General features: G+C 42.5%; 1 protein-coding gene and 1 long non-coding RNA gene across 2 annotated transcripts in view; both read right to left on the bottom strand.

Annotated features, from left to right (window-relative positions):
- rspo3 (R-spondin 3) overlaps nt 1-9,660 on the bottom strand; it is a 40,601-nt gene extending 30,941 nt beyond the window's left edge. The window contains exon 1 of the mRNA XM_088411045.1: nt 9,106-9,660. Coding sequence (XP_088267171.1) covers nt 9,106-9,205 — 100 coding nt within the window. The 5' untranslated portion in view covers nt 9,206-9,660. The remainder of the gene's footprint in view (nt 1-9,105) is intronic.
- A 21,905-nt stretch (nt 9,661-31,565) lies between these two features.
- LOC148425838 (uncharacterized) lies at nt 31,566-60,799 on the bottom strand. The gene is made up of 4 exons (XR_015865086.1): nt 60,555-60,799; nt 37,222-37,277; nt 32,429-32,512; nt 31,566-32,188 (listed from the first exon to the last, which is right to left on the bottom strand). It is a non-coding gene; the product is annotated as an uncharacterized LOC148425838 (long non-coding RNA).
- Nucleotides 60,800-72,089: the final 11,290 nt, after the last annotated feature.

Here is a 72,089-nt window from a genome sequence, read left to right as displayed (position 1 = left end):
CATTTATGGGGAGGAAGATGTGTAGCGGCAATTCTCTTCGGTGAAGGGGAACAATAAAATGTATTTTATATACGTGGTAAAGTTTCAGAGTTGGACGTCCACCAGATGACGAAGCAAGTCCGGTTAAAACTAAAGAAACTGAAGCAGGACTACAAAAAAACACCACAACGGACGAAGCGGAAGCGACCGAAAAACAAATAAATGGTATGACCGTTTGGACGCTATTCTCGGTCACAGAACGTAAGGGGACTATTCGGGTAAATGAGGCTTTGCTCTACTTGGAATACATTAGTAATATTTTTCCTATATTAAAGATGTTATTAAGGCCTTATTAGTCGACGTCTCCTGATGGCCATTCATGCCTTAGTCAAACCCAATAACATTGTTGTAGTTGGTGAAGTTGTAGAGGGCTAAGTTGAGATAAGCAAAGATGTTCTTGGTGGGCATATTGCAGTGATTGTTGGTCACATTGTACAAGAATATTCTATGAATTTTCAAAATATGCAAAGTGTCACTCTCATCCATCTTTAGCGTGTCACAACAAATGACGATGCTGCTTGGCGTGTTTGTGTTGTAATTTTCGGAGCAGCCAGGAACCCCCCCCCCCACCCCCACCCCCCCCACCCCCCACACACACACACACCCGGTCCGCAATATAATGGAGTTGTAGAAGGATGATGTGATCATCAAAAGGTTGGGGACCACTGATCTAGACATCTTATTCACAAGTGAAAGAAGGATGGAGTTGGATATCAACTGGCAGATTAATGCATCTGCTATGATGCACGTATCGGTCCGTCATGGTGAAGAAGGACGAAGCCCTTGAATTATCGGTCGATCTACATTCCTACCTTCACCTATGGTCACGAACTGTGGGTCATGACAGGTCATAACAAAAGGGAAAAATTACCGGATACAATTCCTAAATGAGTTTACTCCGGCAAGGTGTCTTGGCTCTTCCTAAAAAATATGGGAGCAGCAGCTCCATCATGTTGAAAGGTTGGTTATTTGGCAAGAATTCCTCCTGAACACCCCGATGAGGTGTTCTAGGCAAGCACCATTGGGAAGAGGCTCTGGAGATAATCCAGGATATGCTGGAGAGACTATGCCACCTGGCTGGCCTCGGAACACCTGGGGATTCCCCTGCAGGAGCTGGGCCAATTCAAGCTTTTTTTTTCCTTCTCCTTTTATGAAAATATAAATAACAATGACAGAAAAATTCCAAACATGTTTTGTTTTTTTATAGCTACCATCTAACATAAATAAGTGAGACCATCTTGGAATTAAGTGCAAAATTACTGCCTTGTCTGAACTATCTCTGTAAACAAAGGTAGCTTGAACTCCTTTTTAGCAGCAGTTTGTTGGATGACAGTGTCTTGGTCCCCTCGCAAAACATATTATAAACTCGGTTGGGACAGTCTTATAGAATGGGGATAAAGGGAAGAGACACATTTGCAGGCCCCTGAGTGATGAAACATTCCATTCCCCAAGAGTTGTTCTCATGCTGTAATAGTGGAAACAATGGGAGTATACTTTCTTTTAGCATAATCAGTAGGGCTGGGTGATAATATCCAGTGGTGGACTGTCAGGGCCAGCAAGGCCTTCTCTGTTGGCCTAACATCACCTGGCATCATTATCATAACTATAATCAACTATTGTAATTATAATAACTATAATTAGTTAATTACATTTTAAATGCATTTTTACTAAATAAATATATTATATATTATTTTTATTTATAAAATTATTCTCCATATTCTGTTCTTTTCGTGTCATATTATCTCCATTTGGTTACACTCCTTCTAGTGTTGTCATTTTAAGTTGGAGTTTTTAGCCAATTAGAATTCAGCTAACTTGTGTCGCCAGGCTAAATGTAATCTGCCTGCTCCTGGAGGCGCTAGGGCATTCGCTTAGACAGTTGGGGGCTTCCTTGCATGCACACATGGATATACACATATACTGTACTGGAGTTAAAAGATGGCTGCAATAGCCAATCGAGTCATAATATCGTCATATAGAGTCCTCACGTTGAATGTGACGTGAGTGGATGCTCACTGCAAGAAGGCAGTGCAATGCTCAACAACCAAGCTGCACGGTGTTGACTTTGGATGATTGCTTTAGAGGTGTAGCAAAGCTATTAGCTAACCTATCCCGACTTGGCCATATTTCTGACTGGGCTAGGAGGGGCGTGCGCTAGCCTGCCGTTTTTCTGGGTCAACTACCAGGGGCATTAACCCCAGCAAATAGTTCTGCTGGGGATGTCTTTTGTTTGCAAAGAATGAATTTGGTGTTTGGAGCTACACTGGATTTGCAGACTTCAATTGTTTAACCAAGGCAGCACTGAGACACCAAAGTGCGGCTGGACACACGCGCTACGGTGCTTTTGAAAACTTCTTGGGACACCCAAGTGAATATACAGTATTGTACATCTCAGTTCAAAGTTAAAGAGAACTCCTCAATACGCTACAGTGCTTTTAAGAAACTTTTGGGAGCACAATTAATAGTAAAGATATAAAATGATGTTCTTATATTAAATTGCGATTTGTAGTTTGGACTTCATAAAATTTTTTCTATTAATTTTACACTAATAAGAATTTTTTAAAGTTTTGACAGAATCACATTTAATGACAAGTTTTAATGGCTAATGCGGGTTTATTGACATTTAAAAGCTCCTGAAAAAAGACTGTGTAGCCCTGTAATGCCTATGCGTGCGCCTGAGGGGTATTTTTTCGAGAGTCTGACATTACGTCACAAGATGGCGGCGCGTGTAGACGCAGCGACCACTCGCTCTTCCGACAATGCGTTGTTTTGTTCGTCAAACAAGTGTTTGTCTGAAAGTTTTTCCGGTCAGTTTACGCCAAAATACGCGTACAGTCGTTGAGTCTTCTTACAAATCCGGAGAAGCAACATTTGCCAACTTTTAAACTCGCTAAGGGAATTGGCACTGCTACGCCGGCCTGCTAATTCACCGGACTCGCCTGCTACCCCTCCCCCGGAAAGGAGGCGCCGGAAGCGGTGCGCCAGGACGAGGAAGCAGGGCAAGTGCGGAGGTATTCGAGCTAGGCTAGAGGCTAACCCAACTCGCCCGGCCATACCATTTATTCTTTTGGCAAACGTTCATTCACTGGATAACAAAATGGGCGATATCCGACTTCTGAGATCAGCAAACCGAAAAGTGAGTGACTGTTGTGTATTAGTTTTCACGGAAACCTGGCTAAATAGTAACATTCCGGACTCCGCTATACATCTAGAGCAGCTAACATGCTACAGATGCGACAGGGCTTTCGCAGAGGGGGGGGGAGTCACACGGTGGCGGCGTGTGTGTTTACATCCGCGAAGCATGGTGCCGGGATGCCACTGTAGTATACAAACACTGCTCACCTCTGGCGGAATTCATGATCGTGAAGTGTCGCCCCTTCTACTTGCCAAGGGAGATAAGTTCAATACTGCTGGTCGCTACCTATATCCCCCCAACTAACAACAGCAACAGAAGTGCGGCACTGAGCAAACTGTACCAGGCTATCAGTGAACAACAAACAGCACAACCAGATGGCTTCATCATCCTCGCGGGGGATTTCAACCATGCTGATCTCCAAACTGTTCTCCCGATGTTTCATCAACAAATCCACTTTGCAACAAGAGGACATAACATTTTGGACTGTGTTTACACTCAGCACAAAGGAGCGTACAAAGCCACCCCCCTCCCCCACATCGGCGCCTCTGACCACCTCACTATTATGCTAATGCCTGCATACAGACCAAGAGTGAAAGCCATCAAACCTGCATGAAAAGAAGTAAGGGTGTGGCCACAGGAGGCGACCTCAGCCCTACAGGACTGCTTTGAGTCAACAGACTGGGACATTTTTAAGGAAGCATCCACCTACAACGGCATCACAGATATTGAGGAGTACACAGACACGGTGACCTCCTACATCACCAAATGCATGGACGACGTGGCCCACATCAAGAGGATCACCACACGGGCCAACCAGAAGCCATTGCTAACAGGAGATGTCCACAGGCTGTTGAGGGCCAGAGACAAGGCCTTCAAAGCTGGGGAGAAATCAGCCCTGAGAACAGCGAGAGCCAACCTGTCCCGTGGCATCAGGAAAGCCAAACAAGAATACACAAACAAGATAACTTCTCACTTCAAGGACAGCAAGAATGCACACAGCCTATGGCATGGCATTCAGGCTATCACAGACTACAAACCTGCAACACAAAGCTGTGAGAGCGACATCACTCTGCTCAACAACCTAAACAGTTTCTTTGCACGCTTTGAGGAACAGAACACCACCTGCCCACAGAAAACACCACCACCTCCGCACGACCAGCCTCTGTGCCTGTCTGCTGCCAGCGTGAGGAGGACACTCTCCGCCATCAACACCCGGAAAGCAGCAGGTCCAGACAACATCCCTGGCAGGGTGCTGAAAGACTGTGCAGAGGAGCTGAAAGATGTTTTTACAGACATCTTTAACACCTCCCTGAGGCAAGCCATTGTGCCATCAGGCTCCAAAGCTGCCACCATCATACCTTTGCCAAAGAAATCCTCCCCATCCTGCTTCAACGATTATCGTCCGGTGGCACTGACACCCATCATCATGAAGTGCTTTGAACGACTAGTCCTTTCACACATAAAATCCATCCTGCCCCCCAGCCTGGACCCGTATCAGTTCGCCTACAGGGCAAAGCGATCCACAGACGATGCAATCTGCTCTGCCCTCCACCCGGCACTCACCCACCTGGACAAGAAAGACTCATATGTGAGAATGCTGTTCATAGACTTCAGCTCAGCGTTCAACACCATAATGCCCCAACAACTCACCTGCAAACTGGACAAACTGGGCCTCAGCACCTCACTCTGCAACTGGCTGCTGGATTTCCTCAGCCAGAGGCCTCAGGTGGTGCGAGTTGGCAACAACATCTCAGGCAGGATCACCCTGAGCACGGGGGCCCCACAAGGCTGTGTGCTCAGCCCCCTCCTCTTCACCCTACTAACACACGACTGCACGGCAACCCACAGCTCCAACCACCTCGTGAAGTTTGCTGACGACACAACACTGGTGGGTCTCATCTCCATTGGCGACGAGACCCACTAGAGGAAAGAAGTGGAGCTTCTGACCGGATGGTGTAAAGACAACAACCTCCTGCTAAACTTCAGCAAGACCAAAGAGATGGTCGTCAGCTTTCAGAGAGGCCGCACCCAACACCCCCCACTGACCATCGATGGTGCTGCAGTGGAGAGGGTGAGCAGCACCAAGTTCCTGGGGGTGCACATCAGCGATGACCTCTCCTGGACCAACAACACTGCATCTCTGGCCAAGAAAGCACAGCGGCGTCTCTACTTCCTGCGCAAACTGAAGCGGGCAAGTGCCGCGCCACCCATTATGACCACATTCTACAGAGGAACCATCGAAAGCATCCTCACCAGCTGCATCATCATGTGGGGCGGGAGCTGCACCGACTACAACAGGAAGGCACTACAACGCATCGTGAGGACAGCTGAGAGGATTATTGGTACTCCGCTCCCCTCCCTGCAAGACCTGTACACCACCCACCTCGGCCGCAAAGCCGTCACGATTGTCACCGATACAAGCCACCCTGCACACAGTCTGTTCAGCCTCCTGCCCTCCGGAAAGAGGTACAGGAGCCTCCGCTCCCGCACCACCCGACTCAGGAACAGCTTCATCCACCAGGCCGTGAGACTGCTGAACTTTGTCTGCTTTGTCTCGTACTGTTGGATTGTCCTGTCATATGCTGCTACTTATGTCTTGTCTTGGGGTACTCTTGCCATACCTGTTTTTTCGTATTTAGTTTTTTAGTTTTAGTTGTTAGTTTCGCAACACTAGGCAAAGTAGATCAAACATACTGCACTTTATATTACTATAGATAAGTATCTAGCTTTTAGGTTTGTCTCGTCTTGCGCACCTGCACTTTGCTATTGTACATGTAAAACGCAGAGGATAATGAGAAACGCAATTTCGATTCCTTTGTATGTTAAACACATGTGAAGAAATTGACAATAAACTTGACTTTGACTTGACTTTGACAGAAGGAGTACGTGTGAAACTCACGGACTGCCACAGATAATATTGATATATTGCGATACGAAGTGACACGATATGCATTACAATATGACGTTCAGTTTCAATTATATTGTGTATCGGTTTTGAAACTTATTTTTATCATATTGTGTTTTTGAATCAAACCCTTCCGTAGTGGCATTTGTGTCATGATTTTTCTCAAATTATGAGTGGTGTTTTCCATGTAAATCATTTCAAACGCTTCAAAAACACCACATTAAATGTTACGATACATTACCTTTCGAGTGAGCCCATTCCAAAACAAACAGTAGGAGGACGACAAACAGCAAAAAAATTAAACTTTGACACAAAATAACTTTTCTTCGTTTCTGCTGTTCATAGTGTTGTTATCCTTGTGAGCTCCTGTGTGTGTTCCCGTGTTCCCGAGAAGCGCAATAATATCCGAACAGCCATATTAATGAGAAGTAGAATCTCATGTTGTGTTTACTCAAATTGTAATTTTGACTTTTCAAGTTTTGTTTTGTTTTATTTCGTTTCGTTTCTTTTATATGCTAAGTAATTTTCCTAATGCAAAGAAAAACATGTACAGAGGCGACTGTATCTTGAGGTTTCACTCTATTTGATAAATTATAATAGATTTATCCTTGGTTTTAGTTGTACAGTATTTCTTTCACCAACACTGTTGTATCTATTTCAGCAACGCGAGTGATGTCGCAGATCCGTTTATGGTTGAAGCGAAAAAATGGCAGAAAAAGAAGAGTATGAAGTGGTCCGCAATTACAGGGCTAAATCCAGCATATGAATACATTGTGACCTTAAAAAATGAAAAACAACCCCAACCCTATTCCTAACAACACCGTGGACAAAGTTGCTGATTGTTACCACTGCAAACAAAAAGTATTGTAATGCCCCGAGTCTGAGTAAAGATGTGCATAGATGTCAGCTTGGCTCAATCGCTTCTTTTATTGCAAGCAGAAGATATGCTGTAACAAACACAGTCAAACGAGCTGCCGTCGGCCGCAACTCATGCCAGCTCTAACAGCAATGAACACAAGATCGTCCCTCTCTGTTTTTCCTGCTTGTCCCTCCTGCTGTATTGTTTGGCGTTTTTCAGGTTGTATGAGTTAAGTTTTTGCTTGTTTCCCCCGCGTCTGTCTTTCCCCTCCGCGTCTCGTTGGGTTGATCTCGTCCACCTGCTTTGTTTCTCCTGACATCTGAGTATTCCGGCCCCCGTGTTGCAACTAATCCGCTTCCCCCACGTCTCATTTCCCTTACAGGTATACCACGTGTTCCTAATTATTTTGTGTCTATTTAAAGTTCCTGTCTTTGTCTAGCCGGTTGTCGGGTCATTGTTTTTCTCGCCAATTAGCACGTACTACCTCCTTCATGTTCTTCCTTGCATCTCGATCTTCCCAGTCTCCCTGTCGCTGTTCCCTGTAGGTTCATTTATTTGCTCGTCGTTCCTTTGCTACTTTGTCCAGTTTTCAGGATTCACCTTGCTGCACTTCAGCACCCTGACATGCCACGTCGTGACACCTACCTCACATGACCTCTTTAAGTGGACACTGTGCAAGATTTGGACCTTTTTTTATTCAAAAGGAATACATTAAATGATTATAAATAACAAAAATTTGCAAATAAATGTGTTCTTAACGACCAACAGTATGTTTTAAATATAATTGTAGGTCTAGGTATCATTAGAATATAATACATGGGGTGTGGCTCTTCTGCGGAGGCTGCCATGTTTGTCATACTGTAGCTACAGACAATGATAAATGTGGCACCTCATGCTGTCCATAATGAAAAACTGTCAAATCTTACACAGTATCCTTTAAGAAGTGTTTCCCCGCCCACTAATCCGCAACAGGACAACAATACATGGACTTACAGTATGTTCAAGCGGTGGAACAGCGAACACATGCGACATTACCATCCAGCCAAAACATCCAGCAGCATGTCACAGTCCAAATTGTGCTTCAACTCCAAACCGTCCAGCGAGCCAGACAAGACTAGAGCTACTGGCAGCAACAGTTTCAGCAACTCAACCGTCAATGATGGATTTGTTCTCCAAAAATGTAACAAAGAAGTATGAGAGCAAGTCACCAAGGGCCTATGAGCTGATCAAAAAGGTAAAAAAAAAAAAAAAAAAAATTCTCCATTCCATAATGTCTGTTTTTAATTACTCACAGTTCATGCTCTCATATGTGCTGACTCATAGATGACGATGTGTAGCTTCTAAAAAGAGTAGGTAAAATTTGTTGATTCTAAGAGATTAAATAATTTCCATTTTTTTCAGTCATTAATATACTGTTTATGCCATTATTATTATTTTTGTTCTTTTACAAACATTTCCCAATATATCATCTTTGCTGTATCACAATACATCGCAACACAGTTTTCAGTGTGGTTATCAGTGTGCCCATTGATTGGCTGGCAACCAGTTCCAGGTGTACCACACCTACTGCCTGAGAGCAGCTAGGGTAGGCTTGCGACCCGCAACCCTTGTGAGAAAAAGTGATTGAGAGGATGGATCGATAGATCGATCAGTAGAACCACTAATAAATGAAAAGATTTATATTCTGAGCATATTACAGAGTAGATTGAGTGGAAGAAACTGTGTACATAAGGAAAATTGTGGGTTTTTTCAAGACACTTTATTTCAAACTATACTCATTTTGTTGCAAAGGGTACTAGTTTGAGTATCAGCACATGCATCTCAAATGAGATAAATTAGTGTGGTATGGATGACTAGATGAACCTTACGAGGACTCATTGTAATTGTGTGCTTGGTGGAGATAGGGGGTTTCAGTTTTAGAACATTATCAGCAACAAAGTAACATTTCTGACTGGTTGTTTGTATTATAATAAAAAGTTAGTTATTATTATTATTATTAGGGCTGTATGGTGGAAGACTGGTTAGCACGTCTGCCTCACATTTCAGGTACTCGGTTCAATTCCAGCTCGCCCTTGCCTTCCACCGTAGAGTTTGCATTTTCTCCTTGCGCTTGCGTGGTTCTTCACATTACACTTTGATCGTGATTGTGATTTTATGTGTACTCACGTTTATGTTGCCAGTGCCTTGAAGTGCTGTGCTGCTGGCATCCAGTGTAATCCATGCAGTGCAAGACGGTCAAAACAAAGGAGATCAGTTTTAATCGCATAGTAGCCCAAAGATGAGACCGATAAAAGCCACTTTCAATGTTCAATAAAAATAAAAATATGAGCTTGGTCAACAAATCCCTTTACGACAGTGGCAGGGGATGGCTGATGAATAACTCCTATTAGACAGAACGGGGCCCCCAATGGTGTGGTGATATATGGTCATGAAAGTACACAGTGGCCCAATTATGCTTGGGCCGCTCGAACTGTAACATCCTGCACAGAAGCTTCATATGTGCAAAGAAAGCCAGATAAGAAAAAAGTTCGGCATCCAAGCGCATTCTCCCCAAACAAAATGTGTGAATATCATCAGGTCCAAACCACAAAACAGAAGACTTTTAAGATATTATATCCATTTGGATGACTCCATTTGACTTGATCTCGCTTCCCTGCTGCGTCCTGGTGGAAGCGCGCCGCGCGTCCGAGTGCTCAAGGCGCGCCAATGGTTTCCTCTTCGTTCAAGCATCAAGTTAGAAAATGCACACCCGCAAACAACAAACACAACCTCTTACAGGGACAAATTTATAGAAGTAAGTAGTGAGCTCAAACTCTTGCGTCATTTCAGTGGCCGGTATCAAAACGTACATCTCCTCACTTTCAGCTCTTTTTTTTTTGCTTTGAATGCAGCAATCATTCACTCCCACTCTCTCTCTCTCTCTCTCTCTCTCTCTCTCTCTCTCTCTCTCTCTCTCTCTCTCTCTCTCTCTCTCTCTCTCTCTCTCTCATCACCGCCCCTACACAACTCTAAAGTTTATTTAGAGGGAAAGCCCCCGTGTCAAAAAAAAAGAGGGAGAGTTCGCAGCCTCCTGCCTCCGACCGTGCACCCGTGCCTGTCGTTAAAAAAAAGTGAAAGTAAAAAATGTTTGAGTCTTATCCACTCTGAGATGTAAAGATTTGACGACGTATTTATAATTATTTCGCAGTTGATCACAGAGGTTTGAATACTGTTTTTATCACACAGAAGCACACAAAAAAGTACAATAATCCCTTGGTTTTTGCAGTTAGGCAAAATCCGACCCCCGACGGAATTTTCACGCATGTGTAAGTGGGTACCTGATTTATTTAAATGTGAAAAGTATTTATACTTGACATATTTAAGACACATATTTACTCAGATCCTACATTATCAAATCTTATACAATAATGGTACTGAGTCAGTCCAGTTACTGTAACTGTACCGAGCCCAATTAGGCAGGAACATGACAGTTCGATGTCTGAGTGCCCGTGGCAAGTCAATTTCTAGTTAAGCGTCTGCCCTGCAGGAAAGCTTCACAGCGTTTCTCTCAGCAATAGTTTTTTTTTTTAATGGAAAAAATAAATCTAGTTTAGAGAATTAATTGCTGCAAATGATCGCAGTAGCTGTATTTTATTATTAGTCTTTGGTAGTCGGATTTTAAAGATAAAAAACATTCATAATTTTTTTTAAACCAAATGTAAAAGTCAGATCTCAAAAGATAGTATTTTAGTTTTTTTAAACATATCCCTGAACCTTAACTTGTTTAGTATTGTATGTTCACAATGTCTCCATGTATAACTAATAAACAAGTGAACCAAATAGTCTATTATTTATTTTACTTTTTTAATGTGCAACACTTTCAAATTGAACTCGTTTTGTGCCTATACTTTGGGCCTACCCCCCACCCCCCAGCGACAAAAACAATGTTTTTTGCTCACAATGGAATGTCACATGACACTTCTTTTGACTAAAACTTGTCTGTGTAAAATCTTAATCTTGACATGTTTTAATTTGCTGCAATGACACCTTGAGATTAAAGATTTGTAGAGCAATAGCAGTCGGAGCTGTTAACAGTCGGGTGAGTTCTTACTGACTGCAATCAGGGAACAGGTGTGCCCTTATTCAATTAGGCTATGGTGGTTGCCACTTCCTCCGTGGGGGAGGGGCATCTTAAACAATGTTGATGTGAACAGGTAGTCTTTAAATGAAATGTTCACCTAAGGGATGTACATGTACGCACTTATATATATATATATATATATATATATATATATATATATATATATATATATATATATATATATATATTTTTTTTTTATAAAAATATATGCGTATATAGATAGGTTGACTTGAAAATATATATGTATATAGGTAGGTTGATTTGTTCCAATAGTTGTTGAGGCTCACTTCAGTTTGTTTTTATTTCTTTTCCCTTTTTGTTCTATTTATATTTTACTGTGGTTACAATAATCCTTACATATGGCATTAAGTATTTTTAAAGAGGGCATGGGTGAGTAGAACAAATTAAATTCTGTGCAGCAATGCAAGAATGAAATGGAACACATATCCTCTAGAGCAGTGGTTCTTAACCTGGGTTGATCGTGCCCTAGGGGTTCAGTGAGTCTGTCTCAGGGGTTCGGTGGAGCCTCCGCCACAGAGGTCCACCATTCATTTCATGCACCAGTAAAAAAAAATCATTTTATTTTTTACTAAAGATGGGTTCGGTGAATGAGTATATGAAACTGGTGGGGTTCAGTGCCTCCAACAAGGTTAAGAACCACTGCTCTAGAGGGAGTCAGCTTCATGAAAGCACACTAGAGGAAGTGAACATCACTACATTTGACCTGCCCTTGCATCTACAACGCCTGTGTTGTCGAATTGTAAAAGCATGAGAAGGAAATAAAAACATTCAACATTGTTTCCCCTTGAATAATGTCAGTGACGTACATGCCAACCTTTTCATATTAAAAATCTGTAGATTTTACCTCACACTCTACTTTTAAGCACAAAACACCATCTATCTATCTATCTATCTATCTATCTATCTATCTATCTATCTATCTATCTATCTATCTATCTATCTATCTATCTATCTATCTATCTATCTATCTATCTATCTATCTATCTATTTATCTATCTATCTAATTTATAATGTAATTTTCTTAATAATAAAACACATAGACTCCTGTTCGTGGATATGCAGCAAACACAAAGTCTTAGTAACACAAGCATTGTAAAAAAAATTCTCAAAGTGGTTGTAAATGTCAATGGTGAAGTCTTCCAGGTCAAACTCTTGTAGCACCTTTCCTCCCTTTTTAGCAACAAAGGCACTCAACTGGCATGGACAACCAACCAGATAGACACAAGAGTTTTTCCACTGCAAATGTCCCAGAACTCCACGATGCTTGCCAATCATAAGGCTTGCATTATCTGAAACAAATGTGATGCACTGTTTTATATTTAAACCCGCTTGTGATCGAGAATTCAGTATGGATCCAGCTATATTTTCTCCTGTGGCACAGTTTATCACAGGCATATCAAGAAAGGATGTTATGATCAGTCCTGTATCCTCATTGGCGTGTGACAATAGAATGAGAAAAATCTTCTTCATCAGAGCTGCCATCAGTTGCAAGAGTAAATAATATTCTGTTCTGACCAAGAAAATTTGCTACTAGTTTCACTTCATCATTTTCATTTATTGTGCAATTGCGCCAACACTACTTTACTGTGTATCAGCTGTGTTTTTTGCAAACCGGAAATAGGTCAACTTTTACCGTACCTGAAGTGATCAAACTCGGTCGTTAAAACAGTTTTTATACAGCATAAGTGTCATTTCAAGTTGAGGTAACCTAACATTACATGTCTCGAGCTTTTTTTTTTTTTTTTTTTTAATTTCAAAAGTGGTACATTTTTTTTTAAAAAGGCGTTTTCAAAAGTTAAAAAAACGTAGACCACTGAATATCAGTCGTTTTGGTACGTAGGCAGTGAGTGATACACCATCAGTCATTACTGCCACCTGATCATTCAACAATCACATTTAGATATGTTCAAATGCGGATACATTGACATTCCTCCTTGTTTAATTAAATCTGAGCAGAGCAGTCCAGAGAAGCCCTATCTTCATTATATCTTCATTTGTCAAATGCATGCAGAATAGAACATACTCCAGTTCTTCTTTTCTTCATAGCTTCTGGTTTTCGATTATCCCTGGACCAAGGAAATCACAGCAAACACAGTGGTTTATCTTTATGGCACAACTTTTGTGTTTGCCCTGTTCAAGCCAGAAACAGTAGATTCAAGCATTGACTGATTGTTTCAAACCTTTTCATCTCCTCTTGGCTGGCTGCTCTAAACCCAGATTTGGTCCTTGATAATGTCTGATAAGTGTTAGAGGAGTAGCATACAAAGCAACACAAGTAAAGTTAGATTTTTACAGTATATTTGGACATTGAACACTACAGTTGCTTGCTAAAATCTTTCAGGAAAAGAAATTTAATGGAACGTATCAGCTTGCATCCATTAAATTATGCTATTACACAATGAAACTGACACTGAATGTTGTGTTACTATGAAATTTGCCTAAAGTCATGAGCCCCCAACCCTGATCCAGCCACTCCTAATCTCTGACCAAGCAGTCTTTTGTAAGAGGTGTTGAGGCATAATGCTTCTCTTTGTGTCCTTGGCTGAGCAAGCCGGTCCCCAGAGTGGGTGCGTGTGTGTATGTGGAACTTGGGTGTGCAAGGTTAAGGTCATTTAGTCAGTCCATACAGTCTGGCGACAGAATCAGTCCACACCTGAAAATGAAGTCGGGCAGGTGCTTAAACCCTCCTGTACAAGGCTGGATGCTCAACTCTTTGACACCACTCTCTAAAGGACTCTTTTGGGATGAACATTGGCACTTGTTAGAGGTTTTCATTTAAAAAATACACCCCGCTGCCAAACTCTTTTGGGATTTAGGTTTTATGTGATTTTTTCCAGCACATGTTGTATCACCCCAAAATTAGCAGGGGATGTTTTCCGCAACATTGAAGTAAAGGAATGGCATGTTCTCAGTTGATTGTGCCTGTGTTTTTAGGGGGAATTCTCCTGCCATCACCAGGGGGCAGGGTCACCGGTCACAAACCCGGTTACGATTGACATCAAAGCCTTTTTAAGTTGACCGGTGCAGGAGGACAATGCTGGGTTATTCCTTCGCCATTCCCCGAAAAGCCCACCGTTCATCTCCCAGCATTTATCTCACGAATTACCTTCCTTGAAGCACCGTTGGTTTGTACTTTGCTCCCTTATGACTTTTTGCCTTTTTCATGTTCATGCCCTTGCGGTCTCTTTTTGCTTGTACTTTGCTCTTCAACTGCCCAAGCGCCCCTGCCTGGTTTTTATTCATCCAGCAAAGCATTGCACATTACAAGACATAACAAAAAGAGCCAGTCGGGCGCCACCAACAGCTGGGCCAAGGTGCCAGCTCACACTTTCCTGTGTCAACAGCTTACAACATACATAGATAGCAATGCACACTAATCTAGACAAAAAATAAGCACACAATAATAACAACCGAATATATGATTCCCTTTACCACAGTGCAATAAAACACAGCCTGCAATTACAGTATAAAAAAATAAAATGTCAGCCTTTTGAAAACGTAAATTACATAAAATCAAATCAATACAGTTCAGGTTTGATGTCTGTGCAAATCTGACCAACAAGTCAGTGCAAGGATAAAAAAGCATCCTCTTTTGACATGTAACCAATGCAGCTATGTTACTAAATATGTGCCTATGACAGGATTGTGTTCTTACCCATTCAATGTGACTTCTGTTTTCGGATGTCACTGGTCAGCTTCTCATCATCGGGCATGTATGGTGTAACTTTAATCTTGACACAGGACTGCAAGCTAAGTGATGGAATTGCACATTTTCTCTCACGTCCAACTGGGTACTCGGCCGCAAATTTAGCATGCCTTCTCTGAAAATGCCTTACAGAGCAAACATTCAGGCAATCCTTCCGCAACAAACGCAAATGATTCTGTCCAAGAAACGTCCTCTGTTCTCCTCAGTTATTTTTCTCTTTTTCCCTTTGGCCCATGGCTCATGGCCGCCGGTTTGTTTACAACGGCCACTTGCTGAGCATCCTGCCCTGCTAATAGAAACGCTTGTCGCAGGCTATGACGTAATTCTTCGTTGACAGATATGCTGAAATGTAATATTTATTCTACACAATTTTACAGCATTGGAAAACGTGAAGAATGTTTCTGTAATGTATTTCCTCCTACAGAAACCATATTAAAACAAAAAAAATATTTCTTTCCCTCATCTTTTTCCATGTCCAAAATTTTTGAAAAAGCTCCAGGGAGCCACTAGGACGGCGCTAAAGAGTCGCATGCGGCTCGAGAGCCGCGGGTTGCCGACCCCCGGTTTAGACACTTTTGTCTCTCCTTTTGTTGCACTTTTTTATTTGTACTTTGTATTTTTGGACTCTTTTTGTACACTCTTGTGTGTCTGGTTGGGGTCCTCAACCCATTCTGTGTCCCGAGGTTATCCCTAACAGAATAACCTGGCCAACACATGGAACATACCAACTCCGAACGTGTCTGAAAGTCTCTAGTCTGCCAGGTACAGCTGGTTAGTCACTGAACTCCGGGGTGCGCTGGCTACACTGGCGCAGAATGTAGAATATAGTGCAAGGATCAGCCCGATGTCGGCCCGCAAACCGGTCATTCTTTATCCTATAAGCTACAGTGGAGAGCTTGAAACCTGCAGGCAATTCTTCCACCGATATTCCTTTGTCTTCGGTCAGCAGCCACTTATTTACCGTAGTGACCGGTCTAAGACCGCCTTCATCAGGAGCCTGCTCACAGACAAGACAGCCGCATGGGCGGTGGTGGTTAGAGCAGGAGTTCCGGAACGTGTTCGACCACCCAGTGCGTGGTCGAGAGGCCGGCGATCAACTGCTGGACCTTAAAGGGGGTAGGCAGTGCATGGCCGATTACTCTTTTCGCTTCCGCATATTGGCAGCTGAGAGTAGCTTCGGGGAAGCCATGCTGCAAAGAATCTTTAGTCGGGGATTGAACCCCAAATTGAAGGACAAGCTGGCCGCAAGAGACGAGACCTCTTCGCTGTAGGAGCTGATTGGTTTAGCCATCCAGCTCAACAACCACTTTCGTGAGAGATGGCGGTAGAGGAACTTGGAATGCACACCGCTTGGATCATGGTTTCCATTGAACCAAGATGGAGAGAGACGAGTCGCGGAACCCACGCCTGTCCCGCCCGTGACTTCGGTGGGTGTTGAGCCTATGCAGATCGATGCAGGGCGTCTCTCGGCTAATGAGACGGAGCGCCATATGCGCTCCAAACTGTGCTTGTACTGTGGTCACTCTGGGCACCTCATAGCCGCTTGCCCTGAGTGACCTGATCACGGGACTCGTTGCCAACCTGGGCACCGCCAGGAAGACCCACTGGACTGTGAGTATCCCCGGGACCCTGGGCGGGCGGGGGGAATCACAGACGCACCGTCACACAAGAGACTGCAACTCAGAGGAGAAGCTGCGTATGAGAACTGGCACCAACCTATTAAAGCCCTGGTCGACTGGGTTGCCGACAATAATTTAATTGACTGGTCTATTGTTCAAACATCGAGGTGTCCTCTGCTCAAACTTGCCACTTCTAAACGCGTAAATGACCTGGACGTCCTATGGCTGTTGTGACCCATCAAACTAGCCCAGTATCGCTTTTAGTATCAGGGAATCATCGAAAGCAGATTCGGATATTTGTTATGACCATCGAAAACTCAATATTCCACATTGCAACATGAAAAAAAAAAAAACTTAAGACAGGGACGCTGTAAAACCGGGGGTCCACTGTAATCGAAGTTACACTATAATATACGGTGGTGAAAAGTAGCTCACATGGGAGATAATGTATGGCCAAATCATGTTCACTGGTACCTGCATACTTTGATGGCAGGGCCTCATCCTCGACCTGGAGAGGGCATTCCACCCTTTTCAGACTGAGGACCATGGTCTCAGATTTGGAGGTACTGATCTTCATCGCAGTTGCTTCCCACTCGGCTGTGAAGTGCTCCATTGAGAGTTGGAGGTCATGGCCTGAAGAAACCAACAGCACCACATCATCTGCAAAAAGCAAAGATGCAATGCTGAGGCTCCCAAACTGGACCTCCTCAACGCTTTGGCTGCACCTAGAAATTCTGTCCATAAAGGTAATGAACTCAATCGGTGACAAAGAGCAGCCTTGGCGGAGTTCAACCCTCAACTCCCATGGACCCTCGAGGACACTGCTGAGGCTGTAGAGCTGGTCCAGTGTTCCACGACCGGGACGAAAACCACACTGCTCCTCCTGAATCAGAGATTTGACTTCCTGGCAGTCCCTCCTCTCCAGCACCCCTGAATAGACTTTACCGGGAAGGCTGAGGAGTGTGATTCCTCTGTAGTTGGAACACAGCCTCCGGTCCCCCTTCTTAAAAACGGGGACCACCACTGCTATTCTGCTATTCCAGTGGCACTGTCCCTGATGTCAATTTCAACGTTCTCGATCATAGTATGTGATTGTATATTCATATTTTCCTTACCTTACCAAATAACATAATTTTGTTTTTTTAATTTTGTAGCCTGCATAATTTGTGGTTTCTGTAATAAGTTTTTCAAGATTTTCACCTGAGTGCATGATTGTAGTATTGTCTGCAAACAAGATACATTTTAGTTTTTCAGATCCCAAATTTATATTGCCAAATATATATCATGAATATTTCGGTTAACTGCTGTTAGCTGTTATTTTGTAATACTGTGAATGATGAAACCAAGGCGTTTAAACAGATTCAAAGCAAAGAGTACCTTTTCTTTCTCCAAGAGCAGGTCAGTGAAAACACTTGCACCAAGGAACTGGTCTCACGATGGCTGTCCTAGTGGCCTGGCACATTTCCGTTTTGAGAATCACAACCTGCAGTTGTTTTTCACCCCGAGAAGTGTTTTTTGTGGCATTTGCATTGTGTTTTCACCTGGTGTGTGTTTCCGTTTTGGGAACTGTGTTACTGGTGTGTGTGTGTGTGTGTGTGTGTGTGTGATGACATTTGCAGCGCATTTGCCCCAGTTGGTCACCGTAGTTTGGGGTCCTCAACCCATTCCGTGTCCAGGGGTTATTGTCAGAGAAATCTCAAAAAGAAGACTAGGATAAGCATAGCTGCTAAGCAGCAAAAAGAGTAACTCAGACCAGCCAAGATTGACTTTTCTATGCCAGGCATAGGGAAAAAGCTTGGGCAAATGAACTCGTGGGTTTTCCAATGCTAATTCAACGCCCAAGCGCCCCTGACTGGTTTTTATTAATCCAGCAAAGCATTGCACATTACAAGACATAACAAATAGAGCCAGTCGGGCGCCACCAACAGCTGGGCCAAGGTCCCAGCTCACACTTTCCTGCATCAACAGCTTTATCTAGGACTGGGGCGAGATGAACTAGGCCTGCACAGATGGATAGCAATGCACACTATTCTAGACAAGAATAAGCACATAATGATAACAACCGAATATATGATTTCTTTCACAGTTATTTATAACAAAGAGCAAGGAATGTAATATTGTGTCCTGGATTAGTTTGTCACATTCCTACACTTGTCCATTTAAACCTGTCAAAATATAAAAGCAATTAGTACAATATTCGTAACTTTTTTGGCGTTAATAATGAGCTCTGATGTTGAAAAAAAAAATCTGTTGAAAAAAAAAATCTGATAAAATTAACGATTATTTTGATTATGTTTTGATCTTTTTACAGGTTGAAGTGGATAAGTAGGAATGCACTTGTGAATATTGGTGGTGATGATTCACAGTTTTTTAGATATTTAGTGATGCTCAAGTTTTGTTAGAGACTTATGGCCTGTATGCCACCTAAATACCTACCACAGTAAATGGCTGCACTGCCAATTGCGGCCGTTGCCCAAGCAACATTTAGTCGCTGATATAGCCAAGGTTAGTGTGTCTAAACTGTCTGCAGCTGTGGTGGAGCAAATGCTGATTCTTGTCTGGCCAAAGAAGCAGGTTTACATTGCTGTGCAAGAGATTGCTTCAAGAGCATCGCTTTCTGATATGGAGCTGCACGACAAACCATAGAGGTTGGCTCGGCAAAATTTCAAAGTGGGACTTAAATCCAGCACACAATCTTGGTGAGGGTTTCTGGTGCACAAAATTGAAGAATGGATAGAAAAAAATACCATCTAGTTGAGAGTTCATGAAATGTCTGAGAATGTTTACTGATCATCTTGGAACTAAAATATAAATGGTTCCATATAAATGGTGGTTAAAGAGCAACAAGATAACGGACACATAACAATAGGCACACCCTTTTTGACCAAATGGTATTAAAGTCTTCAACAAGGTACCGCATAGACCTTCACCAAGGTGCAGTATATACCTTCATTGGTCAATTGGTCATATAAACAATGTTATTTTCCACCCCAACATGATTGGAAAGAAATAGGAACAACTCCTTGTTTGATCACTAAGGTCAGATGAGACACCACTTTCTTAGTTGTGAGACGCATTGATCGTTCTCCACTTTCCATACCAGCGGCCACAAGCAATAGTAAACAGAAGCCATTTGAAATTCTACATATTGAATAAAATCATCGAAAGAGGGGTGGGGAGGAACATGTGTTTGGAATTCAGACTTGACGTACCGCAGGTTTGTTTGGGATTTCAGATTTGGCATACGGATTTTGCGTTTGGTAATTCAGATTAGGCACATTACTTTGCCATACACTGGCATTCTCCCAGACGTGGGAGGACGTTGTAATGTTTCAGTATACATTGGGGAGTTAAAGGGCCTTCTAAAATTGACTTGGTAAATGGACTTTCACTTACATAGTGCTTTTCTACCTTGGGTACTGAAAGCGCCATACAACTGGTCATTTAATTACTGATGACGCAGCATCAGGAGCAAATGGGGGTTCAGTGTCATTCTCATGGACACTTCTACACGGACTTGATGTTCAAGGGATCAAACATACAGTCTCTCAGCTGGAAGACGACTGCTCTTCCACCGAGCCATGCCGCCCCCACTGTTTACCACTGACCAGAGCGCAAAAGACGCACTTTGTTATATTTGGTGTGCACATAGCATAAGATGCTAGTCTGCTATTGGTCGGTGTCATTTGTTCCAAAATGGCGGACAGTTAAAGCTTTGTTCTCCTATGAGTGCTTTCAAAAACATATTTATAGTGCATTTTAGTGCTTAAATAAAACTTGAATTGGTTTGCCATGCCATCGGTCCCAAGATAGCTAGTGATGTTAAAAAGAGAAGTAAGAGGATGCTTTATATGGAAACAAAGCTGAAGATAATCAAAAAATATGAAGAAGGCTAAGCTAGCCTAGCCTTGGCTATGGAATCTGGCCATAACAAGGTCCTCACGCTGTTACGGGTCGAGGATGCTCATGAGTAAAGTGGACCCCAAATCAGACTGGACTGAAAGGTTGGAATTTAAATTGTTTAATAACAAAAAGAGCACGTAACACGCGATGAGAAAAACAAAGGTGAGCCCGAAAGTAACAAATGAAAAGCACAGTAGAACTTGCACAGCTCCAAAGGAACAACAGAGAACATACATAAAAGATATATATGGAATGGGGCAACTAGAACCAACTACTCACGGGGAGGGCGGATCCGCCGTAAGACGCCGTCGGGAGTCAAAAAACGCAACAATGAAAAACGTATGCGTGGCGTCACTTGGAGGAGACACCCACAGAATCAAAAACGTATCGTGCAGACTAGCCGAAAAGGTACTCGTGTGGAACAAGGAACTAGGGGACAACGAGGAATGTGAAGCAATAATCCGACGGCGTCTGACTGTGCCGGCTGCGCTTAAGTAGTCTCAGGATTACTGATACGAGACAGGTGCGCAGCTGGTGACGCCGTCCCCCCAGGATCGTTCCTAGTTTCTCTGCAATGCCCAAAAAAGCCTGCAGGGGGACACCAAGAGCAGAGACCATGACAGTACCCCCCCTTCAACGAACGCCCCCTGGCGGTCTACCTGGCTTATCGGGATGAGAAGCGTGGAAGTCGCGGACGAGTGTCGGGTCGAGGATCCAGGAGCGGGGGACCCATGACCGTTCCTCAGGACCGTAGCCCTCCCAATCGATGAGGTACTGTGCACCCCTGCCCCTCTTCCTCGAGTCCAGGATCTCCCTCACCGTGTAGATGGGGTCACCCCCAAGCAACCTTGGGGATGGAGAAGGCACTGACGGAGGGCTTAGGGGACATGTGGCGACAGGTTTGATTAGCGAAACGTGGAACACTGGGTGGATCCTCATAGAAGAGGGCAAGGAGAGTCTGACGGAGACTGGATTGACAATAGATTCAATCTTGAAATGCCCAAGGTACTTGGGGTCCAGTTTCTTGGAGGAACCTGACAGTTTTATGTCCCTGGAGGAAAGCCATACCTCCTGGCCAGGACGATATGATGGAGCCACCACCCTCCGGCGATCAGCAATTCAACGGTTTCTCTCTGCCGTACGAGACAGGGCCGCCCGGGTATCCCGCCAGACCTGTTGGGCCCTCTTTAGGTGCAGATGGACTGATGGCACCGTTATCTCCCTCTCCTGTGACAGAAAGACTGGGGGCTGATACCCGTAGGCAGCGTGGAAGGGAGACCTACCGGTGGCCGAGGCAATCAGAGAGTTGTGGGCATATTCCACCCATGGTAGGTGAGTGGCCCAGGATGAAGGATGCTGCAAACACACACACCGGAGCGCGGCCTCCAGCTCCTGATTCACTTGCACAGTCTGTCCATTGGACTGCGGATGGTATCCCGAGGACAGGCTGGCAGATGTGCCCATGGCCTTGCAGAACTCTTTCCACACTCTCGAGACGAACTGAGGTCCTCTGTCTGAGACCAGGTCTGCGGGTATCCCATGGAGTCTAAAAACATGCTGCACCAATAGCTTGGCTGTTTCCAGGGAGGAGGGGAGCTTCGGCAGGGCTATGAAATGTGCCATCTTTGAGAATCGATTGACGACAGACAGCACAACAGTTTTACCTCTAGAGACCGGGAGTCCAGTAACAAAGTCCAATGCCACATGAGACCAGGGTCGAGAGGGAATAGGAAGAGGATGCAGGAGGCCTGCCGGGGGCCGGTGGGACGGTTTGCTGCTGGCACAAGTTGGACATGCGGCCACGAAGTCTTTGATGTCCTTGAACATACCGGGCCACCAAAACCTCTGTTTAACTAGGAAGGTGGTCTGATTAGTTCCCGGGTGACATGCCAGTCTTGAGCTATGAGCCCACTGCAACACTGAGGACCGTTGCGGGCCTGGGACGAAGAGTCTACCATCCGGAACTCCTGGAGGGACCTGGCATTTACCTGCTGCTGTGGCAACCTCCTTTTCCAACTTCCATTGGAGTCCGCCGACCACCCGGTCTACAGGAACAATAGTTTCTTGGAGGGGTCCCGCTGATGGGGCTTCGAACATTCTGGACACGGCGTCTGGTTTTCCATTGCGGGATCCTGGCCGGAACGATATTATGTAATTAAAACGGGTTAGGAAGAGTGCCCACCTGGCCTGTCGGGGGTTCAGTCTGTGGGCTGATCGGATGTATGATAGATTCTTGTGGTCAGTGAAGATCTGAAAAGATGTCTGCGTGCCCTCCAACCAGTGCCTCCACTCTTGAAGGGCAAGGATGATGGCCAGCAGCTCTCTATTGCCCACGTCATAGTTCCGCTCGGCTGGGCTGAAGCGGTGTGAGTAAAAGGAGCAAGGGTGCACCCTCCCATCGACCGGTGAGCGTTGTGACAAGAGGGCCCTCGCTCCTGTATCCGACGCATCCACCTCAACGAGAAAAGGCAAATCAGGATTAGGATGCATTAGGACGGGTGCCTGGGTAAACCTCATTTTGAGATTGCGAAATGCCCGTTCAGCTTCTGGGGTCCACACAAACTCGACCTTGGAGGATGTTAGCCTTGTCAGGGGTTGCACTTCCGCACTATAATTGCGTATAAATCGCCGATAAAAATTGGCGAACCCCAGAAACCTCTGCAAAGGCTTCCTGGCTGTGGGAGTGGGCCACTCGACCACAGCCTGGATCTTGGCTGGATCGGCACGTAGCTGACCCTTCTCCACAATGAACCCCAGAAACTGAACCGAGGACTTGTGAAATTCACACTTCTCTGCTTTAACGTGTAGGCGGTTTTCTAGTAGCCATTGTAAGACCAACCGGACATGTTGCGTGTGCTCTTGCAGATCTCTGGAAAACATAAAAATGTCATCCAGATAAACAAAACAAAACTGATTTAGTATGTCCTGGAGCACGTCATTAATTAAGTTCTGAAAAACCGCTGGGGCATTTGTTAGTCCGAATGGCATTACTAAATATTCAAAGTGACCAAGTGTCTTCCATGTGAAGCAATAATCCGACGGCGTCTGACTGTGCCGGCTGCGCTTAAGTAGTCTCAGGATTACTGATACGAGACAGGTACGCAGCTGGTGACGCCGCCCTCCCAGGATTGTTCCTAGTTTCTCTGCAATGCCCAAAAAAGCCTGCAGGGGGACACCAAGAGCAGAGACCATGACACACGCCACTCAAAAGTAAATAAATCCTTTCTATATATTTTATTTATAATGTTATTTAATTGTATACATGTATATTATATATAAGTAGCACTCACTATACGACTTTGATACCAGTTTTTAATGTGTATATACAATTCTGATGTTTTAGCTGGGGTTGTACACGCATCAGCTAATTAACGTTGGTTGGATTGCCAGCCATACGGCAAATTCGCGTTACTATCCCAACCGCGAAATGGATTAATCTCGTAAACCAGGGGCCCACTGTACATTGTTTTGTTGATTTAAAAATTGCTATTTGCGATTGGAATGGCATTGTTGAGTTTACAAACACACAGCGTGTTTATGCAGTCAGCAAATGTTGTCAGCTTTATTTTGGGGGTGCAGTCAGGAAGTCGCTCGTGTTGATAGTGTAGCGTGTGCGTGCATGAGGTGTCCCAAAGCTTTTTGTGCAACATAAAGGAAAGGAGCCAAAACGTGTTCATTATTCAACCCCCTCCCAATATCTCTCTCCCTCTTGTCGCCTCCTTTGACGTCATCACACTTCCCTACAATCCAGCTGTTACAAAAAAAAGTTGTGCTGATTCAGATGACTCCTTCATTCAGGACTCTTTTGAAAGCAATACTCTTAGTCTGTGTTTTTATGTGTTTTGGACATCGTTGTTGCCACATGCTGTTGACTCTTATATGCATCATATGCTTGCCTATGATCTAATTAGCATATGAAAAGATCGCAACTATGCATGTTTAACATAGCAGTAGGTAATGTTTGCATCGATGCACATGCCTTCTCACGGGTTATTTGTGGCCATTTTAGATATGGATAATGCTTATTTTTACTTAAGTATTAAGTATAAGCATTTTCATGAAGCTATCTCTACTAAATTGAGATTAAGTAGTGAGACACTCAGCTTCATGATTTGTGAGACATCAAATTGGGTTTGCTGTTGTATCATTTGATATGATGAGGCTATGATTAGATGCAATGGATTATAAAGCACATTGTCAGCTTTTGAGAAAATTTAAGGCTTTTAGCTGTGCCTTATAGAGCGGAAAATATGGTACTTAATGATACATTGAAGGTGTCAACCACCTCAGGCGTAGATCTAGTTTTGAACCTCTTGAATAATAAACGTTCTGATATCAAAGAGAATCTAAGGTCTTTTGTCATAGGTCAAGTTGCGGTTAATGGGTTCCTTTTATACAAACTCACAATTTATTTGATCAATTATTGTTTATATATGAGGATGTGATCGAGGCTTGGATGCAGCAGATGACAAGGTGACAAGACTCTTGGTTTTGCAAATACTGACTTGGGCTTTACCAAGGTGTGAGCAATATCAAGTTTTTTCAGGAATTCTGTTTGACACAAAAACATTTGATTTTTTTTTTTATATTTCTAAAGCTTTTAGAATAGTAATAAGGGATTTCTTGATTTAAAAAAAAAGAAAAAAAAAGAAATGTATTTGAGGGTGTACTTAACCCCAACCTTTACCCAAGTGGCAAGACCTTTGTCAGGGACTGTTTTGGGAGAAGACTTTTTTGGATTGCTGACGCAAACAGTGGGTACAGGTGTTGTGTGGTGGGCACGTGGCGTTTGTGGTCGAATCGCCCTGCAAGAGTTGGCCTGCACATATAACGAACATTATTGTGTTTGATGTAATAAATATAAAAATAAGAAAGTCATTTACGGTTATCCTTCTTTCAGCGGTGTGTCTGCACAAAGCTCTCCTGAGATGAATGATGAAGTGCCACAGTTTTCTAGTACTGCCACCTCATTTCTAGACTCGCCACACCTGCTCAACCCTTCTGCCAATCAGCTCCAAACACCAACAGCTGCTGCTAATCGCCTCAGTGTATAACCTGGTCTCTTCCTCGCCAACCCAGCCAGATTGTCTCTACGCGTCACTCCAAGCTTTCCAGCAATTCCTCCTGCCCATCTGCCTGTTTTTCGATCCTTTCTCCTCTTGACCACCCAATAGCTTGCCGTATTGACCTAATCTTTAGTGCCTTAATCCTTGCCCGAATCCGACCGCCCGATAACCTACCGATCTGACCTGGCGATTGTTGCTTCGACCCTGCCTGTATTTGACTGCCCGCTAAGCTGTCGCTCTAACCAGCCTGCCCAAGCCTCCATCCCGTCCGCTTTTCCTCGCCCGGCTGCCTGCCAAGCTTCAGCTCCCAAGACTCCGAACCCCCCACCGTTATGCCACACTCGTCAGCTCCCACTTCAGCAAGTACCTTGTAATCAATAAATGTTCAGTCACTGCACTTACCTGTCCGTGTGTGCTCTTGGGTCCTCACGCCTGCTCCCGTAACAGTACAATCTGGCCAATTCAAATGGTCCCAGGCTGCCTGCCGAGCTTCAGCTCCCCTGACTCTGAACCCCCCACCGTTATGCCACACTCTCGTCAGCTCCCACTTCAGCAAGTACCTTCTAATCAATAAATGTTTAGTCACTGCACTTACCTGTCCGTGTGTGCTCTTGGGTCCTTACGCCTGCTCCCGTAGCAGTACAATCTGGCCAATTCAAATGGTCCCAGCGAGGCGATCCTTCACCACGCCATCATCCGCTTCATGTCCTTCCTCTGCTTCACTGCCTCTCCACATCCCCAAGCTCTGACTTGGCATGCCAGAGTACTATGAAGGTGATCCCAAAACTTGCAAGGTGTTCCTGACAAACTGCTCACTTTTCAGCAAAGCACGTGCAACCTCCTTGCCCCCTCATCGGCCTTATGATTGTGCCATTGACCTATTGCCCGGGCAAAACCTCCTAGGGGTTGCCTATACTCTCTGTCTGGCCCAGAACGGCAGGCCATGGAGAATGTCAACGAGTTGCTAACGGTAGGCATTATCTGTCCATCCTCTTTGCCGGTGGGGGTGGGTTTTTTCTTCTCCTAAAATCAGAAACCTTCAGAATATAGACTGCTCTTTGATGAGGTGTTATCTACTGAAGTTGTAAAGTCACAGTTGCGCACCTAAGTTTACTTATTCCGAGCTTATGAGCATAACTTTATTTGTTTAACCTTGGGCTTGTTTATAGCCTTCTCTGTGAAACTGTTAAACATTCCTCTACCTATTTACCTTTTTTTTTTTTTTTTTTGCAAAGGCCACGTCAAAACAATCCTCCGAACAAGATGTACATGTTTTGCCTCCATTGAGATCAACATGTGTAGAAACAAAATCCACTTATATGCAAGAGAACTATCTCCACACAGTTATCTGCAAGGACCCTGAAGTCATGCCATGTCCGAAGTATAAAGCTGTGCCCGTGCATCAAGTCAAACTAATATATTATTTTCCATGTAATATGTAAAACAGCTTGACTTCTCAATACATCTCCAACATCTCTGCCATCCCTAAGAAGAAATGCTTGTTAAAAAAAAATGGTGATGAGAAATTAGTTTAAATTATGACCTTCAGAGTCTCATTCCTATTGGTATGTCTAAAATTATTGACAGTTTAGTGGCCTATCAAAATCAGGACCCAGTGTGTTTATGAACTTATTTTAGTGTAATATACTGTCTTTGGTACCCTACAGGTCTTCAGGCAACATGCATAATTATAAAGAAATGTACAGAATCACAACAACACTGCCTTAATTTTTCATCAAAGCCATTAAAAGCCTCATTGTGCAAGACTGGTCAAAGAACTCCAAAGAGACCTTTCTCTTTTTGGACCTTTCATAAATCAAACTCTCACACGACTCAACATATGATCCTGGCACATCTAAAATTGAAGCCTCTACTTTGATTTCTTCTTATGCAGATGTGTCAAAAGTGATGTAAGTGATTTTAAATAATTAAATGTGTTCATGTAAAAATGTTACCCTTTCTCTTTTCTTAGCTTTCTATTAGGGTTGTCCCGATACGATACTGGTATCGGTACTCGCTCCGATACTAGCGTATTTTATGTACTCGTACTCGCCACCGCACCCGATTGTCAGAGAAATCTCTAAAAACCCTATTCCTTCAGCAAAACATTGCACATTACAAAACATAACAAAAAGAGCCAGTCAGGCGCCACCAACAGCTGGGCCAAGGTCCACACTCACACTTTCCTGCATCAACAGATTTATCTAAGGACTGGGGCAAGATGAACTAGGACTGCACACATGGATAGCAATGCACACTATTCTAGACAAGAAATAAGCACATAATGATAACAACCTAATATATGATTTCCTTCACACCGATACTACTACGTCAACAGACTGCCGTGCTATATGCGACGCGCACCGGATTCAGAGCGGAAGTTTTGAGGGGGGGGGGGGGATGGGCAGCCAAACAGGTGGGCACGGTGTGTGTGTTTGTCTAATGCCGCGTCAGATGGAGTGCAACAACGCGCGTCGTTTACGCTCGACGCAAGTCTTTTTGTGAGTGCGAGTCGCTAAATGCTCGTTAGCTTAGCACAGTAACTATGGTTCAACAGCCCAGCTGTTAAAAAAGGAAGCAAACACTGCACATATAGCAGTTGTCCCGAGTTCTCCCATCCACCATTCTACAAGCCTCTTGCTTGGCTCCGTTTTTGTATTGCAAGTTCAGCTGGCCGTGTTGGGTAGTCCGGGTGACCGCAAAGCAGCCGCCATGATTCATTCCTGTCCCGTGTGTCCCGTTGAACGTTTCCGAAGCCGATTGGCTGTCGCCACACCAAACTTGACAAAAGTATACATTTTTGAGATGTATGTTTATGTTATATGTGCACAATAGGGATAGTGGAGTAGAAGTAGAAGTAGAGTGGGCCCCTGTGTTACGAACTTAATCTGTTCAGCGGCTATGCTCGTTACTCGAATTGCTCGTATGACGGGCAATCCAAACCTATGTTAATTAGTGAATGCGTGCAACGCGTGCAAAAACCTTAGGTAAAAACATCACGACTTTATACACATATTACAAATTAGTAACATAATCTACTGTACAGTTAAATTAAATAACATCAATCATCAATCAATCAAATTTTATTTATATAGCCCTAAATCACTGAAGTCTCAAAGGGCTTCACAGATGAAAAGAGGTCATGTGGAGACCTCTTTCGAGAAAAGAAGTCGTACAGAGACATCTTTTCAGAATAAGGTACACAACAGCATCCCCTGTCAAAGCTCCCAGAAGGGGAAGGAAAAACTCAAAAACCTCAATTTGGGGAAAATCAGAAACCTCCAGAAGGGACCACAGGTGGGAGGAGCCCCCTTCCAGGCCCACAGGTTGAAGTGGATGCTGCATGTACCAAACACAGAAACAATATAATTTACAGAAAACATGTTGTGCTATATAGTGCAGTGATGTCTTGACAGCAGGCAAAGCCATTGGGCAGGAACCATCCCACATTCCAGCCAGGTGGACCGCAGACGGCCGAACTCCTAACCCGTGATGGTCGACCAGTGCAGGACCCAATGGAGGCGGTCAGGTCAACCCTCACCATCTAGCTAGCCCCCTCTCCCGGCCGGAAGAGGGGGGCAGGAAAAAAGAAAGAAGAAGAAAGCTGCAGACAGGCTCAATTAACTAAATGCTTTAGAATATAAATGTGTTTTTAGTCGGGATTTAAAGATTTCTACTGAGGTGGCTGCGCGAACTTCCATAGGTAGGGCATTCCGTAGTACTGGCGCGCGAATGGAAAATGCCCTTGATCCCGCGGACTTCTTTTTAGCCCGTGAGGTCGATAGCAAACCGGCATTTTGTGATAGAAGTTGTCGGGACAGGACATATTGTGATACTAAGTTGATGAGATAGGAAGGAGCTAAACCGTGTAAAATTTTATAAGTAATTAACAGCACCTTAAAATCACATCTTACGTGCATTGGAAGCCAATGCAGGTCAGCTAGAATCGGAGTAATATGATTGAGTTTTCTCGTCCTTGTCAATAGTCACGTTGCTGCATTCTGTACACACTGCAGGCTTTTAATGTAGGACATGGGAAGTCCAGAAAACAAAATGTTACAATAGTCTAGGCGCGACGTAACAAATGCATGAATTAATGTTTCTGCATCGCTAAGAGAAAGAATAGGGCAAATTTTAGCTTTATTGTGGAGGTGAAAAAACGCCGTTCTTGTCATGTTATTAATATGTGTTCGAAAGGAGAGAGTTGAGTCAAATATCACGCCGAGATTTTTTGCAGAACTATTTTGGGAAATAATACAATTTTCTAGGTTCAGCGTGGTATTCTTGAGCAAGAGCTGATGATGAGCAGGGCCAATAAATAACATCTCAGTTTTATTAGGGTTGAGAAGCAGAAAATTGGAAGACATCCATTGTTTAATCTCAGCAAGGCAAGCCTCCAGTTTACTGCACTTGCACGGATCTCTTATTTCTAAGGCCATATAGAGTTGGGTATCATCAGCATAGCAATGAAATAAATATAAACATAAATATACAAGGGAAAAATGACATTTACCTTTAAGGCGATCTGACTTGAGCTGGTGATGGGTGGAGGCGGAGGGGAGCAGAGACAAACCCGCAGAATGTATTCATTTATTTTCCTAAATGAGAACTTTTCTTAAATGAGAACATATCACCGGTGATTTCCTTCTCTTTAATCCATAATACAAGAAGCCTCTCCATTTTGTTGTTGACCGAGGTCTGTCCCCTGGCAAGGAAAGTCTTGCCCTTAGAAGATTGCCGAGCGATTACGGCCATACTCACGAGCAAGGTTAACTATGCGTGCGCCTCCTTCGTATTTTTTTTATTATCTCCTGCTTCGTTTCCATTGTCATCATCCTCTTACTTCTTCCTTTACCGCCACTTGCAATTTTAGAAGCCATGTCTAACAGATAAAGTTTGCAAAGTCTTCACAACACACCAACCAGCTGTGCCATCAAGCTAGATGAAGGCGTTCGGCCAATAGCATATCGGCATTTCTGTGATTGACGTGATGCCGGCCAATAGCATTTCCGCATCTCCGTGACTGAGACCGTGACTGTGACCTTAATCAACCAATAGCATATCGGCATCTCCGTGACTGAGACCGTGACTGTGACCTTAATCGACCAATAGCCTATCAGCATCTCCGTGACTGAGACCGTGACTGTGACCTTATAAGACCAATAGCATATCGACTTTTCCGTGACATGCGAGAAAAGTTAATTTTGTTGATGCAGCAAACCGCAAAAAATTGTGCAGACACACTGACCGGCATGTTGGATTGTTCGTAAGACGAAAGGTTTGTGCGTAAGAGGGGGACAAAAAATACCGCGGCCCACGTTCGTAAGATGAAAAATACGTAAAACAGGGAGTTCGTAAAACGGGGGCCCACTGTATTGACATTTGGAAATATGTTGAAGTTGTGAAAGTAAATTGTCGAAGCGTTGCCATGTTTCTTCAGGAAACATTGTTGAAAAAAAAAAGCAATTTTAAAGCCGTTGTTATGGTATTATTAAGTACTTGTATCGGTACTCGGTATCGGCAAGTACTTAAATGCCAGTACTCGTACTCGGTAGGCAAAAAAGTGGTATCGGGAGCTGAATCCACGTGGCCGGATCGCTTTGCCAGAATTCAGGCACTTTCGCCGATGTCACGACGGCTGCCAATTGCAAGTGTTGGGGCGATGTGGCTGAGGAAGAAGCTTGCTGAGACATTCTGACGTCCGGGGTCACCCATGTGGCAAGACGACCTCTTCAACAGAATGACATGAAACTTAGACAGGTATGCCCTTTTTCCTTTCCCCAATGTTACCACATCTTCTATTACTTTTATATTTTACTAATCGTGTGGTATTGTCTTCTGTTTATGCAGAGCAATTAAGTGGCTGGGAGCTACCACATGGAGAAGGGAGGACTGCACAGATATTTGGATAATCTTGATGCCAGTAGTGTACACGTGGACTACATTGTAACAGACTGCCACCCTCAAATTAAGATTCAAATTAATTTCTGTGTGAAAGAAATGTTACACATTTTTACGATGTGTGGCATTTAGTAAATTGTTTGTGAATTTGTTTTTGTATTCCTTACATAAAGCAAAAACAAATAATTATTAATTTTTCAATGTTGTGGTAATGTAAAGCTTTGTCCAAAAAGGATGCATTGGCCAAAGACAAGCGTAGCTGTAGACAAACACAGATGTTATAATTAATTTGGAAATGTGTTTATTTTTTTTCTTAATTTCTCTGCAGACTCTAAAGGAAGGCACCAAAATGAAAATGCAAAGAGCAAACAAGCTGTTTCAAAAGAGAAAGCTTCATTCAAAGTGTCATAACCAAAGCACAGAAAAGGCCAAGGCACAGCAAAACCATCCCATCCATCTATTTTCTATAGCCTCTTATCCTCACAAGGGTCGCAGGTTTGCTGGTGCAGCAAAAACAACATTTGGTAAGGAAACATACAGTATGAACATTTGTCAACTAGATTAATACAATACAAATTGTTTTTTTTTAAATATGTTTCAGGATATGTGGCTGCGTTCACTCTTTTAGTTTTCACTAAAGTGTTTCCTAATTGGCAAATGTTTGTATCGCAGTTGAAAGTGCACATTTGAGAGGTCAAAAGAGAACATTATTGCTGTTCACGTCTCAAGTCAGTCATGTGGTGGCCGCACAGTTCCATCAGCATGCCGAAATCCCACATAACGGTCATCTGGATCTGAAAACTCCCGGCGGATCCTCAGCACCGCACACGCTGGAATGACAACTCTGACTTTTGCTCCAAGAAAGCCTCAGGACCAGCTCACAATGTTTCTATAAGCTAAGAAGCGGAGATGCCTACCAAACAGAAGACACAATACCCTTTACTCTAACTTGTAAATGTTTCATAATTGGTATTTTCTGTGCTTGTGTGTGTGTGTCATGCACGTACATATGTGTGTGTGTGTGTGTTTACTTGCTTCTTTTTTGCTGTGTAACATAAAAAAAAAAAAAAATGTACTCATGCTTCCTCTGTCTTTTCACGTACTGGGCCATAATCATTGCAATAAATGTTCATATTTTGAAGGGCATATTTACAGTATTTAAGCAGTTGACCTCAAAGCAAGGATGAGCTGTAATGTAGAGAGGGGGTTCCAGAAGTTGCTGTATCCTCCTCACAATCTGAAAAATGACAGGAGAAAGTGTAATTGCTGCGAAAACAGCAATCTCAAAGTGAGATCCCCTCATGCATGAGTTGGGAAGATTGCCTTGTCTCCTTTTTTGTGTGCAGTTTCTTACAAATGTTTAATTAATGAACCTGACAGCCTGATTTTTACTGTAATCTTGTTGAGACCACGGTAGTCGACACAAGGACATAAAGTTTTGTCCTTGTCGGCAAAAAAGAACTATGCAAATGGAGAGGTAGAGGGACGAATATGCCCGGCGGACAGCGAGGTGGAAATGTATTCGCGGAGCGACTCCTGGTCCCGCGGTGAGAATTTGGACTATTTCGCCGGGTAGGTCGATCCCAGCACAATGGCACAGTCATATGGGTGGTGTGGCTGTAGGGCAAATGTCTGGTCTTTACTAAAAACCTCCCGTAAATCATGGCCATGGACTGGCACCCGTTCCGAATTGATTTCGTCACATTTTGGAATGGCGCGCAGGACACTGCAAACTCCGCGGCTCGAGGACAGTTAGCGTGACAGAACGGGCTCAAACCGGTGATAACCGGCTTGGTCCAATTGATACTTGGGTTATGTAACTCTAACCATGGTAAGCCTAGAACGACAGGCGTGCATCGGATTGGCATGACGAAGAGCTTAATTAGCTCGCGGTGATTCCCCAATACTTTGAGCAAAACTGGACACGTCTGGTGTGTCACTACCGCCAGCAGGCGCACATCTAGGTCGTTAAGCTGTTTAGGAATGTCTACAGGGGTCAAGAAACACCCCAAAGCTATAGCTGTGGTAAAGTCAATGAAGTTGTCATCAGGCCCCGAGTCAACCAAGGCAGCCAAAATAACCGGCATGTGAGCAGCTAACTTTTTCATACAATCCATCAGTGGCGGTCCATGCATTTCACACTTATTCCTTCAGTGATTGGACCCCTCAGAAGCACACATAGACATTACAGGGCTACACAGGCTATTATCCAAAGCATTTAAACTTCAATAAACCCGCGTCAGCAATTAAAATATCACTATACATGATACTGCCAAATTTTAAAATAATTCAGTTTAAATTATTTGTCCACAAATTTTTATGAAGTCCACCAAGTGTCATGTCGGCAGGGTATGTAGGTGACAGGTGTGGAAAGATGGATCCAAAATGCAGGGAGGCAGGATATGAGATGAGCTCAACAAAAAGATTTATAACTTGCAGAAGCTGGACAAAACACAAAAAAACACCGGATAAAAAGTAACAACGGAAATGAAAACTAAAACCAAATTTATGAATTACACTAACGACAAACGTAAGGGAAAAACACAGCATGAACCCAAAGCGAATTAGCTAAAGCTCCACAAAATAAACCCACAAGATGAAAAACCCAGACAGAACATGACACCAAGAGCAGGTAAGTTTTAACAAGATTGTACACTGATTTACAAATTGCACTTTAATATAAGAACATCCGTTTATTTCTTTACCACTAATTGAATATGAACGAAATAAAATTCTGAAAACATATTTAAAACGAAAAAGTAAATAATTCAAATGCTTGACTCATCAAAACAGCTGTCTCCCCACTTCAATACAAAATACATTCTGTTTTCTTTCCTTAGAAAGACTTGCTTTTACCTATATGGGCCCATTCACATATCCATTTGCACATGTGCAGAAGCCCACAAAGGTTGATTTGAATGCACTGGCCTCTTGGCCACATTTCATACAGCTTGGCGAAACAAGTTAGCTCAATTCTAATTAGCTTAAAATTCTAAACTAAAACTACAACACTGGAAGGAGTGTAACCAAATGGATATACTATGACACAAAAAGAACACAATATGGAAAATTATATATATATATATATATATATATATATATATATATATATATATATATATATATATATATATATATATATATATATATATATAAATACAGTAAAAATAAATTTAAAATGAAATTGACTTTTATTATAATTATTGTAATTATGTTTGTTTATTACAGTTATGATATTGTCAGGTTATATTAGGCTAGCAGAGAAGGCCTTGCTGGCCCTGATGGTCCACTACAGCAATCCATGGTTGGGAAAACAGATATTCGGCTGCCTCCTTTGATTGAATATGATTCAGTGCCAGATGACTGTCAGGGTTATCTTTAAAAGAAAACTAAGACAAGCCCAGCTGCTGAGCATCAAAATAGTAACTCAGACCAACTAAGATTTTCTTTGCCAGCAAAGAGAAGGCTTGGCGTACATTCTCATGCTCGCCAACAACGTTTTTCAAAGCCCAACCATCCCCACCTGCTTTTTAATCATTCAGCAAAGCATTGCATATTATAAGACATAACAAAAAGGTCCCATAACAAAAGGACAAGGTCCCAGCTCACACTTACTTGCGTCAACAGCTTTATCCAAGGACTGGGGTGAGATGAACTAGGACTGCATAGATGGAGAGCAATACACACTATTCTACACAAGAAATAAACACACAATGATAACAACCTAATACCATATATGATTCCTTTCACAATGACAGAACAGAAATACCTTCTCCCGAGATTGCTCAACATCATCCCCACCTACTATCTATTGCAAACAAGATCCAAACAGTCAACCACCATGCTCCAACCCTCCTACTCCTGGGAAGAGACACCATGAGAGTACACAAGGTACGAGAGCGGGTCAATGGGTCAAATGATGCTCCTTTAGACTTTTACAAGTTGATGGAATCTCTCCTCCGGTGACCTCATGAATTGTGAAAAACACCCTTTAATCATCCCTTCTGCCGGCCACGTCAACATCCTGCTTTAAGACACTTCCACAAATGCTCAGCTCATCAAGGGTGGCACATCACAGAAATGGCTGTCCGTCGTGCCGGTTTCTGGATCATTGGAGGACAACTGCTTGGAAAGCAATGGAAACAAGTGCAACAACTTGCCGCTACGTTTTGAAAGAGTTGGAAAGGACAGTATTTGTCAACTTTGTAGAAATGCACAAAATGGACTGACAAACCAAAAGTCAAGAGAAGGGACATTGTTCTGCTGAAGATCGCTCAGGCAAGAATGAACGAATGGCCCATAAGACGTATTGTGAAAACTTTGCCCAGTGGCGACAATAAAGTCTGCAAGTGGAGGTTCTGACTGTGAAAGAAGGAACTGCAAAAGTATTCCAAAGACCTATCTCAGAAGTTAGACTTCTACAAACAGAAAATGAGAAATAAGTTTGTCAATGAAAATGTTGCTTTATGTTATTGCTGGTTCTTATTGTGAAAAACTGTAATTATGTCAAGCGGGAAGTGTCATGCCTTTGGTTCAAAGTCATCCGTCAATGTACAGTTTATTAACAGTTAAAATATTAATAAGTTCATAGTTGTAGGTCATAAATGAGAAAAGAGTTTAAAAGTCACGGTCAAAACCATCTAAGTGAGACATCTTTGACGAGGATCATTTGTAAAAGCGCAGGTGTCGCCAAACTTTAGAAAGTAAGAGTACTTTGTCACAGTCTGTCAACCCGGCCACTCATTGCCCAACCCATCGCACCTGCTCAACCCCCCTACCAATCAGCCCCCTACATCAACAGCTGCCACCACTCAACCACCCAGTATAAAACCCGGTCTCTGTCCCTCACAATCCTCCAGATTGTCTCCATGCACCACGCCGAGCCTTCCCGCATTCCCGCCTGCCTGATTACCTGTGTTTTGACTCCGCCCGCTCGATAGCCTGCCGATCTAACCCGACCTCTAGCGTTTTGACCCCACCCGATCCTGATGACCCAATAGCTTGCTGGCCCCACGAGTTGGCCTGTGTCTCCGCATCGCTTGCTCTTAGCCACCCGACCGCCCGCCATCTCCCGACTGAGCTTGGCCCTGGCGACCGATCCCAACAGCCCGTCCCCGCCAGTCTTCAAGTCAGCAAGTGTCTGCTTGTGAATAAAGATCCCTCAGCAGGACTGACCTGTCTCTGTGTGCTCTTTGGTCCTCTCTCTTCCACCCGTGACATACTTCTTTGGTACTGACTCATACGAAGGCTAATGTGAAGACATCAATCATGCTAATAATTTCTCACAATAATTAAGAAACAGCTGTTGTAAATATTGAAGACTGTATTGAAGACTATATCATATATAGTGAAGACTGAATCATAACATATTTAGCCATGCTTGTGTGCTGCTTTATAACTCTATATGACCTTGGCTTAGTAACACAGTGCACAGTGCACTCTGTTCAAACCAGCTGCATTCAGTTTTGCTCTGATTTTTGTCCTGGTGGAAAAATACCCAAGCAGTTGCTAAGTTTCGGTTTCGTTTTGATAAGTTTAGTTTAAATAAGTTTCGGTACCTCCCTGCTAAGAGTATAAAATAATTTAAATGAATGAATATGAATGAATATGCTCTTTGCACAAACTGCTCGATTGCAGTCTTTGCCTGCATCACATTTGTGCCGAGAATATTCTGCTTTAAAAACTTCAAAGTGTTTGTCATATTTCATGCCTCTTTCATGCCTCTGAACTCCCGTTATTGACCGAACCTGGAATTGGACGTTCCTGGAAGGACCCCAAAAGGGTTGCCTTCCAACAATATGTAAATCTAGTGGAATACTGTATTTCTGCACTATAAGGCGCACCTTCAATGAATGACCAATTTTCTATAAAATAATAATAAATTAAATTTAAAAAATCATATATAAGGAGCACTGGATTATAAGGCGCGCATAGAGTTGTAACTACCGTACTGGCTGGGGTTGCATCATGCATCCACTAGATAGAATCTCGATGGTGTTGCACTAAAGGGAATGCACAAAAAAGGGAAAAACAATCAGCTAAGTCATCAAAATGTATTCATGAAATATAAACTTTATTAATACAATATAAACGTTCTTACAACTGCCAAAATGAATAAACAGCTGTTTTATTTTAGTACATAAGAATCTGAAGAATAAGAAAAAATACCTCTTCATTATATTAAAAGACTGTTTAGATCAGACATGGTACGGCCCGCCAAACATCTCACAATTATATTAAAATATCAAATTAATATCGTTATCGGCAAACCTTGTTCATTTACTTTCCCCTGTAATGCCCACATTTCCCCAATATGTGGCGCGCTTGAGCATTTGCCCCCTCTTCTTCGCGGTTAAGCTTTTCCCAGAAGAAGCACTATCTTCTTCTCTGTCCCAGCGGTAAAACTTTGCCCCTTCTAAATACAAACATGAGTTTATCAAAGAAAAGAGTGCCGAGTGTTTAACACAGAATGGACAACGAAATTTTTTTTCAAAGAAGTCCGATCAAAGGCTGTATGCTTGATATGCCAAGAAAGTGACGCGGTTTTTCAAGTAGTACAATATTAACCGCCACTTTGCTACGAAGTGTGCCAATTACACCAGCAAGCTGTCGGCACAAGAACGGGCAACTACGGCTGAGAGGTTGGCAGCCAATTAACTGTCCCAGCAAAATTTTTTTCACCGACAAACTGCACTTCAGGAGTCAACTACCAAGGCAAGCTTTTTGCTGGCATTCAAATGGGCAAAACCTAGCAAGCCTATCTCTGAAGGTGAGTTTTTGAAAGACTGCATGGTGGAGACTGTGGGTGTTCTGTGTCCAGAAAGTCAAGGCAAGTTTGAAAAAATCAGTTTGTCACTTCGGACTGTGACTCGCCGTGTGAAACTAATTGATGACCCTATAGCCAGTCAGCTTAACAAAAAGGCAGAGTTATTTCAGTTATATTCACTTGCATTGGATGAAAGTAATGGAATCAAAGACACAGCACAGCTCCTAATTTTTATCTGAGGAATTAATGACAGCTTTGAGATAACGTAAGAGTTTTTGACCATGGAGTCCCTGAAGGGAACAACGCGTCGAGAGGATTTGTATGACAAAGTATGTGCTGCCATCGAGAAACCTAAACTACCTTGAAGTAAACTTGCCAATGTCACAACGGATGGATCACCAAAATTAACAGGAAAAAAAGTTGGGCTGCTGAAACAAATCCAGTATAAAGTAAAAGAGGAAAACCCTGAACAGGATGTTATTTTCCTTCACTGTATCATTCATCAGGAATCACTTTGCAAGTCTGTATTGCAGCTTAACCATGTTGTTAATCCAGTCGTAAAACTTGTTAACTTTATACGCGCAAGGGGACTCCAGCATCATCAATTTATCATGTTTCTGGAGAAAATTGATGCGGATCATCGGGATTTACTTTACCACTTTCTTGTCAGGTGGTTAAGTTTGGGCAAAGTGTTTCAACGCATGTGGGACCTGAAAGATGAGATCGGTGCATTTTTAGAGTTCAATGAGAAATCTGACGAATTTCCTGAGATACGAGACCAGAATTGGCCTTGTGATTTTGCGTTTTGTGGACACATTTTCACACTTGAACAAACTGAATGTGAAACTGCAGGGTAAAGATCAGTTTGTGCACGACATGTACAAACAAGTTACAGCGTTTAAATATAAGCTCGTTTTATTCTCCAGACAAGTTGCGAACGCATCCTTTACTCATTTCGCCACACTTGACACTCAGAAAGAGGTGACGCGATATGCAAAGAAATACTGCAAATCACTGGATGACTTGCATAGAGAATTCAGTCACCGGTTCTCTGATTTTGAAAACATTGAGAAGTCACTTCAGCTCATGTCTTGTCGCTTATCACAAGACCCTGAAACAGACCACAGGTGCAATTGGAACTGATCAATCTTCAGTCTGACGCCATCTTGAAGGGAAAAGTTCAACACTTAAACTTAACGACAATTATGCTTCATTGAACGAGGCCACCTTTCCAAACCTAAGGAGGATGGCACAGAAGATGCTGGCATTGTTTGGCTCGACATATACTGTATATGTGAGCAGACATTCAGTGTTCATGAACATGAACAAAGCCCGCCACAGATCCAGCATAACTGACCAACACCTCAGATCTATTCTGAGAATCACCACAACAAAACTTACTCCAGAATTTGATGCACTTACAAAACAAGGAGAACAACAACACAGTTCCCACTGAACCGATGGTGATTTTCCCCTGCTGTGTTTATTCAACTGAAATGTAGTTAAAATAATCATTTATAGGTCAAATCTGTATTTAATTTGTATAACAGTCCTTGCATCTGTTCTTGACTAGGCCCCTCTGTCAAATCAAACCAAACTCATTTCGGCCCTCGAGTCAAAAAGTTTGCCCACCCCTGGTATAGATAAATTCCAAGATAAATGCCAAAAAGAATAAAGATTTTAAAAGAATATACCGTATTTTTCGGACTATAAGCCGCAAATTTTTCCTCATGATTTGAGCCCTGCGGCTTATAGTCCAGTGCGGCCTATCTGCTGTTTGTTTCCCACCGGTCAAGCAAATGTGTGTATCTGCTCAAGGAATCAGTTTATAGAACAACTATGAAATAGAACTGAAAAGATGTGAATCAATGGCTGTGCTCAAAAAGAGTTTTGAAATATGTTATTTAAAATAGATTTTTTTAAATGTTTAAATTGAATAAGATCTTGTTTAAGTTCAAAGTTCAAAGTTCAAAGTTTGCTTTATTGTCAATTCTACCACATGTGCAAGGACAGGCAGAGAATTGAAATTTCGTGACTCTCTAACCTTAGTGGCAAGTAAAAATGAGCTAAAGAAAAGTAAATATATATAAAAATAGACAACTGTAAAATCTGACAATATTTATGAACAAAACACAAAATAAAAACAGGTGTGCATGGTTGTGCAAAAAGGGATGGTTATATAAAATGACTGGATGACTATTTATAAATGACTGTTATAAGTGACTATAAAGTACCTGTTATAAAGTGCCTATTGTAAAGTGACTGTGAGTAAAGTGACTGTTGCTTATGAAATGGAGTGGGACTGGGAAGTCAGAGTCCAGGTGGAGTGGATGTGAGGAGCGAGGGCAGAGCAGGGAGAGATATTGTGATATTATATATTTTGATGTTATATTTTGATTGTGCATTTCATTTATGTGCAGTGTGTGCAACGATCACTAAATTAATCTATCAATTAAACAATGGGAGACAGAATGTTATCAAAGTGTTGATGTTTAGTTTGAACTGCTATTTAACTCTGCAGTATTCTGTTGGTGATGTGTAGGTAATATCGATCCACCCATTTTCTATAGATATCATTTTGGGACTAAACATACAGGCATGTTCAGTCTGTTAAAGAGAGGATGTTGCAGTTGGTAGACAATTTAAAAAATATATTAAAAGAAAAAAAAAACTTTCATATACCAACTTTTTGCATAAATATCTGATGCTATGACTGATGGCTTATAGTCCAGTGCAGCTTATCCGTGGCAAAAGATGTTTTTTTGCTCATTTTTTGCTGCTGCAGCTTATATACCGGTGTGGTTTATAGTCTGGAAAATACGGTAATTATGATTAAATATAAAGTTGAACTTGAATTTCAAACCCTAGAGCGTGCTGGTGAAGGGCTGTGGAGTCTGAAAAGCTATGGTTAACTAGCACTATGCTGGACACACATATCAACTAACTTATCAGATAACTTATCAGATAACTAATCAGATTCTTACATTATTTACCTTCTGCTGTGTCTATAATCACTCAAAATACAATATGGCATTCAGTCATCACAGTCTTGTTAATATTATGACCAGGGGTGCACAGGGAATGGTGTTTGGTACACCCTTTTCTTTTTAATTAAAAACTGTCTTCCTCACTGTCCACCTCATTGTTGCTCCCACATTGTTCTTTTGCCACAGTGTACTGTCTCTGTGTGCATAGCGACCATCACATAACTCAAAGCAGCATTCTTCAAAAGTTTCATAAGCCCATCAGTTATGGTATCAAGATTCGATCAGGACCCTGGTTAATTAGTCCAAGGAAGTTATAGGTAAATTCTCCATCCCTGTAAAGTAACAATATATAAACAATCATCTTCACACCTTCAATAGAATGATAGGCAGCCTCAACAGTGAGTCCAAGCCGCATCAGTAAACAAATAGGAGGACATGGGATGCACATGCTTAGGTGCATGGAGACAAGAACCCTATTAAGAGATTGCTGTGTTGTTCCTGCAAATTTTCTTGGCATCTAGCAAGAGGGCGATTAGCTATTGCTTCTCGACTATCTTGTTTGTGAGCAATAAGTTGTGCTACATTCACATGCTCTTTTTATACTCGTCTCACCAAAATTTTTCGCCTTCATATCAAAAGCACCTGTTTTGTCTGCTAGCTGAGGACCACATTTAAGTGTGTTTCCAGCCACGGCACATCCTGGATCCACTTTTCAGGAAAAAATAAATAAATTGCGGCTCGGGTGTCATGGATGAAAGTTAAGTAAGCATGTGACGTTATGCATTGGTGATTTCTGTCGTGCGTGCATACCTGCCCACCAGTTTTATGCACCCATGATAATGACTACAAATTCTCCGACTGCAAAAAGTTTTGATCAGCCTACTGTTTGAAACTCCGCTTCATGACTATTAGATCACTCTCCTCGCAAAAGGGCGATTAGCTATTGCTTCTCGACTTGCTTGTTTGTTAGCAATAAGAAGTGCTACGTTCACATGCTCTTTTTATATTTGTGTAATATATGATCACTGGAATTTTTCGCCTTCATATTAAAAGCACCTGTTTTGTCTGCTTGTTGAGGACCACATTTAAGTGTGTGTCAAACCACGGCACATCCTGAATCCACTTTTCAGAAAAAATAAATAAATTGAGACTCGGGTGTCATGGATGAAAGTTAAGTAAGCATGTGACGTTACGCATCGGTGATTTCTGTCGTACATGCATACCTGCACACCAGTTATGTGCACCCATGATTATGATTACAAATTCTCCGACTGCAAAAAGTTCTGATCGGCCTACTGTTTGAAACTCAGCTTCATGACTATTGGAACACTCTCCTAGCAAAAGAGCGATTAGCTATCGCTTCTCGACTAGCTTATTTGATAGCAATAAGTAGTGCTATACGTTCACATGGTCATTTTATACTTGTCTAATATATGATCATTGAATTTTTTTTTGCTTTCATATCAAAAGCACTTGTTTGTCTGCTCGCTGAGGACCACATTTAAGTTTGTGTCAAACCACGACACATCCTGGATCCACTTTAAAAAAAAAAAATAACATTAACCATTAACAATTCTAATTGAGTCTAGATCATGTGACAGGATTTAAGTCTCACCTGTGACAAAAAAAAAGTTCCAGTTTCAGATTTTCACCCAGACTTGTGTTGTTACCTGTTACTTTTTCCTATTGTTGTCAGCTAGTAGTTCAGTTTGTAACAGTATCACACTCCTCTGTTACAGTTCCAGAAGCTTTTAAAGCCATTGTTTTTCAATCACAAATCCGGCGACCTCATAATGTCATCCTCATAATGTCTGTAACTAAAGACCCGTATCACATCAAAATTCTTGATAAAGTTTGTACACAACAGCTTAGTGAATACATGGCTGCCAACCATCAAGTTGAAATTCTTCATTCAGGATTCATTTTGATGCCCTTCAGTTTTACTGTTCATTGTCAACCAGTCGACCGAGACAGTCCTTGCTTAAGTGACAAATGGTCTTTGCTATGAATTCCAATACCTCATCAATATTATTACTTGAGCTTGGAACATCAAATATTTGTAGAACATCTTGAAACGTGTAAAGAGTTCATGCTTAGCACTTTCTTGGGTCACAAGAAGGTTGCCTCTTGTAATGTTTTTGCAATCTGATCTTGTCTGTTTGGTCTATGTCTGTCTAAAATGAACAGCGAAAAGATTGATAGACCACAAATACAACCTCACAATTACTTTCATTGTGAACGATTCAGGTTCTGATTCTTTTTTGAATAAGACTGCCGCAATCCTATCATCATTTGCCAATGTGTTTATACCCCACAATGTTGAGCAAAGAAATGCCATAGCATTGATGATTACAGTAAATTTCAGAAATATTTCCTTAAGCAGTGCCACCATCCCCACAATTGCAGCATCACACATCCACCACCACAGTTTCATTCCACCCTTACCTTCTCATTACTCATCTGCAGCATCCCTAGACAGCAGGGCTATGGCGTGCAGGACATGCAGGTGTGAGTCTATTATTTTCCACTAGTCGTTTATTTAATCTCCATTAATCCAAAATATTGATAGAATTATTCATGCAAGTAAATTAGATGTTATCAATTAAGATAATGTCCATAAAAAATAGCAATTTCTCCAATAAATTATATGCATAATAGCTCATTTAAAGACACATTTCAATATTTGCGCCTGCTTTGTGAATTCCATGCATTAAATTTGCTTTTTTTTGTATGGGTTTGCGCCATGCAACAAAAACACAATCCTTTTGTGAATCTGGGCCTGAGGCTGTCTTGAAGCTCGCACAGCTTGTGGGTTGCAATCAAAGGCTCGTAGACGATTGCCACACAACAGCCCTGAACTACCAGCCCGGCGAGAATGTCATGATTCTATAATATTTGTGTGCAGGGCAGGTCTTTATGTCTTTTGGTGCTTTCTACTCGCAGGTCAGACATGATGTGGCTGGCTCATGACTGCCAGTGAGGCACACCAAGGCAAAGGTAGAACATTTGCCTTTTTTAAGAGGCCGAGGTTTCCGTGTGATCTATAGCCATTCCATTAAAAGCTCGGTCTGCATCCAAGAGATAGCCCGATAGTTCTCCAATTTACCTATGTGACCTGTTCAAGTAACTGTACCTACAGAGACTTCTTTGGTCTTTTGTTTCAGCTCAGTCTTCCTTGTGAAAATTCTCCCACAAACCATGCCTCCACAACCTGCATTTTGATTTTTTTCCCTTGCTTTTGTGAGAAAACTGTTGTAGATCATATTAAATACCTGTCTTGTCTCTGTCTTTTGGGGTAAAGACTGAACAGCCCATAACAACAAAAAATTAATTGGTTTGGGATCAGGTCCTCAGGTGAAGAGAGGCTCCAATTTCAAGACTTGCATTGACCTGTAAGTGAATGTAGTGTATCCAAGTGTTTACACATCTTCCGTGACAGACTCCAGCACTTTGTGTACACCCATAGAAAAACATTTACTGTACATTACCAAAATCACTGCCACTTGGAAAAAAATAAGGATAAACAATTAAATGATTTATCTGTATTGTTTCCTTTTATAAAAACAAATCTTAATGGATAAGACAAATATAATAATTTAGACTTTTTCTTGCCTTCTTAGTAAAGACGCTGTGACACTTCCCTCATTCACCTTTCTTAATCCTCCCTTTATCCCTTCTCTCATCCCACTCTCCCATGTCTTTCTCTCAGTCGCGGCCCATTGTAAGACAAACATCCTGACCCTACACACTCACACACACCACCCCCCCCCCAACCTCCTACCCCCAGTCCTGTCTTAAAACAACCCCCTATCCCTTCCTCCCCTTCTATCTTCCTCCCCTCTCATTTAAGCTTGTAACCGTATCCTACCTGCAGCATATCTTCAACAGGCATTCATCAACATCAGCCATTTAGACAAGGTCTTAAAGGGCAGAAAAAAAATTGAAGACAACATGAAATTACTGAGAGAGCAAGAGGGAAAGAGTTGGTGTGTGGTTCATAGTGAAATGTGAAAAAGAAGTGTCCTAATGGAATGGTGCATGGAATGGCGCATGGAATGTGTAGTATGGCCACTCAGCATGCTGAGTGTGGGTCATAAAATTGCCAAGTCTCTGTCTCAGGATAACTCATTGAATTAATCAAGATTTACAAAAGCAAAATTACATTACATGTACAAAGTACATACATATAACTTGTATGTCACTCATATGAAAGTCCATGTCTCAACATGAGGCAAACTGATGAAATCCAATCCAACTAAGCCCAATTTCTGAATTAAAAGTGGCACAGAGGGCATGTTTGAACATTCATCTATTTTCTATAGCCGCTTATCCCCACAGGCTTGCTGGCGCCTATCTCAGCTGGCTTCGGGCAGTAGGCAGGGGACACCCTGAACTGGTTGCCAGCCAATTGCAGGGCACACAGAGACAAATGACCAATCATGCGCCCAATCACACCTATGGACAATTTAGTATGTCCAATTCACCTGCCATGCGTGTTTTTTGGGGAGTGGGAGGAAGTCGGAGTGCCCGGAGAGAACCCACGCAGGCTCGGGGAGAACATGCAAACTCCACACAGGAAGGCCGGAGCCAGGTGGATTTAAACCGGGACCTTTGAACTGTGGGGGACGTGCTATTCACTGCACCACCAAGCCGCCCTATGTTTGAACATTTACGTGTTAAATTATTCATTTTTACAAAGTTATACTGTTTGGAAACTGCTGCCACAGACCAAATAGTCGATCATCAAACTGCAGCCTCGGATCTCCTGGTGCCATGTGCACATATGAGGACATATGTGCAATGATAGTGAGTCCTAGAGGAGCGCGACTGGAAGAACTCGAGCAGTGTCCTGTTTTGGGACTTCTTTGTTCATCGCAAGATTGCTCATAATACACACCATATTCAAAAATATGGGTATATGTCGCCCCCCTCATGTTTGAACATGTTGTGTGTTATGAGCAATTTGTGATGAAGAAAGAGTCCAGAAACAGAACACTGCTCGGGTTCTTCCAATCACATCCCTCCAGGATTCACAATCATTGCACACGTGAGCAATAAAGTCATATCTTTGAATCGCTCCCTACACAATCATGGCTGATGGTAGGAAAGATTAAAATGTAACTAAAATGTAAACTTTCTGGCTGCTGAGAAAGGAAAACAGACCTCATAGAGGGTTTATTGGAGAAATCTCAAAATCTACATTTTTGTCTACACAATTGTGTAGATTGTCAGCATTCACTGCATACCAGTGGCGGTCCGTGCATTTCACACTTAAGCTTTCAGTGATTGGACCCCTCAAGCGCACATACTGCGTACTGGGCTACGCAGGCTATTTTTCAGAGTATTTAAACCTCAATAAACCCACATCAGCAATTAAAACTTATCATTTTACGTGCCAAACTTAGAATAAGTAATAATAATTGCAAATTATTTGTCCACAAAGAGCAGGCAAGCTTTAACATTGTACTTTGAGATTGTTCGCTAAATTACAAACGGCAATTTAATTTAAGTGTCACGTCTGTGCATGGTGAGTTAGGAGGAGGAAGAAAGGGGACAGTGTTCCCTTTAAACTGCGCACATGCGCGTACATTCTCAGCGCACAAGAAAATTTATGCTGCGCATAGAACAAAATGCAATATAAACATATTAAATAATATCCAATATTAGACCTCATCTGATTAATTACTGGTAGACCAATAATATTGTTTTCTGTACCAGTTTGCATTGTGACAGCGAGTGACAAGTATCCAGCCAATCATACAATAAGTTTCACTTCTACTATTCATCCAATTAAACACACTGACAGAAACGTTCCCTGCATATACTCCCCGTGCAGGTTACCTAGCTAACAACACTGCGGGGATAAGAGACACAAATGCTAACCTACAGTAAACGAACGAGCAGCGACACACCCAGCGAAAGTAAAAAAAGAAATGCGCTTCTTTTAAGATGGAATGGCTATCGGAGTACAGTAATCCCTTGTTTATCGCGGGGTTACGTTCCAAAAATAACACGCGTAAAGTAAAATCCGTGAAGTAGTCAGCTTTATTTTTTTTTAAATTATTTCACAATGCAATGCTAAACTATAGAATAAAACCAAAACCTGTTTTAAAGCTGTTTTAAAACAATCATTTTATTCACGTATTCACGTATTTCACAGTCCCAGCTATGCCTCTTCGTCCTGAACCCGCACATTGTGATGAGTAGTGGTTGAGCGCTTTCTTTTTCTGAGCAAGATTTTTATAAACAGATGTGCCCGGACATCAAATTAAAGTGAAGCCTTTTATATCATAACAATACACTTGAAATTTCAATTTATTGCAAAAGAAATCAAGGTAAAAGTCTATTTCCAAAGCTGCACATTTCTCTATTGCTGTCTGTGTCTACATAGTGTGCGCGTATGCTCTCAGCACGCCTACGAGTCACGTGATTGGCTCCCAGAGACCAAGCTGTCAATCAATATGCTTACTAGCACGTTAGCACACGGCAGTTAGAGGAGAGACACAGGAGGGACGAAAGCAAGCTTTTGGATCTTCTTGCCTTTTGTAATAAATTGACAAGTGAAAAACCAATACGGTACAGCGTCAATATTTTATTTTGAGACAACAGTTAAGCCCCTGAGCCAATCAGGATTCAGAGCACAATGCGGTGTAAAAATAATCCACACTGTAATAAATCCGTGAAGCAGCGAACCCGTGAAAGATTAACCGCGATACAGCGAGGGATTACTGTATATCCAAATAGCGGTGAAAGTGCGTGAGATTTTTTTTCTTTTTGACAACATGAGGCTCGTTCATTGCCATGATGACAAGTGCAATATACATCATACTGTCAGGACTAAAACACTTATTGCTAAGATATGAAAATAAACTTATTGAGAATGAACAAAAACAGTTATGATTTGTTTGGCAACATTGTACGAGTTGAGACTTCAGGCCGCCTGGTTTACTCGTATGCTTGCCTAGGTTCAAATACAATGAATAAAAAATGCCACAGGTCTATCTTTAATTCAATAAAACATCAATTTATTTCCATAGTAGTTCCAAAGCTCTTCAAACAAAGACACTTTAAATAAAAGGCAAACATTACGGTAAAGAAACCGTGTTCTCTAATCTGCAATCAATCTCAACTGTCCCCTGTGATGCATGCCCCAAGGCTCTTGTTGGAGCCAAAAAGCTTTTTGTGTATTCTAATTTGTTTATATTAAGAGAGTTAAACAAATTGTTTGAAGACATACCAATCTATTACGGTGGGTGGAACCATGGTTGCCATGGTGACATAAATACGTGCCGGTTGGTGATTTCACTCAGGTGCGACAGGGCAAGAGGCAAACAGTTTTCGACCGTGCGTGGCCATTAAGGTAGATTTTCAGTTTGGGTTGTAACTCGAATTATTGTTTTATCAGGATATTGAAAGGAATGTTGACGAAATAAACGGATTGGCATATCCAACGCAACGCAAGAGACTATTGAAATTATTTGATCGACGCACGCGTCCAAACAAAACCTTACCCAGTTGCCCTGCTGTTCAGCCTATAGGCTGTACAATGTCGAAAACTGTAGTCTTAGTTCGAGACGTACTACCAGTTTAAAGTATATTGGAAATTGAGACGAAACGCAACGTGACGGCTGCTCGGTTTGGACGGCATCCGATTGTTGCATGAAAGGACAAATAAGCGCTGTTTCGCTGTGTTGCGAAACTTGGACGGACCACAAGACTACGCTAGGGGAGACACGGCGTGCGGGCCATTGGCTTGGCTCAGCGGAGGCACCGCAAACGTTGGGACCAGCAAGGCAGCCAGCCAGAACATCCACTGTGAGCGGACGGCCGCGCTGCCCAGCCAACTCGCATCGCATTGCATCACATCGACCAGGACAACGGCCCGGTGCTTGAACTTGGCATTGGGGCACTTTTCCAAACTTGAATTGGACAGGTACACTGTGCACATAAAGGTATGTAGCGCGCTACCAGCTGGTTAACAATATATGGCCATATAAAATACTGTGCGCACACATAGGGGACTTTGGAAAAAAAAAAAAAAGTGTCAATACGAGCGCTCTGGTAAAATCGAATGCATTGGTGGTTTTATGGTTTCATCTCCGTTACGTTTTACAAGGTCTTGATTGTATTGTGATGAATTTCTGTGGGGTTTGACTGAAATAACAAGGTACTGTTTTACATTTCACACTGCTGGTTGGGTTTTGTATTGCAAAAATGGATTCAGGTAAAGATGTTATGGTTCCAACCGAGCCAAACGTGGTTGCGCAGCCCTCCATGGCTGAAGCGCATGTTATGCGTTCAAATGGTGATGCAATGCAAATAATGGATGAACCGTCAGAGGGTGAAAAACAGTCCAATGTGACCACCACAGGTCAAAGTGCTCGCAGTGAAATTGAATCACAGGTTAAGTCTCAGGTTGGGTCACAGGTTGGCTCCAAACGCAAGGTGAAACTAACACCAAAGGCTTTAATGGAGAAAATTGATTCATTGCGAAAGGAGAGCAATTCTAAATTAAAAAGGGCATCCAACATGCAGAAAACAATTGGAGCGTTAATGGAAAATGGAGGATGCAAACAGGAGGTGCAAAGTGCACTTGTGAAATATCTTGACCTATGCAAATATGCCAGAGAGGCACAGTGTGCTCTTCTACCACTAATACCTCAAGAAGAACAATACAAACATGACATTTGGTTCAAGGCCAAAATGATCAATATCAACCAATTTATTGAGGAGGTTAATGATTGGACAAAAAGGACCCAAACTGTGCAAAGTGGCGATGATGATGTGGAAAATGAAATAAATCCCAACGACAGCATCTCTAATGTTGAAAGCACAAAATCCACTAAAGGTCACACCTGGAGTGAAGCGAGTAGGACCAGCACCTCTTCGGTACGAGCTCGCAAGCAGGTAGAGGCAGACAGAGCTGCCCTTGTAATTCGTGCAGCAGCATTAAAGGAGAAGCATGCGCTTGAGGAGATGGAGGAGATGCTGCGAAAGAAAAAGGAAACATTGGAGCTGGAGGCAGAACTGGCTGCTGCCAATGCCAAAATAACAGTGCTACAATCTCCCACTCACCAAACCCTTTCACAAGCACCATCTGATGGAAGGGACTCCTACTAAAGGAAAGGTGCAAGACCAATAGAACCTTCGGTGGCACAACACACCCTAGCCAGAAAACATGAACCAGTCACACAACCTATCCAACCACAGCGACCCCGACAACAATGTGCACAATCCTATGTACAACAACAACCGCCTCCTATTCAACAGCAGCATGGACTCATTTCACAACCACCACAGCAGCAAACGTATATTCAAACAAAACCACCACCCCGATGTGTGCAACCACCACCCTTTTCACAATCACACATACCTATGAATGCAGCATGGGACATTAGTCATACTACCCACAGGAACCCCCCTGTGGAACAGAATGCTTCTCAATTCAATGACACTTCAACAGTGTGCAACTTGCTCCAAAGACAAAATGAAATCACAGCCATGCTAACGGAACAGCAAACCTCTCATTTACTGCCACCCAGGGAGATACCATGTTTTGATGGGGATCCTCTACAATATAGAACCTTTGTTAGAGCCTTTGTACACTGCGTTGAGAGAAACGCAAGCAACAAAGGTGAGTGTCTGTACTATCTGGAAAGGTACACGAACGAGCTTGTACGGAGCTGTCAACACATGGCACCAGACAGAGGGTATGGCATGGCAAAATATCTTCTTGACCAAAACTTTGGAGATGAATATAAAATTACAGCAGCATATATGGAGAAGGTGCACAACTGGCCGCTGCTGAAATCTGAGGATCCAAAATCCCTTCGAGCATATTCACTCTTCCTTCGTCAGTGTTGTAATGCCATGGAAACGGTACAGTACATGCGAGAACTTGACATGCCAGCCAACATGAAAGTTGTCATTTCAAAGCTTCCATATAAGCTAAGAGAGATTTGGAGAGTCTCTGCATGCGGCATAATGGAAAGACACCACCGCAGACCCCAGTTCACAGACATCGTCACCTTTATAGAGCGCCAGGTAAAGATAATATCAGATCCAGTCTTCGGTGACATTAAGAATAACACACCGGGCACAGGAAAGCCAATGAACAAATTGAAGTCCCAAGGCAAACCCAGGTTTAAAGGAGACAGCTTTGCAACTACTATCGAAACCCCTCCGCCTGAAGAAGAGCAAGCAAGATTTCCACCTAGTCCCAAGCAAAGTAATTCTGCTCACAACACCGCCTCTTGTATATGCTGTTCTAAAGACCACACTCTGGATCAGTGTCCAACAATGGAGAAGAAGACACACAGAGACAAAATTGCTTTTATAAAACAAAATGGAGTCTGTTTTGGCTGCCTTCGCAAAGGCCATTTAAGCAAATATTGTGCTGACCGTTTGATTTGCAAGGTGTGCAATAAAAAGCATCCCAGTATTCTTCATATTTACTTTGACCAAAGGCAGAAGTCAAGCAACGCAAGTCAGCCAAATAAACCTTCAGTGAGCAACGCACAGGTCTCCTTGCAAACTTGTGGACAAACAGGGGCCGGTGACAGTAATGGCGTTTTGTCAATCTTACCTGTGCAGGTGAAGTCCAGCAAGGGACATAAAGTAATTGAAACCTATGCATTCCTCGATCCTGGCAGCACAGATACTGTTTGTTCAGAAGCCCTCATGAGGAAGTTGAATTTGATTGGAAGAAAAGCCAAAATCAGCCTTCTAACCATGGGCCCAAAGGCATCTGTATCCAGTTACATGTTGACAAATTTAGAAATCTCAAGCCTCACTGGAGAAGAGTTCTTTGACCTTCCCAAGGTCTACACTCAAAAGAAAATGCCCGTTACAACCAGTAACATCATTAAAGAAGAGGAGCTGGCTAAGTGGCCATATTTAAATGGGGTGGTTCTTCCACGCATTCAAGCTGATGTTGAGCTATTGATTGGTACCAATGCCTCTAAACTACTTGAACCGTGGGAAGTTGTGAACAGTCGTGGTAATGGGCCATATGCCATTAAGACCCTATTGGAGTGGGTTGTTAATGGTCCCCTTTCCGGCTACAGTGAGTAGGCTGAGTGCGTTACTGTCAACAGGACCTCCATAACACATTTCGAGGAATTGCTGCACAATCAGTACAACCATGATTTTAATAAAACAACATCGGACGACAAAGAGGAAATGTCACAGGATGATAAGAAGTTCATGAAAATCATGACTGATTCTTGTAAGCTTCAAGATGGACATTACACCTTGGAACTTCCTTTTAGGAAAAAGGAAGTCTGTCTGCCAAACAATCAGTGTGTTGCTAAGCAACGCATATTTGGATTGAAGAGGAGGTTTGGGAGAGATGAGAAGTTCCACAGAGAGTACACAAACTATATGAATGATGTAATCAGCAAAGGATATGCCGAACGTGTTGCTGAACCTGAATTCGAATGTTCAGATGGAAAAGTGTGGTACATTCCACACCATGGAGTGTACCATCTCAAGAAAGCAAATCGGCGTGTGGTATTTGACTGTGGTGCAGGGTACAGAGGAAAGTCTCTCAACAAAGAGGTTCTACAAGGCCCATACCTCACCAGCAATTCATTAATGATCAATGCCCCGAGTTCTACAGACCGATTAATCACCTACTTTTCCGACTGGAAGAAACTAAAGAGGTCAGTTGCTTGGATCCTGAAATTAAGGATGACTCTATTGGAATTGAGTCAAAAAAGAAACCAGCTAAGACAGGAAAATAGAGAAAAGGTTGCACAGGAAATGAAACACATTAAAGCTGCACTAGGAAACCAGTATCTAACACCAGACGATCTTTCTACAGCTGAATCTGCCATCATTCGCTTCACTCAACAGCAAAGGTTCCCAGAAGAATTGGCTGTATTGGCATCTGGAGCGGGTGAACTAAGGAAAGACAGCCCCATATACAAACTGGACCCCATTCTGGAGGTTGGCTTGCATTGGAGGGAGATTGAGTAAAGCAGCAATGCTTGAGGAGTCCAAACATCCCGTTATCCTCACCAAAGATCTCCATATATCTACACTTATACTAAAGCACATCCATGAACAGGTGGGTCATGGTGGAAGGAATCATGTTCTATCCAGACTGAGGAGAAAATACTAGATAACTAGTGCTCATGCAGCAACAAGAAAGATCCTGTCCGACTGTGTGTTCTGCAGACGCCATAGAGGGAAATTAGGTGAGCAGAAGATGTCTGACTTACCCTTAGAGCGCATCATTGCCGGTCTTCCTCCATTTACCAACGTTGGAGTTGATTACTTTGGTCCAATTGAAATCAAGAGGGGGTGCTCCATCGAAAAGCGCTATGGCGTCATTTTCACATGTATGGCATGCAGAGCAGTCCATTTGGAAGCTGCTTACACGTTGGATACAGATTCCTGCATACATGCTATACGCAGGTTTGTTTGCAGGAGAGGACCAATATCCCATTTGAGATCAGACAATGGAACCAATTTTATTGGTGCTAACAGAAAATTAAAGGAAGCTCTGGCTGCGTTAAATCACAGCAAAATTCAGTCTGCATTCCTGGAGGAAGGAATCCAGTGGAACTTCAACTCACCAAAGGCCTCTCATCATGGAGGTGAATGGGAGCACATCATAAGGATGATTCGGCGGATATTGACATCAGTTCTACACCAGCAAACCTTGAATGATGAGGTATTTCAAACTGTGCTGTGTGAGGTCGAAGCTATTCTTAATGATCGTCCCATAACAAGGATATCTGGAGAGCCCAACGATCTGGAAGCTCTCACTCCCAACCACATTCTAACCATGAAAAGAACGCCAATTCTACCACCTGGAATATTTGAGAAGTCTGACCTCTACCTCCAAAGGAGATGGAAACAGGTCCAGTACATCTCCGACCTTTTCTGGAAACGGTGGCTCCGGGAGTACTTGCCTTTGCTACAGGAGTGGCAGAGGTGGAACAAGGAGAGGAGAAGTCTTGTCCCAGGGGACATTGTATTGATCGCGGATGCAACAGCCCCACGTGGTTCCTGGCTGCTGGGAAGGGTCTTAGAGATCTATGACAAGCTTTGCTTGATTCAAGAAGCAGACACTTAAGCTTCTAAGAGGTTTGTTTTGTTTTCGTTTACATGACTTGTTGGCTCCATTTATGTTAATATTGGTTTGAATTGTTCATGGTCTCCTGCCGTTCTCAAAAAAAGCCAAAAAGCTTTTTGTGTATTCTAATTTGTTTATATTAAGAGAGTTAAACAAATTGTTTGAAGACATACCAATCTATTACGGTGGGTGCAACCATGGTTGCCATGGTGACATAAATACGTGCCGGTTGGTGATTTCACTCAGGTGCGACAGGGCAAGAGGCAAACAGTTTTCGACCGTGCGTGGCCATTAAGGTAGATTTTCAGTTTGGGTTGTAACTCGAATTATTGTTTTATCAGGATATTGAAAGGAATGTTGCCGAAATAAACGGATTGGCATATCCAACGCAACGCAAGAGACTATTGAAATTTTTTGATCGACGCACGCGTCCAAACAAAACCTTACCCAGTTGCCCTGCTGTTCAGCCTATAGGCAAAGACTGTACAGCTCTTAAAGGACCAGTATTATAAGGGCAGTAACGTAAACGTCCTTTGGACAGTGAGTCAAAACAACCAATAAACAAATAAATAACTTTGTCGCTCTTGGCCATTACATAAACTTCAATTAACTCTCTTTTCGGGATCAAAACCAATAATAATTCCAAATGCTGTGAATTGGCTCCTACAAACATGTCACATAGATGCATTGTCCTCCCGTATTGTTCCTGGATGACACTTTTCACCCCAGCTATCCCCTCATAAATGACGGGAAAAGTACTCAGAAACACATTACCGGTCCACACATTTAAAAGTTGTTGGACATCATCTCGTCATGCTATTCACATGAAATCTTGGAGTTCCAAGCTGCCTTCCGTCATCAAAGCACAAGCCACAAATGAGCTCACTGGCTTAGTCTTTGGCCGCAGCTAGGCCCCTGGATATACTCAGAGCCGGTGACTCACAAGTGTGCATGTCTGAAGTTGCTCACTTTGGTCCAAAGCCTGCTCAGGGAATTTGTGTGGATGCTCAGACGCATTGAACATTAGAGGGAACATTGGAAGGGGACCCAAAAAATGCAGGAAAACTGAGAAATATGTGGCTCAAAAAAGTAAGTTTTAACAAGGAAATGAGACAGGACGGAACTGGGCGCAAAACTGGACAAAGTATCACCAGACAGGTGGACCATATCAAACTCACGAGAACGCAGACAATGAAGGCAGACGCAAGTGGAACAGAAACATGAAGAAAACTCCACAACAACAAAGCCAACCAAACATGACATTTGAATATGAATGACATAAAATGACAAAAAAATATTAACTCACCCAAAACGGCTGTCCTCAAGTTATTTCAATACAAAATCCATTCTTCTTTTCCTCAGGAAGACTTTCATGACTTGCTTGTAGACTGTCTTCGCGTGTCTTTTCCAATAATAAATCCTTTTGTATTGACATGGATGCCAATGCTGAAAGTCTTGTCGGTCCAATTTCCGTTTTGCTCTTGTTTAGCGTATGCGGGTGTGGCTTCAATCTACGCTAACGTTATAGATGGTTGAACAATAGCTTTTTTTTTTGTTTTGTTTTATAAACTACTTCCAACGTTACACATGGTGGATCAATATAGCACCACAAATCTGCAGTGAGCGTACAGTTTTACATGAGGCCTCTAGATGGCGATCTTATAACTCGGTTGGCTATTGCAGCAGTCTATTAAAAATATGGGCACCAACACACTATTTCATTGCACATTGCACAGAAGCCTTCAAGTGTTCAAGCAAATGCCCTGCGTCTTCAGGCTCAGGCAGACATGAAGCCTGCCATGAAGTCTGCCTGGTGACACACGTTTGCTGAATTCTAATTGGCTAAAAAATACACTAAAACTGCAGCACTTAAGAAGGAGTGTAACCATATTGATATTATATTACATGAAAAGAACAGAATATACAGAATAATTTTAGATGTACATATACAATACTTATAAAATCGATATATGGTCATGAACTGTGGGTTCTGACCGAAAGAACGAGATCCCGGATACAAGCGGCTGAAATTAGTTTCCTCCGCACTGTGTCCGGGTTCTCCCTTAGAGATTGGGTGAGGACCTCGGGCATCTGGGAGGGACTTGGTGTCGAGCTGCTGCTCCTAGGATGCCTCCAGGATGCCTCCCTGGTGAGGTGTTCCAGGTATGTCCCACTGGGAAGAGGCCAACCCAGGACAAACTGGAGAGACTATGTCTCTCGGCTGACCTGGGAACACCTTGGGATCCTCCCCACGGAGCTGGATGAAATGGCCAGGGAAAGGGAAGTCTGGGCTTCCCTCCTACTGAGGTTGAAAATGGATGGATGGATGGATGGATGGATATATATATACATATATATATATATATATAAAGTGATCCCTCGTTTTTCACGGTTAATTGGGACCGGAACCCCCCCTCAATAAGGGAAAATCGCGATATAGGCGCCTAACACCCTACCCCACCACACACACACGCACACACTGATTTTTTTGATTTTTTTATTTCGTAAATGTGCAATGTCTTCATTATATTCATATTATTTAAGAAAAATATTACTGCAGTATTGTACACATATTTACTTAAATCTTAAATGATTAAACCTTATACACTAACTGAACAGTAGCTACCCCTTTCCATCTTTTGAACTCTCGCGAGCAGCTGCTCGGACATCGAATTAAAGTGGAGCCTCTTATAACAGTACACTTGAAAGTTCAATTTATTACAAAGGAAATCTAGGTAAAAGTCAGATTTCCAAAACTGCATTTCTCCATTGCTGTCTCTGTAGGCACACAGATGGGTGTGTTAGTTTGCTCTCAGCATGCCTACGAGTAACGTGATCGGCTCCCAGAGACCAAGCTGTGCGTGTGTGCTAAGATGAGCGCACACAGATGGTTACAGGAGATACACGGGAGAGACGAAACCAAGCTTTTGGATCCTCTTGCCGTTTGTAATAAATTGGAATTTAAACTCTGCGTTTAAATCATGTTTGGTAACCTTCTCGTTACTCGCTCTTGTCGGGCGTCCGAGGAAGTGCTAAACGTATAAGCACGTGACTAGACATGGAAGAAATGGAAAAGAGAGGGCATACCAGTACATTTACTGTATAAGGTTTAATCATTTAAGATGAAAGTAAAAGCGCCAAGTAGCGAGGGATCACAGTGTATATTTATATATGTATTAAAAATGAATTTGAAGTGGAATTGACTTAAATCATAGTTAGAATTATATACCCATCATGACCACATTCTACAGAGAAACCATCGAAAGCATCCTCACCAGCTGCATCACTGTGTGGGGCGGGAGCTACACTGACTACAACAGAAGGCTCTACAACGCATCGTGAGGACAGCTGAGAGGATTATTGGTGCTCCACTCCCCTCCCTGCAAGACCTGTACACCACCCACCTCAGCCGCAAAACCATCACGATTGTCACCGATACAAGCCACCCTGCACACAGTCTGTTCAGCCTCCTGCCCTCCGGAAAGAGGTTCAGGAGCCTCCGCTCCCACACCACCCGAATCATGAACAGCTTCATCCACCAGGCCGTGAGACTGCTGAACTCTCCCCCCTTCCCACCTGTGAAACTGCTGAACTTTCTTTCTCCCCTCCTCTCTACCACATTCAGCCCCAGCCAGAAGAAACACCTAGCTGGCCCCCCACCTAAACTCAAACTTTGCCCATGCACTTGCAAAATTTGCACAGACTTGCTGCTGCCACATTTATTTATAATTATACTTCTATTGCACGAGCGATTACACTTAGAACTATAACAACTACCTCAAATGCACACAACTGGGACAACCACAGTCAGAGTTGTCTTGCTTTGTCTCGTACTGTTGGCCTGTCTTGTGATATGCTGCTACTTATGTCTTGTCTTGGGGTACTCTTGCCATACCTGGTTTTTCATATTTAGTTTTTAGTTTTAGTTATTAGTTTAGCAGCACTAGGCAAAGTAGATCTAACATACTGCACTTTACATTACTATAGATTAGAATCTAGTTTTTAGGATTGTCTCGTCTTGCGCACCTGCACTTTGTTATTGTACATGTAAAACGCAGAGGATAGTGACAAAACGCAATTTCGATTCTTTTGTATGTTAAGCACATGTGAAGAAATTGACAATAAACTTGACTTTGATAGTTTATTATGATAATGATGTCAGGTTAAGTTAGGCCAGCAGAGAAGGCTTTGCTGGCACTGATGGCCCACCACTAATTATAGTTATGATAATGTCAGGTTGTATTAGGCCAGCAGAGAAGGCCTTGCTGGACCTGACGGGAAATGGCAAATGAGATTGTTTATGTTGGAGACGAGGATATCACAGGCATATAACCATTAACGTTTGCTGTTTTTATCGATTCCAGAAATATTTCAATGTCTTTGTACACCCAAATAAACATAACTTTATCATCCACCACTGTTTTATGTGGGTTAGGGTTAGACATCACATCACATCCTGTCAAATTGTGTGACGTGGCATCCGGTCGTCTTTTTTTTCTGTCGCCGCTTTTTCTCACAAGGGTCGCTGGCTTGCTGGTGCCCATCCCAGCTAACTACGAGCAGTAGGCAGAGGACACCTTGAACTGGTTGCCAGTCAACTGCAGGGCACACTGGTACAACAACCATTCTTGCACCCAGTCACACCTAAGGACAATTTAGTGTGTCCAATACAGCTGCCATTCATGTTTTTGGAGTGTGGGAGGAAGGCGGAGTGCCTGGAAGAATCCATGCAGGCTTGGGGAGAACATGCAAACTCCACGCGATCGAAAAATGTGAATCGACCAAAACCGCAGTGATGTGGACTGTGTCTCCATCTCACGCTGTACGCTGAGCGTGGCCACAACACAATGACAGCAGTCTGGCACCATCAACTGTGCATGGCATTTGCCTTTGTGTTGTGTTCTGCCTCTCGTGTTTTACTTCTTCACAGTGCCATTTGACAATATGCAAGGTGGTGATTCATGGGAACTTTCTTATTTTGAAGAAACATGAGGAGTACAAAACTATGTTACTGTACATTATACAAATCTGGATGTTGATAAATGTAGCATAAACAATAGGCTGAATTTTGACATAAAAGTGCAACCTGTTGACCCAATTCACACACACACGCACACAACAACCACATGGTAGAAATGAGAAACTGAAACCAGACAAAGTAAATGTTGTACTTAATCTTTAAAGCTGAACCTCATTATTAAAATAATTCAACATATCGCTTATTGCAGTGTCCCTGCAATAAGCCCTACTTAATAAAACAACAAAGTTAGTAGTAATTAGTAGTAGTTAGTAAAAATACATTTTAATCAAATCAAAATTTATTTGTATAGCCCTAAATCACCGAAGTCTCAAAGGGCTTCACAGATGAAAAGAGGTCATGTGGAGACCTCCTTCGAAAAAAGAAGTCGTACAGAGACATCCTTTCAGTGTAAGGTACACAACAGCATCCACTGTCAAAGCTCCCAGAAGGGGAAGGAAAAACTCAAAAATCCCAATTAGGGGAAAATCAGAAACCTCCAGAAGGGACCACAGGTGGGAGGAGCCCCCTTCCAGGCCTACAGGTTGAAGTGGATGCTGCATGTACCAAATACAGACATACACATAAACAATATAAATGACAGAAAACATATTGTGCTGTTTAGTGCAGTGATGTCTTGACAGCAGGCAAAGCCATTGGGCAGGAACCATCCCTATTATTAATTAATTATTATTAATGATCTACAAACTGGAAAACCTGCTCTCTACAGAAACAAGCCATCCACCGGTTAAGCGAGAATAATCTGCTGAACCTCTCATCATTGCCTCTCGCAGGCAGAGGGCCAGAGACAATAACTCGATGCAGACTCATCTTTCCAGTGAGAATACAAGTCCTAGCTATGTTCTTCTTTGTAATCTCAGACTGCCTCATTCTAGTATCGTTGGAGCCGACATGTATCACTATGTCTGAGTAACTAGTGTTGTTCGCACTAAACTGGTGTCTAGGCCTCTTGCGTGTCAGCTCCCTAAGATTAGCTTCTATGTCGGGTGCTCTGACCCCAGGAATACACATTACGGTGGCTGGCGTTTTAAGATTGATGTTACGGGTGATGGACTCCCCTATAACTAATGTGCGGGAGCCAGTAGACTGAGATGGAGTTTGCCTAGCAAGGGGGCTAAAACGATTATGCGTCCGAACAGGCTCACCGCGGCAAGCAGGCTTCTTAGGGCTAATGCTAGCCGGACTAGCGGGTAGGCTACGACCCGCACTAGCCGACATTAGCGGCATTGCGGGAGGGCTACGGCACGCACTGTCACTATCAGATGTGTGCGTCTGATCTACGATTATCAGACTACTCTGCTCTAGCTGACAGACACGGCCCTCCAGGAGAGAAAGCATCTTCATGAGAATAACGCAGGTGTCGCAAGTGACAGATGCGGTGGAGGTGCACGGAGCCATGCTTACCTTAGTACAGCCGAGCGAATACTTACGCTAGCAGAGCTGCACGAGAACGAGGACGAACGGAGCTAGGAGCTGTTCAGAGAACCGGCAAATCACTAGCTATCGAAGAATAGAAACAGTCCTCAAAAATGAAGAAAAAATAAAAAACACCGAACACAGGTCTGACAGGTGGTGGTAAAATAGAAAAATAGAAGAAGAAAAATATCGTTCGTCTCTCCAGCTAAGACTAAAACAGCGACAGCAGCAAAAAGCCCCAGGAACCGGAAGTGAAATTAAATTTAAATGAAATTGACTTTCTTATAGTTATTATAATTATTATATTTATGATGTCAGGTTATATTAGGCCACCAGAGAAGGCCTTGCTGGCCCTGACGGCCTACCACTGATTCCAGCTTTGGTCTCCATTTGCTACCGGTGGAACTTGCCAACGTTCTTGAGAATATCATTAGTTCACAATGTACCAAGATAAAAGGTTAAGCTGACAGCCAAAAGCATTCAGAGATATACATGATGAAAATCACAAAAGTATCACTCTTGTCAATAATTGACAAAAAGGATTTATTTCTCCATTTCATGTGGTGTCCCACAGGGGTCAGTACTTGGTCCTTTACTGTTTAACATCTGCCTAATCGCTCTTGGCGATATTATATGTAAACATGCAATTAGTTTTCATTGCTATCGCTGATGATACCTAACTATACATGACTTTAGAAATAACAGATCCGTGCAAGTGCTGTAACTGGCCTTGCCGAGATTAAACAATGGGTGTCTTCCAATTTTCTGCTTCTTTACCTTAGTAAAAAAAAGATGTTAATTATTGGCCCTGCTCATCATCAGAACTTGATTAGAAATACCACTTTGAACTTTGATAACTACACTATTGCCCAAAGTAGTTTTGCAAAAAACCTCGGCGTGATATTTGACTAAACTCTCTCCTTTCAAACACATTAAGAACATGACAAGAGCGGTGTTTTTTTCACCTTGCAAAAAACCTTGGCGTGATATTTGACTCAACTCTCTCTTATTGGACACATATTAATGACATGACAAGAACAGTGTTTTTTTTCAGCTTCTCAATATAGCTAAAATTTGCCCTATTCTGTCTCCTAGCGATGCTGAAACATCAATTCATGCATTTTTTACGTCGCGCCTTGACTATTGTAACATCTTGTTTTCTGGGCTTCTCATGTCCTGCATCAAAAGTCTGCAGTCTGTACAAAATGCATCAGTGAGACTTGACAAGGACGAGAAAGTTTGAATATATTACTCCGATACTAGCTGACCTGCATTGGCTTCCAATATACCTGAGATGTGATTTTAAGGGGTTGTTTATGTAAAGGGAATCATATACTGTATTAGGTTGTTTTCATTATGTGCTTATTTCTTGTCTATGTGGCGACGAGTCCAAGGGAGAGGTGTGGTTCCAATATTTTTATTGTAATCTTCTTAAAACAATAATCAAAAATAGTGTAAGTACTTAAATAAGGCTGGAACATCCTTGTCCGGTACACTAGAGAGGCGGAGGCACAAAATAATCATCACAAAATAAAATCACCAACACTGAAATTGGAAGCCCTCATCCAGTGACGCCCGAGGTGAGGTTGCAGCCTTGTAAAAGAAAATTTAAAAGCGAGTAAACAAATAGTTTAGCGAACCATCAAAAATGCCTAAAGACTAAAATCAACCTAAAATGGGTGTTAAAAGTCCAGTAAAACAAATCACAGTCCAAACGGGTGAAAGGGCGCTGGCTCTCGTCTGGGAATCCACGGAGGTGGACGGTTGGGACGTGGAACACCTCCGGCTGTACCAGGTGAACGCTGCTCGGACGTGAAGGTCCCGTAAAACCAGCTAAAACAAAGCAGCAATGGCTACAACGTTCAATGTCCGGTCACGGGGAAGACAGGAACACAGCCGCTCATTTGGCTGTGTTGCTGATCGCACTGGGTTTTACTGTAAGAAAACCGTTTACTGCATTGTGCCACTCAGGGCCTTACTTTAAAAACAACCTAGAATCGAAATCCACAATATCAAATTGGCTATGAGATAATACAAGGCGGCAGCCAACAGACATTTCCTTAAGTAACTTGATAGACGCCAATGGGAGGTACCCCGGAAGTGAGTAGACCTCTAAGCAAATGGATCAGTGAAGAGCAAGAATATGACTGTGCTTTATAGCGGGGCCTTGATTGTGAATTGGCCACCTCTGTGAGGTGCAGGGTGCAGCACCTGGCACCAGGAGACAGCTCTAGCACTTCATGCCACATCTAGAACAGTGTGCGTTTCTATCCATGTATGCAATCCTAGTTCATCTCGCCCCAGTCCTTAGATAAAACTGTTGACGCAGGAAAGTGTGAGCTGGGACCTTGGACCAGCTGTTGGTGGCACCTGACTGGCTCTTTTTGTTATGTCTTGTAATGTGCAATAATATGCTGAGTGAATAAAAACCAGGCAGGGATGCTTGAGCGATGAATTAGTGCTGGCAACGCATGAGTTTGTTGGCCAAGCTTTTTCCCTATGCCATGGCAGAGAAAAGAAAATCTTGGCTGGTCTGAGTTACTCTTTTTGCTGCTTAGCAGCTAGGCTTGTCCTAGTCTCTTTTAGAGATTTCTCTGACATTCTATCATGGTCCTTTGAGCCGGGATAGTTAAAACGCCTTCTCTTCGATGGACAATCGACGACGACTGAACCAATCGGTGCACCGTTGGAATATGTTGAATTCTGGAAGTCCTCCTTTCCACGAGGCCAGACGTCGGACACCGCTCATTGGAGGAACGCAAACACTATCCAACGAACCAGAGTGACTAGACCAGCGGAGAGATTGCAACAACAAAAAGGTCAGTCTGCCCGGTCCATCGGACCTTAAACGAACAGTCCATCGCACCTTAGACGAATTGTAAATGTCAGCCTGACAAGTCTGGCATGTTAAGTCTGAACAGTCCATTGGACTTTAAACGGCACGGTCCATCGGACCTTCAACAAACGGTACATCAGACCTTAAACGGCTGGTCCATCGGACCTTAACTGAACATCTTAACGGGTTCAGTCTGACGAGACTGAACGGTCCCTTGGACGTCAAACAAACAGTTCATCGGACTTTAAACGAACGGGCTGACTTACAAAGAGAAAGTTTAACATCCGGTGCACAGTTACTGATCATTTATGTGATGTATGAGTGTGGAATGAATGTGGAGTGTATGTCCTGAGTGACGGGAAATCTAAAACTGGTGAAACAGTCGTGAGTATAAACACCTGGGGATATCCGCCTTTCGGGGTAGAAGCTCGATATCCGACACGACACCAGGCACGCATTTTCCCGTGACAAAGGAAAAATAGTCAATCGCGAGTAACGAAAAATTAGTCCTCCGCGGTCGCAACTCGGCCCAAGGAGGCGGAATGGTAAAAGGATTGTTGTTACACTGTAGATGAATTGTAGATGAATTGAAAATGTACGCTTAGCAGAAATAGAAAGTACTACGTATGTGGAAAAAATGGGTAAACCACTACGGATTTTCAGGGGATGTAGATGACTGTGGTGGATTTGAGAAAGTGTTGAGAAAGTTGTCATTGAAGGACAGAGAAAAGAGTGAAAAAAGTTTTGATAAACAGTGGTTTAAATGCAAGACTTTAATTGATAGAGCCAGAAGGAAATAAGAAAGTGGCTGAAAGAGAAAAAGGAAAGTAGACAATGATTTGACTACAGCCAGTGCCCTGTCAGCAACTAATGTAGCTAGACAGGAAACCCAAATTAATGGTGGAAAACAGACACCAACAATTTGTACCGGAATTTACCACCATATTCTTAAACCCAGACATATGAGGTTTTCAGAGGCGGAGTTGACAACCAGGCAAGACCGTGGCCACGTCAGCAAGACCCCTTATTGGGACGCGAAGAGGAACTGGCCAAGGACAATTCTACTGCGCTCTGCCAATCTCTCCGGCTCCCCTTACTTTTATTTGATACAGAGATCCCTAACTACATGAAGGTCCCGGCCCTCAAGGGGCAGGAAAAAACGCAAGTGACCTTGTGTACTTGTCCTTCTATGTGTGAGCATGTGGGTGAGAAACTAATGCATGTATGAAAAAATACGTAGCGAAACATTCTGATAATGCATAGCAAAAACATCGATAAGAGTCACAGCTGTGGGAACACTCCGACTGGCAGGCTTGAGTGGCCTTCCTTCTGCTTGAGAGAAAACAATGACGAGACAGTTCTTTTCCCACAAACAGTGCACTCATTCTCCCAGCGTACCACAACATACCTAGCAGTACATGAGCAGTTTATTTATTCATTATTATCATTCAGTATGTATTTATTCATTCACACAGCAAAGCATTTCTTCATTGTGAGAATTAATATTTTATAGAAAATGTATAATCACTATATCTACAACTATTCTAACAATAATTATTCTAACAGTGTGTGCAAAAAGTGTGTCTTGTATGTGCTTAATCAAGTCCGCATATACGTTGTGAACTGTATGTTGTGTGATGTGGATCTGCGCGAGTATCTGTCAGTTTGCTGGTGTAAAACCATTTGTGTGTTACATGTTCGTATATTAGATTGTTAGAAATAAACAATGAAATTGGTTGAAATTGGGCCAAAAGGCATTGTTAGATAATGCTTTATCTAGTCCACATGATTAAAAAAATGACAAATTTTAGATGGTTTCAAACCTGAGGTTTGAGGGCAGAAACTGGTCCATTCACAGGGATAATTCTCAGCACATAGGTGAAATGAGAAAAAAAATGTGAACATATATATTATAGGATGAGGTGAGACCAAATTATGAAGTAGAATATTTTCAAATGCTAGATTAAATGCTGGCAATAAATAATAAAACACAAGGTTGTTGTGTTATATATGAGGGTATGCCAGGGGTGGATAGCCAGATAATGTTGCATTAATTGTAAATTTTGTGTTTTCATAAGCTTAATAACATGTAGGAATGACTGTTGTCGTATGATAGCCAGTTTGGGATACTGTGGTATGAAAATGAGAAGTGATTGTGAGTGTAAGCCTGTGAAGCTTGCTCTGTTGAAATTTTCACACAGTTTGGTGCATGTGTTGCTGTTATTGTTGTTGCCATAGTTGTGAGAATTGTCGTTATTGCTAAAGTTGATTTTGTTGTTGTTGCTGTTGTTGTTGTTCTTCAAAGTGGAAAATATATGAAATTGGTAAATTGATAGAGACCACTAAATTTGTTAGAACAAAGCTGAAGAAAAATTTCAAATAGCAAAATCGATAAAAGAGAAAAAGTTGGATAAGGAAATAGCAGCAGCCATTAATTGACCTGTAGAGAAAATAAAACAGCCAAGTAGAAACCAAACAAAGCTGCTTGTGAGGATTGCAGATAATGGGATAAAGTAGGGGCGCGGAGAGCAGGGATGGCAATCAGAGGCCTCTGCCTCACCTTTTAATCGCAACTGCGACTTATTTTGTCATTTATCCTCCACTTTCTGAAAACAGGAATGTGACCCTTCTCTGCCAACCACACCTGCATAAAAAATTGCATAGATACGTGATCGGGAGTTGTATTTCATGATCCAAGTAGCAAACCCTGCATGTTAAGAGGAAGGAGGCAGAAAGGGCAGAATTATTTTTGTATATTGGCCCTGCTCAAAAGACAAGTACATAAAAGCGGAGTAAAGCCTGGCACCTTACAAAATACGAATCAGGAAGGTAGAAGATTGATGCCTTATAGTGCAGTGGTCTCCTACCCCCGGTCCACGGACCGGTACCTGTCCGTGGATCAACTGGTACCGGGCCGCGTGGGCTGCACCACAAATATTGTTTTGGAGATGATTATTTTAGTGGTACGCGCACACCGAACGCGGACGAGTATTGTAGTCAATGGAGTTCGCGTGACTGGGCGCGAATGCACGTCGGGTGACGTGATGGACGCGAAGGGAGCGACACGAATGGCCACGCGCGGTCACGAGAAGCGAAATTTTGCCTTTCGCGTAAGATTTTTATTTTTTTTTTTAACTTTTTCCGCGTTTCGCATCGCGACAGCCAATCAACTTCAGGAACATTCAAGGGCTCACGCAGGGGGCAGGAATGAATCAAGGCGGCCGCTTTGCGATCACCGAGAGCGATCCAACACGGCCAGCTGAGCTTTCAATACAAAACAGTGCCAAGCAAGAGCACTCACCTAGCTTGTAGAAAGGCGGAAACGAAAACTTGGGACAACTGGTATGTGCAGCGTTTGCTTCACTTAACAGCTGTTAAACCATAGTTACTGTGCTAAGCTAACAAAAACGTCAGCACAATATTTAGCACGGTCTCGGCCACTTGATTGCGACATTGAAACTTAAATTTTTTGGCAGGCGAGTATTGCCGCAAAGAATAACGGTGCTGTCGGTGAAAATATTGGCTCTGTCACATCCCAGAAAAGTGAAAGTTCTCAGCAATGCTCTTCCTTCTGGATCTACCGTAAAGTGCACAGCAAGCTTGTTCCACTCCCCTCCCCTCTCCTTGCGTGACAAAAAAGTGGACAAAAAGTACAACAGCGACAGAAAGCCCCACGAATGAGCGTAGCAATTCGGCGAATGATTCGGCGTTCGGTGAGCACGTAGCATAACAGTTCATACGTTTGTGCTTGAACTTTGTTCTTTTGGCGCCGCCTCTGGCCGCTGTTGATATTACATACATAGTGAGAAGGATGATGTGGTTTTTAGAGCAGGAGGCTTGTGTTGTTTCACGCCCTCACGTTGAGGGTTCCCTATGTATTTGTTTTGTTGTTGGAAACAAAAAAAAAAAAAAATGATGACACTCCTCGCCTGCATAACATTTACATTGCACCGCATTACTTGTATGACAGGGGCATATTGTAATTGTTAGATGTGGAGCATCAAACCTAGCGACACTTTTACCCACACCTGTAGACGGCACCCCACACGACTGTGGAAGCTACGTCCAAATTTCCACCAAACCAAGACCTGACCTGACTGACACCCCTCTCCCGACTGGAGAAATTGTTTTTGTTGACGGTTCAGCTAGCAAAGGGGAAGACGGCCGCAAAAGGGTGGGATATGTAGTTACTACATAAATGAAAATTTTGTTTCAAGGGACATTAAAATTGACATGTTCATTGCAAGCAGCTGAATTGACCGCGCTGATCAAAGGGTGTGAAATGTTTGAAAGCAAAGATGTTACAATATGGACAGACAGCGAGTATGGCATGTGTTTTGTCATCTTTGGGCTAACCGCAGCTTCAAAACCACAATAAGAAAAGAAACGACCCAATTACAGCAGGAAACCGATTAGGCAAACAAAGCAGCCAAAGAAACAGTCATACGTAGGTGTGCCCACAGTTGCCAAAGCACAAGACAGCCGCATTGACACGCCTCGTGATGAACAAGACACAGACCATCTTGAAATCAAGGCAAAAATCAACTCCCAAACTGGAGCAACAACATTGGCTAAATAAAGGAGCACAACAAGATGTTGAAGAAATAAGTAGATTGGCAGACGGAAAACCATGGTTACTAAACTAACTAACTTTTGATTTGAATGAGCAGCAAAGTTGACACATGAGCTTTGCCATGTGTCAACAGGGGGGGGGGGGGGATATGTATGATCAGTTAAATATGGGTTAACCTTATACTCAAACATTTTTTTGTAAATGTTGTGATATCTGTTTTTGGAATAATGCACAAGTTTATTTGTGACCACATAGAGGCAAATTTCCAGAACCACCCGAACCATTTCATATGATATATATGGATGACATTGATTCAATTAAGGTATTAGGAAAGCAATATTGCAGGGGTGTCCAAACTTTTTGCAAAGGGGGCCAGATTTGGTGTGTTAAAAATGTAAGGGGGCCAACCTTGGCGGGCGTTCTTTACATATAACAGCAATTAATTTAAATACATTTCAGTGAGTCGTTCTGTTTCACATTTGCTTTTTTATTTTAATTTCATTTTAATTTAATTTAATCTTAAGCATGTGTTTTGGTTAGTTTGAAACATGCATATCAAAATTGAATTGACATTAAATATTGAAATTGAATATTCACTACACTTTTTTTTTTAACACTTTAATTTTTTTGTAACACGAACAGAAGTAATTGTACTCTTGGGTGCAAATTACATTTGAAACAAAAAAAAATATCTCACCATGGCAGGTTAATATTTATAAAAATTTTAAACACAATAACAGAGAAATGAACAAGTAATATCATATCAACAAGTGCAGGGCTCATTTAAAATATGACATTAGTAACTAAAATATGTTATTCGTAACTATATATGTTGATTGGATTTTTAAATGGTTATTCTGGAGTGAACACTTAAAAAAAAAAGGTTTTTAGACTTATCGTAAATGAAGTGAGTGTGATGGGTGAAACAGATCTGGAGTGCAGGACAAAGGCCAGGTGTGGCTCTATGGCAGTAGTATGGATGCGCAAGATGTCTTGTAAGTGAGAGTCCGATAGGCTCTTATTTAAGTTCATAACCGAGAATGTCTTCTCACACAAATACGTCGACCCGAACAAGCTTAGCATTTTCTTACCAAATGCTCGAATCTCTCGGACTTGTCCTTATCCAGCTGTCGGAAAAGTTGCAAAATATTGCTGCTGTGAGATTAAACTAGCTTCAACATGTTTCAGGTTCTCGCTGCGTTCATTACCTATGATCTTGCCATATACGTCAGCATGTTTTGTTTGGTAATGTCACTTTAACAATGAAATCTTTAAAAACAGCCACTGTCTCTTTACAAATGAAGCAGACAGAGTTGTTTCGTATTTCAGTGAAGAAATAGTCCACTTTTCACTCATCCTTGAACCGTCGGCCCTCACAGTCAAATTGCCTCCTTTTCTTGATTGTCGCCATTTTAGAAAGTTAGGGGCTTACACAGTCAATTACTCACATACTAATTTGCTGTTCCTAATTGAGCGTATAGATGGCAGCAATTAGCACACGCCCGTAACAGCGCTGCTGCTCAATGTATTCATTCTCCATGCAGGCCAGACGTTAATAATTTTATGACAGAGGGTGCGGGCCAGATGGAAATTGACCATGGGCCGCATTTGGCCCCCGGGCCGGACTTTGGACATTTCTGCAATATTCTGTCGTCATATTAGATGCATTCTTAAAGTGGGTTGACTTCTTCCCAACAACGCATTGTGATGCAAAAACAGTTGTCAAAGCATTGTGTGATTGAATCATACTGACATTTGGCATTCCGAGAGTAATTAGAAGTGACAATGGATTATATTTTGTGAAAAAAGCTGTTACAAAAGTTGGAGAACTGTTGAAAATTAGAAGGGCTTGTTGAAAGAACAAATGGGACAATCAAGGCCATACAATCAAATTCCTACTTTACTAACATTGCGAAGAGGTTTTAATTACTCAAAATACAGAGCAAGCCCCAGCCATAAACATCTTGTTGGTATTAGTACTACCAACACGAGGACTCAGAATAGTCCGGGAAAAATGTCCCAGTTTAAATTCGGCTTTATAAATATTAGGTCACTCCCTTCAAAAGCCCTTCTTGTAAACGATCTTATTACAGTTCAAAATCTTAACGTGCTTGGTCTCTGCGAAACCTGGCTAAAACCAAATGAATTCCTACCATTAAATGAGGCCTCACCCGCAGACTTTGTGGGCTCACATGTTGCCCGTCCTTGTAAAAAAGGGGGGGGTGTCGCCCTAATTTCAGAATCTGATTTTAGGCTTAGCACGAGCACGAGTCACACTTTCAAGACATTTGAGGCTCTCATGCGATCGAGCTCCTCACCACCATTCTGTGTGGTAGTTATTTACCGTCCTCCTGGCCCATACTCTGGATTCTTAGATGAATTCCCTGAACTTATGGCTGACTTAATAACTCACACAGATAATATATTAATTATGGGTAACTTCAATATTCATATGAACTCCCCACTAGAGCCACTTACTGTAGCTTTTCAAGCAATAATCGATGCATTTGGCTTTACACAAATAATAAAAGCAGCAACACACCAGAATGGTAATATCTTAGACTTAGTGCTAACCCATGGCCTAACTGCCTCAAACGTCACAATTCTGCCGCATTCTAACGTTATGTCTGATCATTATCTTATAACATTTGAAGTCCTAGCTCAGTGTGGTCTTGTTGTCCACAACCAAGGCTTTAAGAGCCGTGATATTAATTCTTTAACCACTGCTGCACTTTATGAATTACTGCCTTCCGCAACAGCTGCCTTTCAGTCTTTCACTGGCTCAGTCGATAAGCTCGCGAATGATTTTAATTTGGTTCTTTTAAATTCCCTTAACTCTATTGCGCCGCTGAAACTTAAAACTCGTCCGAAGCGGCACACTCCGTGGTTTACGGAGGAAACGCGTATGTGTAAATTGTTAAGTAGACAACTTGAGCGTAAATGGCGAACAACTAAACTCGAGGTTTTCCGTCAGGCCTGGTGCGATAGCTTGCTGAAATATAAAGAGGCTCTTAGGTTAGCAAAAACCAATCACTTTTCCAAAATGATTAGTCTTAATAAAAACAACCCAAAGTATTTATTTGAGACGGTAGCGCAGCTAACACAGCAGCAGCAGGTTAATCATAATTCCCTCCATTCAGCACACGATTTCATGCAATTCTTTACTCAGCGGATTCAGCTAATAAGGGAAGAAATAAAAAAGGCAGTGCCGCTCACCACCTCGACTATGAGTGCTGTTGCTAGTTCCGACAATCAGGTTCATGAAAGTCTGGCTACCCTGTCCCAGTTTGATTTAGTATCCCTGGAGTGTCTTACACAACTAGTTAATGCAGCAAAGCCGACGTCCTGCATGCTCGACCCGCTTCCAGGCAAACTCGTCAAAGATTTATTCCCGGTCTTAGGGTCATCTGTCTTGAATATTATCAACCTGTCACTCTCCTCTGGCATTGTACCTGAAACTTTTAAGACGGCTGTCATTCAACCATTACTTAAGAAACCTCACCTAGATCCTGAAGATCTCTCTAACTATAGGCCAGTGTCACACCTTCCGTTTATCGCCAAAATTCTTGAGAAAGTTGTAACACAACAGCTTAGCGATTTTATGATAGACAAAAATAGATTTGAACTCCTTCAGTCAGGTTTTAGGGCCAACCACTCAACTGAGACAGCCCTAGTAAAAGTGACGAATGATCTTCTATTAGCCTTGGATTCCAACGTCTCATCAGTATTGTTACTGCTTGATCTTAGTGCCGCATTTGACACTATTGATCATCATATTCTTATAGAACGTCTTAGATCATGTGTTGGTATCTCGGGATCAGCACTTTCTTGGTTCAGATCTTACATCCTGGGAAGGACGCATAGTGTTTCTTATGGTGATGCGATCTCTGAGTCTTTCTCCGTCTCATGTGGTGTCCCGCAGGGGTCAGTACTTGGTCTCTTACTGTTCAACATCTACATGATTCCTCTCGGCGATATTATACGCAAACATGCTATTAGTTTTCATTGCTATGCTGATGATACCCAACTCTATATGCCCTTAGAAATAACGGATCCGTGCAAGTGCAGTAAACTGGAGGCTTGCCTTGCCGAGATTAAACAATGGATGTCTTCC

Source organism: Hippichthys cyanospilos, chromosome 3 (genome assembly GCF_059441005.1).
Source record: "Hippichthys cyanospilos isolate Australia breed blue-spotted pipefish chromosome 3, RoL_Hcya_1.0, whole genome shotgun sequence".
NCBI lineage: Eukaryota > Metazoa > Chordata > Actinopteri > Syngnathiformes > Syngnathidae > Hippichthys > Hippichthys cyanospilos.
The sequence above is the reverse complement of the archived record's forward strand: the minus strand, read 5'-3'. Positions and strand labels throughout refer to the sequence as shown.